At 37.5% G+C, this 72,089-nt stretch overlaps 3 protein-coding genes across 3 annotated transcripts; 2 read left to right on the top strand and 1 right to left on the bottom strand.

Moving 5' to 3' along the window:
- The first annotated feature begins 21,064 nt into the window (after positions 1-21,064).
- On the top strand, positions 21,065-22,138 carry LOC145130243 (uncharacterized). Its single transcript, XM_079065076.1, has 2 exons — positions 21,065-21,455; positions 21,597-22,138. The coding sequence occupies exons 1-2, from the start codon at positions 21,065-21,067 to the stop codon at positions 22,136-22,138; spliced, it is 933 nt and encodes a 310-aa protein (XP_078921202.1).
- A 41,653-nt stretch (positions 22,139-63,791) lies between these two features.
- Positions 63,792-64,907, top strand: LOC145128429 (small ribosomal subunit protein eS25). The gene is made up of 4 exons (XM_079063226.1): positions 63,792-63,898; positions 64,012-64,086; positions 64,358-64,492; positions 64,585-64,907. Exons 1-4 carry the CDS (start codon positions 63,896-63,898, stop codon positions 64,696-64,698), a joined length of 327 nt encoding a protein of 108 aa, XP_078919352.1. The 5' UTR covers positions 63,792-63,895; the 3' UTR covers positions 64,699-64,907.
- A 1,338-nt stretch (positions 64,908-66,245) lies between these two features.
- Positions 66,246-68,656, bottom strand: LOC145132405 (putative L-type lectin-domain containing receptor kinase S.7). Its single transcript, XM_079067177.1, has one exon. It carries the CDS (start codon positions 68,634-68,636, stop codon positions 66,369-66,371), a length of 2,268 nt encoding a protein of 755 aa, XP_078923303.1. The 5' UTR covers positions 68,637-68,656; the 3' UTR covers positions 66,246-66,368.
- Positions 68,657-72,089: the final 3,433 nt, after the last annotated feature.

Here is a 72,089-nt window from a genome sequence, read left to right as displayed (position 1 = left end):
TTACCTTGTGATGGCGTGTATGAAACTGTATCTGTTGTAGATAATCTAGGAAATAATGTATTGTGTATTAACTCTTCCACTAGCTTAGATAAAGCATCCTTATGGCATTGTCGTCTTGGACATGTAAGCAAGAAACGCATAGGCCAACTCCAAAAGGATGGAGTCTTGGAGTCATTTGACCTAAAGTCAGATGATAGTTGTGAATCTTGTTTTCTTGGTAAAATGACAAAGTCACCTTTTACTGGCACTTGTGCTAGGGGTGAAGGTTTGTTGGACCTCATACACACGGATGTGTGTGGATCCTTCAGAACCGCCACAAGAGATGCTAATCGGTTCTATGTGACTTTTACTGATGATTTTAGTAGATATGGATATGTCTACCTAATCAAGCATAAGTCAGAAACCTTTGAGAAATTCAAAGAGTTTAAGCAAGAAGTGGAGAATCAGTTGGGCAGGAACATTAAGATGCTTCGATCCGATCATGGTGGTGAGTATCTTAGTACTGAGTTCCTTGACCATCTTAAGGAATGTGGGATTGTCTCACAATTGACACCTCCTAGGACACCACAGTTGAATGGTGTAGCTGAGAGGCGCAATCGGACCTTGTTGGACATGGTTCGTTCCATGATGAGTCGAGCTTCGCTACCAATCTCATTTTGGGGGTAAGCCTTAGAGACTGCCGCCCATATCCTTAATCTAGTCCCTACAAAGAAGGTTGCCAAAACACCTCACGAGTTGTGGACTGGAAAAGTTCCCAATCTAGACCACATCAAGATTTGGGGTTGCGAGGCTTTCGTGAGACGCGAGACTCACGATAAGCTCGAACCCCGAAGCGAAAGGTGTATTTTCATCGGCTACCCACATAAATCATTTGGGTACATCTTCTACAGACCCAGTGATAATGTGGTCTTTGTAGCAAGAAGAGGATTCTTTCGAGAGAGAGAGAGAGAATTCATGAGCCAAGGAGATAGTGGGAGGAAAATTGACCTTGAGGAAATTCAAGAGTCAAGTGGTGAAGGAACCTCAAACCCTAGCCCTCAACCTGAGGAGGAAACTCCTGTTGAGCCGACTGAAGAATCTATACCTCTGAGGCGTTCCACCAGAGTTAGGAATGCACCTGAGCATTATTATGGTTTTCATATTACTGCAGAAGTTGAGACACTTATCAGTGATAACACACTGGTAAATCTGGATGAGCCTAACAGCTACACTGAAGCCATGACAGGCCCTGAGGCTGCTAAATGGAAAGAGGCTATGGATAGCGAGATACAGTCCATGTATGATAATCAAGTTTGGAACTTGGTTGACAATGTACCTGATCGTAAGATAGTTGGGTGCAAATGGATCTTCAAGAAGAAGACCGACATGGATGGTAATGTACACACTTATAAGGCACGACTGGTTGCAAAGGGTTATTCTCAAACTCCGGGAGTTGATTATGATGAGACCTTTTCACCAGTGGCCAAGATTAAGTCTATTAGGGTTCTGTTAGCCATTGCTGCATTTCATGATTATGAAATATGGCAAATGGATGTCAAAACCGCTTTCCTTAATGGAAAGTTGGCTGAAGATGTTTACATGGTTCAGCCAGAGGGTTTTGTCAGTACAGAGTACCCCAGTAGAGTGTGTAAGCTCGAGAAATCCATTTATGGATTAAAACAGGCACCTACCAGATGGAATCTTTGCTTTGATGAGAAAGTCAAAGAATTTGGCTTTTCAAGGAGTGAAGATGAATCTTGTGTCTATATCAAGGCTAGTGGGAGTATAGTCAGCTTTTTGGTACTGTATGTGGATGACATACTACTCATAGGAAATGACATCCCAACCCTGCAGGAAGTAAAGTCCTGGCTTGGGAAGTGTTTCGCTATGAAGGACCTTGGAGAAGCTGCCTATATCCTAGGGATAAGGATTTTGAGAAACAGGAGTAAAAGACTAATTGGACTTAGTCAAAGCACCTATGTGGACAAAGTGTTGAAAAGGTTCAACATGCATAACTCCAAGAAAGGAGAGTTACCCATCCAGAGTAACGCCAGATTGAGTAAGACACAAAGCCCTAGTACTGAGGTTGAGATAGCAGAAATGAGTCGAATACCTTATGCTTCAGCTGTAGGATCGATCATGTATGCTATGACGTGTACTCGACCTGATGTAGCCTTTGCTTTGAGCATGGTTAGCAGGTATCAGGGGAACCCTGGCAAGGCACACTGGACCGCGGTAAAGAATATCCTCAAGTACCTACGGAGGACTAAGGACTGGGTCCTTACCCTCGGTGGCAGTGAGGACTTGAGAGTTGTAGGGTACAGTGATGCTAGATTTCAGACTGACAGGGATAATTTCCGCTCTCAATCGGGCTGGGTCTTTACTCTAAACGGAGGGGCAATTACTTGGAAAAGTTCCAAGCAGGAGACAGTGGCTGATTCCACCTGTGAATCAGAGTATATAGCAGCAAGCGAGGCAGCAAAGGAGGCTATATGGCTAAAGAACTTCATCGGAGACCTTGGAGTTGTACCAGCTATAAAGGAGCCAATGGAGATTTTCTGTGACAGCAATAGTGCGGTTGCCTTAGCCAAGGAACCAAGAGATCATGGGAGATCCAGACATATTGACAGAAAATATCACTTCATCATACATCGAATAGAAGAAGGAATCCTCGTGGCAAAGAGGGTATCATCGGATGAGAACCCAGCAGATCCCCTCACGAAAGGACTGACTCGGGCTAAGCATCTTCAGCATGCTCGGAGCATAGGGCTGAAGGATGATATTAGTTTTAGTAGTTAGATAATCTTGAAATTTGTAAAATGTAATTGACATTTGATGATAAATAAAAGCTGTTATTTATGAGTAAAGTGTTGCTATCTCTTGTCAATCATTTACTATTATTTCTTTTTGCATGTTTTGACTTCCAGAATAATTATGTTATGGTTTATATCATATTATTCAAACTCTCCACAGTCGGTCATATGTTGGAAGTAGATATGAATCAAGACTGTCATGGGTTGGCTTGTAGAGGTCTAAGATGTTAGACAAAGCGGGGCTACAGCACTCATGAGTGCTCATAAGTTCTGAGTATTGGATTCAACCCACGCTCACTTGTATCACTTCATGGAATTTATCTCGAGTGATCGTGAGACGGTAATATCATATAAGTCTTCAAACCTAGAGATATGATTTGTTGCCTATGAGTTGGTTATGCATTGATTGCACGAAAACGCATTGGTAACTCGATGTTATAAACTGTGCTTTTGTGTGTAATTCAACAAGTAGTAGAGCAAACATATGAGTCGAAGTTTATCTGTTCCTTCTTGGATTAGAAGCGAAATCTGGACCCCTCGATGATTTTGTTTTGACCTATGTACCGGGCCCGGTCAGAACTAAATTGATGTGTTCAGTTAAGTTCTATGTCAAACAAATCGAAAATCGGGAAACAAATGCTGGACAATAAGCAAGACCTTGTTCCATGTATTTGTCCGGCTGATATCTAGAACAGAGGATTGTATGATCACTTATCTAAAATGGCGCTTCATAGTTCAACAGAGTTTAAAGAGCTACGATTGCTGATCGGTTCCTGAAGTCATACTTGCAACTATAGTTATTAGACTTATCCAAGTGGGAGACTGTTGGATATAGTGTCTAAGTCCATAACTATATTTGGTATGTACTTGACCCGACCCGACATGGTCCATTTGGGTTGCACTTCACCCGAACAATTTATGGATAATCTTTTGAGAATAATATAAGTTATGATTTATTAATATATTATAAGTTCTAATATATTAATATAAAATCATATTATTTAATTAGTATTGATCTATAATTAATCTAGGATTAATTTAGAGATCAAAAGTATGACTAATTAAATATGGGCTCTTGTATTTATATAGTGTGGGCTAATGCTTATTTGGAATGGGCTAGGCTTGCATGGAAAGTCCATGGATACTCCATGGAGCTTTAACCCATGGATCTCATGGAAATGAAAAGACATGGGTATTAGGGTTTACATGGATGTAACCGTAATCCACCACACTATATAAAGGAGGCTTTGGTTCTTGAAATCACACTAGTTGTGGTGAGTAAAGTAAGAGGGCCGATTTCAAAAAAGGTGATTACTATTCTCTCAAAATTCCAAGTTTGTGGTGATTTGTGATTTCCATTTGAGGCATCCACACTATTGGTGCTAGGCTCTAAAACTCCAAGCAATCAACTACAACTACAAGGTAAGTAATTCTACTAGCTTTATTTGATTCAAGTTCCCCATGCCATGCTAGATAGGATAAGAACCTTGGAAAAATAATTATTTGCATGTATCTTAGTCAAACATAGATCCAAGGTTTCCAGGGTTGCATGTACACCATAGGAGTGTTAGAATGCTCAAAACCCATCAGTGGTATCAGAGTCTGGTTTGTTTATTTGATACTTGATGCAAAAAAAAAAAAAAAAAAAAAAAACCTTGAAAATCGAAGTTTTGTTCAAAAGCTCGTATCAAAATTTCAAGTTTTGTATATGTTCTTACGATTCTTGAAATTTTTGATATGAACATTCATAAACATATGAGTTTAGAAGATCATAGAAATTATGTGCTAATAATTGATTAGATTAATTCTTGATCTTTATGTGTTTTAATGGAGTCCATAACTAGTTCTTAAGTTATGGATAACCAAAAGTCACATTTATAAATAACCATTAAATGAACACATAGGTTACAAAAAATGAAGAGTCTTCATTTTTAATAACCATTAACTCATAAGTTATGAGAAATGAAAAGTTTTGAAAGTTTACAAAACTTGCCCTCAAGTTTTGGAACATGTAAAGTCATATTAAAAACTTTAGTTCCAACCCCTAGAATTTTAAAAGTTAAAGTTCAACCCTTATACTTTATAATATTAAAAGTTAAAATTCAACCCTTATACTTCATAGTATCGATGGAGCGTGTGTGGTTAACCGGCACATCGATTGAGGGGTAATACATTAAGGGTACCAAGTAATACATTAAGGGTACCAAGTAACACGAAGCCCCCGACTTTAGATGGGATTCAGGGCCCTATCATAGCCATGAGGTGGCTATCTGACGTGGAGGGAAGTTTCTTCACATGCTCATGTCCTGCTGACCAGAAGGTCCGGTGTGCTCTGAACCTGCTAAGGTCTGGAGCAAAGGACTGGTGGAGATTAATGACGGGGTTATATTCTGATGAGCAGCGAGCGGCAGTTACTTGGGATCAGTTCACGGAGATGTTCCGTGCTCGCTATATTCCGTGGGTTGAGCGAGAGCGGCTGGCACATGAGTTTTTGGATTTGAGACAGGGTACAGAGTCGGTGACGGAATTCACAAGGATGTTTACTGAGAGGGCGATGTTCTTCCTGGAGTTTGCTTCAGAGCAAGCTCAGATGACACATTATCTGAGCATGCTCAAGATTGACATCAGACAGTTTGTTGCTACCCAGTGTTGTGATACATTACTGGAGTTACATGAGGCCGCTAGGAGGTGTGAGCTTGAGATTGAGCTGCAGTTGAGAGAGTAGAGGCAGGCCCCAGCGCAGTCATAGTTGGCGCTGAAGCGGTCCAAGACCGCTGATTCTAGGACTGGAGGTCAGCGCGGCCGCACTTGTGAAAAGTGCGGGAAGGTTCATTCCGAAGTTTGTCGATCAGGTAGTGGGTGCCGTAAATGTGGCAAGGAGGGGCACTTTACGAGGGATTGCCGCCAATTAGCCCCGGTATAGGATATGAGGATTTGCTACCACTACAATCAGGTTGGTGACGTGAAGACCAACTGTCCATTGCTCACTGCCAGGTCGGCGCAGGCTCCAGCGCCAGATATACTAAGGATTACTGACGGGATTCAGGGTAGAGTAGAGCCCCCGAGGGCATGGGGACGCGACTTCCAGCTCACAGTGGAGGAGGACAGGATGACACTAGATGTGGTTGTTGGTATGTTTCTATCCTTATTCTCATTTATTATATTTATTTTATGCTTATATGTTTGTACCTGTGTTAGGTACGTTCTTAGTGAACTCTCTGCCTGCTCTTGTATTGTTTGACTCTGGATCGAGTCGGTCATTTGTCTCTCGATCTTTTAGTAAGGAGTTCGATTTGCCCTTAGGAGAGCTAGAGTGTCCGTTGCGAGTCTCCATCGCCAACGAATATGGGATTTATGCTTCTTCAGTCTATCGGGGTTGTATTCTAGAGATCTTCGAGGTATCCTTCCCGATTGACTTGATTCCGATTCCCATGGGGGATGTTTGTGTGATCGTGGGTATGGACTGGATGAGTCGTTTCGGTGCCATGATCGACTACGAGGGTCAGCGTGTGGTAGTTCGAACCCCAAGTGGGGGAGAACTGGTTATCTACGGTGAGGTCAATAGGTTGGGTTCAGGATTTTGTTCAGCCGCCAGGGTTCGATAGAATATTCAGCACGGGTGTGTGGGTTATTTGGCATATTTGGTGGATATGCGGGTTAGGGATCAGGTCACGGTTTCAGAGGTTCCAGTCGTCAAAGAGTTTGTTGATGTGTTTCCGGAGGAATTACACGGAGTGCCTCCGGGGAGGCAGGTCGAGTTCAGGATCAACCTTGTGCCAGGTGCGGCCCCTATCGCTATGGTGTCGTACCGATTGGCACCACCTGAGATGCAGAAGCTGTCATGTCAGCTGCAGGAGCTGCTAGGCAAGCAGTTCATTCGTCTGAGCAGTTATCCGTAGGGAGCACCGATTCTCTTCGTCAAGAAGAAGGATGGTTCACACCATATGTGCATTGATTACTAGGAACTGAACAAGTTGACGGTGAAGAACCGTTATCCACTACCACGGATTGACGATCTCTTTGATTAGCTACAGAGAGCATCTTGGTTCTCCAAGATAGAATTGAGGTCCGAGTACCATCAGGTCAGGGTGCGGGAGGAGGACGTGGAGAAGACCGCGTTCCAGACTCATTATGGACATTACGAGTTCGTGGTGATGCCGTTTGGGCTCACCAATGCGCCGACGGTTTTTATGGACCTGATGAATCGGGTATGCAGACTGATACTCGATCGCTTGTTTATCGTGTTCATAGAAGATATCTTGGTGTATTCTAAGACCAGAGAGCAGCATGAGGAGCATCTCCACGAGCTTTTGGGAGTTCTGATACGAGAACGACTTGATGCCAAGTTCTCGAAGTGCGAGTTTTGGTTACGAGAGGTTCAGTTCCTTAGACATCTCGTTAACCAGGATGGGATTTTGGTCGATCCGACCAAGATTGAGGTGGTTATGCAGTGGGAGGTTCGGAAATCTCCCTCTGATATGAGGAGCTTCTTGGGATTCGCAGGTTACTACCGAAGATTCATACATAATTTCTCCAAGATTTAAGTACCCCTCACTCGCCTGACGACTGACGAGGAAGGGGTGGATTTCTGGTGGGGCCCTAAGCAGCAGATAACATTTGAGACCCTCAGACAGTGACTTTGCGATGCTCCAGTCTTGACTCTCCGAGAGGGAGTTGAGGATTTTGTAGTGTTATGTCATGCATCCATCACAGAACTGGGAGCGGTCCTCATGCAGAGAGGATGAGTGATAGCCTACGCGTCGCGGCAGTTGAAGTCGCATGAGACGAGATATCCCACGCACAATTTGGAGTTGGGAGCGGTGGTATTCGCTCTCAAGATTTGGAGACATTATCTCTACGAGGGCTGGTGTACCTTATACACGGACCACAAGAGTTTGAGACACATCATGGATCAGCCGAACCTGAACATGAGGAAGCACAGGTGGTTGGATGTAGTCAAGGATTATGACTGCGAGATCCTTTACCATCCGCGTAAATTGAACATTGTGGCGGACGCCCTGAGCCTCAAGTCGGTTGGATCTTCTATACCGGTGACAGTTGCGGAAGTGAATATTAGACGAGGATCTCCTGAAGAAGCTCAGTCAGATTCACAACATTTTCCACGTTTCACAGTTGCGGAAGTGCATATTAGACGAGGATGCAGTCGTGTCGTTGGATGATATTCAGGTGGACGAGCGCCTGAACTATGTCGAGAGGCCCATAGCTATATTAGAGAGAAAGGTAAAGGTCTTGAGGAACAAGGAAGTACCTTTGGTAAAGTTACAGCGGTAGCATCGGAGAGGATCCGAGTGGACTTGGGAGCCGGAGGCCGATATGCGGGAGCATTATCCAGAGTTGTTCACCGCATCATACTTCAAGGACGAATTCTAGTTCAATTGGGTGAGAATTGTAACATCCCGACTTCCAGGTATGAAATTTTAAGGATTTATGTTCATCACACAAGACCTACTCGACGAGTTGGAGGCCCCAACTCTTCATGTAGAAACTAATAAATTCGTGTGGTTTTGGAACCTACTCGACGAGTTGGAGGACCCCAATTCGACGAGTTGAGGCTGTGCATAACAACCCTAATTTTTAGGGTTTGCACCCTATTTAAAGGACCTTAAGTCCCCTCACCAGCCTCCCTTGTCACCTTATCGTCCAGAAAGAAACCCTAATCGTGCTAACCTTCCATTTTGAGAGTGTGTAAGGCTAAAGAGTGTGTGTTTGGTGCATTTCTTGAAGAAGCTTAAAGAGGTGACTGCATAACTGAAGGAAGGGGATGTAGATCCGGATTTTTCATTGTTGTAGCAGCCATCTTGAGGTATAAAGTTGTTATCTTGACCTCTATTTACTTAGATCTCCTCTTATGAAATAACATGGTCCTTTTTAGTACATCTTGGAGTCATTCTCGGATTTGTGCTTGTCTTGAGAACATGGTTCCAGATCTAGACTCCTTAGGCCCCCTTAGGCCTAAAGACTCAAGCTTTATCAAGCTTTGGCCATCCTCCATTCCCTAAACCTCTTATTAAGCCTAGTTTTAGTGTTTTAATCCCTTTGATGCCCTGCATGCACATAAAGTTAGCAACTTTACGTGGTATCTCAGTCCTAAGAGGCTAGATCTGTAGTTTGGGGCTTTGGATTCGACTTGAAAGGACTGAATATGAAAAGGCTGAAGGAACTCAACGAGTTGCTTAGCCAACTCGACGAGTTGGGTCGGGTTTTCCCGCTGTCTAGATTTTTAATAAACTCAGCGAGTTGATGAGATAACTCGACGAGTTAGTTAGGGTTTTTCCCGGTTTCCTGAGTTCTTAAGGAACTCGACGAGTTGCTAGCTGCACTCGACGAGTTAGGTTAACATGGACTATTGACCTTGACTGTTGAGTTTGACCATGGTTGACCAAGTTTAACTTTAAGGGTATTTTGGTAATTTGGGTCTTGATAGAATTGATCCTATGGTGGTTGTAGGTGTTTGAGTTTGGATCTGTGATTCGATAGCTTGATCTTTTCAGTTCAGTTCGACATTGTGATGTGAGTTCTTCTCACTATATTAACAGGGTCTAAGGCACCAAGGCCGGCCCTTTTTGGATTGTATCCTGGTTATAGGATGATGTTATGTTTAGTGATCTGTTAGATGTGTATCCTGGTTATAGGATGATGCTATGTTTAGTGATTTGTTAGATCAGTATCCTGGTTATAGGATGATGCTATGTTTAGTGATCTGTTAGATCGGTATCCTGGTATATAGGATGATGCTATGTTTAGTGATCTGTTAGATCTATATCATTATCTGTACATGCTAGCTAGCGTATGATATTATGTGTTATTTGTATGATTGGAGGTGGGTTGTGTTGGATTATGTGTCTAAGCCCATTGGTATGTACTTGACCGGATACAGCATGGTCCATTTGGGTTGTAACACTCTGGAACAATTTGATAGGATAGATATTTAAGAAAGAGGTTATTTGTGATATTTATAAGTATAATATATTAATTGAGAAATCATATTATTTAATTAGTATTGATCAAGAATTAATTTGGAATTAATTTAGTGATCAAAAGAGACTAATTAAATTAACGGGGACTGATTAAGTAAATCAGCGATACATATATATAGTTTGGGCTAATAATCCATATTGATTGGTAATGGACTATGTTCATGTAAGAATCAATGAAGAGTTAGTCCAAAGGGCTTATCATATGGATTATTGGACTAAGGCCCAAGGAAGTGGATTAGGGTTTAACCCTTGGAATTCTACACTATATACATGTAGTCCCTAAGCTAAAAATCGTTCACTATGTGACTAAGTGTTCTTAGAAGCCAAAAACGATTTTGTGTCTCCAAACCTCACTCTCAATTTCCTCCTTTTGTTCTTGGTTTGTTATAATACATTTGAGGCATCACACTTGAGGTGCTAGGCTCTTGAAAGACCAATTCCTACAAGTTACAATTAAGAGGTAATCTTCTAACTTACTTTTATGATTCATATGTCAAATTGTATGCTAGTTGTAGGTTTCAAGCTTTGGAAATTTTTGTTGCATGTATACCTAGAGAAAACTTAGATCCAAAGCTATTAGGGTTGTATGTGCACCATAGGAGTATTATAGTACTCAAAACCCAATAGTGGTATCAGAGCCATGGGTAGTTTTTTGTGGTATAACTAGAGAAAACTTGAATTTCTCCCTTGTAGATGTCTAGTTCAGACAACTATGGTCTTCCTGAATCTTTTGGAAAAAGCTTTCCTCATGAATATGATGTTCCCAGAAATCATACTTCACTTCCTCCACCTCCTCCAATAGTTCTCCCTAACCCACATGTTCGAAGACTTGAAAAGTTCAAGATCACTCAAGCCCTATTGGCAAGCAAATATGAAGATGGAAAGTCTGTATGTGCTCACGTCTTGGACATGAAGCTGCATATTAACAGACTGCGAATGTTAGGAGTCATTGTCTCGAGGAAGTTGGTTGTTGACTTGGTTCTTCAATCACTTCCTAAGTCATATAGCGACTTCATTAAAGATTACTATATGATGGACCGCGACATGTCCCTTATTGATCTTACCTGTTTGCTAATTGTTGCTGAATCAGAAATGATTTGGCGCACTGGTAATGCAAATTTGATTGGAAGATCTACTTCCCAAATTTCAATGGACATTGACAATGGAAACATTGGAAGTCCAGAAAATATTTCTCTTTCCAAAGGAAAGGAAAAGGCTAAGTCTGAGATTGTCCCGTGTGCCATTCCAAAAGAATATGTTTGCTTCTATTGCCAATAGAAGGGGCATTGGTTGCGAAGCTGCCGTATCTACCTAAAGGACCACAAGGTTGGTAAAGTCAAAATGTTTGACTCTGCTTTAGGTAAATCCATTATCTAACTCTATTAAGATCCTATTTGTAGATTCTTAATACATGATGCGACAAGATTGCATTTTGATGTGTTTGTAGGATCGAAGAAAAGAAAGGAAGCTTAAAGGAAAAGTAAGCAGAGTCTGATCACGAAGAGATGGATTTCGATCGCATGGTTCGATGATCAGATTTTTGTGCTGCTACTTAGGAGTTATTTAGTAGCATATTTTTCATATGTATTTGCATTGTAAGGACAAGCTTTCCGCAATTTTTATAAATAAAGAATAATTTTGTTTTTATCTTATTTTACATTTCCTTGCAATGACATTTGTGAAAATTAATGTTTGGATGTTTCTATTGTTAGCAATGTTGAAAATGGATTTGATTCTTTCGTTTGTGGTAGTGTCAAAATTTGCCAAATAAGGAAAGATTCTCATCACCCAAGTTTCAATTGGACAAAAACTTGGAATTATGCAACTTGTATTGTGTGATGAATGAGAACCTTCATCTTTGGGAAATTAGGACTAATTCCTTGTTCACATGTATATGTGAGTCAAGTGAAGGACTAGGGGATCGGGTACACTTGGTTGTGCGTTGGTCAGGTCCACCACAAAGAACGATAAGACTATTCGTCATGATTTACTAAAGTTAGTAAATATGGTTAGACTTACAAGATTAAGTATAATTCTGAATCATTGAAAAATTTTCAATGTATAGCAGAACGAATAAGAAGAATCAAATTAGGCAGAAAGATAAAAGTTTCTCAAATCTGGAAGGAAATGAGAGTACTTTAGTATCGTGTTTTATGATTATCATAATGATTATGAAACTATATCACAATTGATCCTCTAAGGACATCTTAGTGCATTTGTATGGCTAAGAAGAGGAGTCGTGAATTGTTGAAATGGTTAAATCAATTAAGGTGAGTCATACTTCGTTCCAAAATCGAGTCTTAGAGTTATTCTCCAAGATTGTGACTTGAGTGACATATCTTAAGTAAGTTATAACGCATTCAAATTGGTAGTTGTGATGTTTTGGATAAAACAAAGACCAACTAAGACCAATTGTGTGAAGTGTTTTTCTTGATAAGAACCGGCACTAACTCTTGAATATTTATTTGTCAAGTAATGTTTCTTGACAAAGAGAATCTTATATGTCAAGAGGTCAATGGTAGTCTTAAAGATCTTGAAAAGTTTCAAGAACTAATCAAGAATATACCTGTTATTAATCACTAGCACATGACTTAAGGTTTGAAACCTATCGTGTTGACATATTCTTGTTTCTGTGCCCATTCCAGTTAAGTTGACTACGCATGTGAGTTCTATGAGTTCTCAATTGTTTGCATAACAACCCGGAAGCAATGGTAGGCCCTTGTGCTGCCAGGTGGCAAGAAATTAAGATTGAACAAGTTCAGTCCATATGAGTTTGGATTTGTCACTAACCTTGTCTTGTGATTATGGTTATGACAAATTCACATGGATAGGAACACATACACCATCAATATAAGTGACGAAGGTCTCTCTCTGCTTCATGAAAATGACTGTGAGGAAACATTTTCACTAAGTAGATTTTAAGGAGATAGCATTTGTGATATTTGCATTCTCAAATTCGATCATGATTACGACATCCCTCTTCATAGTTCGAATTGTGAGAAATGGAAAAAGGTCTAAACATTTTAGACTTATTACTGTAAGTTCCAAAATTGTTTAGACACACATGTGAGCTATCTAAGGAAAAGTGTATGAGTTTGAGAAGCCTAGATAAAGTCTTATCGAAGCATCTTGTATCAGAAATCTGAACTTTGGTAAGAAAATCAACAAATATTGATTTCTAGAAGTCCAGCTTATTTCTGAATACATGTCAAAGCTAGTGGGAGCATAAGTGTTATGCTATTAAAGAAATAATTGTTATGCTAGTGGGAGCATAATCATTATGGTAAGTGTTGCAAGTTAGCAATGTTAATTATAGAAAACAAAAGTTTCAATTCGTAAAGTTGCAGTGTTTGAAAAGTTGTTGTGCTATAATTAAGGGAGAGGAACTCATACTTCATTTCAAATCTAAAAGCTTAGATTGTGAGATTTTAATCAAATTTAGTCAATGATATATATGAATGTTATCTTGGAATAGTTCAGCATAAGGAAATTCTATATATGGAAATATTATAGCAATAGAATGGTAAAGTATCATGTCTTTATGTAAGACATTATGAATCGTATCACATATGCTTCGGGTATAGGATCGATTGCATATGCTATAATATTTATGTGTTCTGAATTTTCCAAATGTCTAGGGCATTAAGAAGGAAAAATGACCAGAACCGGATATGACTAAAGTTGCTAAACAATTGCTAAGAACAATCAAAGGTTCTCCAAAGATTGGTTGCTTGTGGTCAATTGGAAGTATTGTAATGGATGGACCATATTGACATTATTATGAATAGACAAGATTCTATTAATAATGAGTTGTCATATGGAAAATATGGAAATGTTTCCATAATGAGAGTTGGATATTAAGAATCTATGTGTAGGTTGGAAACTTGTATGCAAAAAAGGATGTTCAAAGGAATGTACTTTGAATTTGAGACTTCGCTTCCATGGAATTGTTTTGTTGTCAATCTCCAGTGGAATACTTTATAATCTCATTGTCCAAGTCTTTGTGGCTTTGGTGCATTGACATTACAAAAGTATCATTCCATAAAGGTTAGAATCTAACACATTCTAGTAGTGGCAAGAATTTGGTATTCTTACACTTGTGATAAAGATTTGGAGTTGTCAAATGAGTTTCATTGAAGATGTATTCAATTGATCTGTTTCACAAAGAAAGGACCATAGATAAACATAGTGTGCATGCTTGGAGCATGGGATAACTAATGTTTTAATTCAAGTATTAAGTTGATTAATCGAAACATTATACAATGAATAATGTGTAATCAATATGGTGATTAAATAAAAGGTGTTTTATTTATATTCAAAAGTTTTGAGATCATACTGGATTCGATTGTTCTTGTGTTTCACTTTGCATGTTTTGACTTCCCGAATAACTAGATTATTCAAACTATCCACAGTCGATCATACTTTGGAAGTAGGTATTAAAGCGAGACTGTCATGAATGGGTCTGTAGATTGTCTAAAGGTGTTTATACATAGCACAAGTTTGTTGTAGTATTCATGAGTACTCCTGTAATAAGATTTGAGTATTGGACTAAACCCACGCTCATTTGAATCACTTCATGGATTTTATCACGAGTGATCATGAGACGATAATATCTTATATTCTTGAAACCGAGAGATATGAGTTGCAGTTTACAAGTCGGTTGCACATTGATGATATGTAAACGCACCAGTAACTCGGTGTTATAAAACATATCATTGTGTGTGGTTTGATGAGTAAATAGAGGAAGCACATGAGTCGAAGTTTATCCATTCCTTTTACCCAATGTGGGATAAAAGCGATATTTGTGGGCCCCTCGATGATTTAGTGATGACAACCCTAAGCGCTTGGCCAAGCATGGACTGATTTGATTTGTTCAATTAGTAGGTCGTCATAAATCGGAAATCGAGAAACAACACATGGAGAGAGAGAATGATTATAATCCATGTCTCATGTCCATACGATATCTATAATAGATGAATATATGATCCTTTATCTAATGGACACCTTACTAATAAGATCAGAGTTCGACAACGGTCTTTTTGAGAGCTACGATTGTTAATCAGATTTTGAAGTCGTACTTGCAGTTATAGTTATTAGACTTATCCAAGTGGGAGACTGTTGGATTATGTGTCTAAGCCCATAACTATAATTTGTATGTACTTGACCCGATACAGCATGGTCCATTTGGGTTGTAACACTCTGGAACAATTTGATAGGATGGATATTTAAGAAAGAGGTTATTTGTGATTTATTAATATATTATAAGTATAATATATTAATTGAGAAATCATATTATTTAATTAGTATTGATCAAGAATTAATTTGGAATTACTTTAGTGATCAAAAGAGACTAATTTAATTAACGGGGACTGATTAAGTAAATCAGTGATACATATATAGTTTGGGCTAATAATCCATATTGATTGGTAATGGACTAAGTTCATGTAAGAATCCATGAAGAGTTAGTCCAAATGGATTATCATATGGATTATTGGACCAAGGCCCAAGGAAGTGGATTAGGATTTAACCCTTGGAATTCTACACTATATACATGTAGTCCCTAAGCCAAAAATTGTGCACTACGTGACTAAGTGTTCTTAGAAGCCAAAAACGATTTTGTGTCTCCAAACCTCTCTCTCAAGTTCCTCCTTTTGTTCTTGGTTTGTTATAAGACATTTGAGGCATCACACTTGATGTGTTAGGCTCTTGAAAGACCAATTCCTACAAGCTACAATTAAGAGGTAATCTTCTAACATACTTTTATGATTCATATGTCAAATTGTATGCTAGTTGTAGGTTTCAAGCTTTGAAAATTTTTGTTGCATGTATAACTAGAGAAAATTTTTGTTGCATGCTAGTTGTAGACATTTGAGGCATCACACTCGATCCTGCTTTGTGCTCTAGGCCAACATACCCAGGGCGGCCCGGATAGACTGCAGACCCATTAGGGCGTACTAGTCAGGCCGAAGGCCCGGAGGACGGTCCAGACAGGATGAAGGCCCGATAGTGCGGACCAGACATGTTGAAGGTTCTGAGAGTGGGTCAGATAGACTGAAGGCCCGGTGAGGGCGGTCCATTCATACTGTAGACTCTGAGAGTGGGCCAGATAGACTGAAGGCCCGATGAGGGCGGTCCAGTCACACTGTAGACTCTATATGCATGTTGTTTGCTATGATATTGTTTTGATTGTATGGCGTTGGTATTTTGGGGGAACTCACTAAGCTTCGGGCTTACAGTTGTTGATTTTGTTTCAGGTACTTCAAATGATCGCGGGAAGGCGAAGGCTTGATCGTGCACCTCCTCACATTTTATGATTTTGATTTTTGGGATGCTCTGATATGAAACTATTTTGAAAACATTTTGTAATAAATAATGGTTTTTGAATGCCTGAAAAAGTTTAAATTTTCTTGAATTTTATGGATGTTACAACAATGAGTTTTAAAATGTTCCTTCCAGGCATCATAATTCAGTTGATTCATGTCCAAAAGAAGAGGGGCATACGATTTAGTATTAGTGATCCCATATATTTTAGAAGAACCAAAACCTTTTTCTTTATCTGAAGTGACCATGGTGTAAAGAGTTGGACAAGAACAGCAAGCATAGGGGGTTGAACGAGAAGAGGGATAAGGCGATGAAGAAATACGTGGTGGTAGGATCGGCTAGGGTTGAGAGTATGAGCCTGATACCATGTTAAAATTAGTATTTTCCCATAATGTGTGTATTGCCTTCTCATTGAAAATATATACTCAAAATACAAATGGGTTGAATACAAATACAATTAGGCTAGACACATAAATACAAACCAATACAAATATACGACTAACAATATCCTAAGCCTTATTTGGATCTAGTCTCCTCTCCTGACCTTCTTGGAAACACCTTCCATTGTTATTCTTAAAGAACAAGTGCCACAAATTTTTCATTACCATCTATCTCAATCCAATCACTCCTCGTTCTCAACAGTCTTAAATATCGAGACATCCTCAATTGTTGTTTTGGTAGAGAGCAAAACTTAAAGTATTCACAATGGTTAATCATCTATATAAATTATTATTTTTGTCGCATAAAAACTCCAGTAGCTTCACTAAAAAAGAAAAAAAAAGAAAAAACTATCTTTAAATATCATCTCCAATGCAAAAGCTTGTTTTTAACAAATACATATTCGTTCCCATTTATTTGAAATATTTTAGGGAAATAAACTTATTAAGGTAATTAACTTTTCGATTTGTTCACATCTGGGTAACTATCTTTTTTTTTCTACACATATAGGTAACGAACTTTTTGGAAGTGTTTACATATGACCATTATGGTCGGCCGTAACAGGTTACATCCGGTCATAACTGGTCATAATGGTCATATGTGAACAGTTTCAAAAAGTTTGTTACCTAGATGTGTAAAAAAAAGATAGTTACCCAGATGTGAACAAACCGAAAAGGTAAGAGTAAATTACACGAATGGTCCCTGTGGTTTGGGTAATTTGGGAGTTTGGTCCCTAACTTATTTTTTAACTTGGATAATCCCTACTGTTTATTTTTGTTGTGCGTTTGGTCCTTGTTTTACCTCAAAAGACTATTGTGCCCTTTTTAATTTATTTTCTTATTTATTATTTATTTTTTATATATTTAAAAAAAAATAATAGACCTCACATATTTGTATCTACTCACACTAAACCTGAAACCACATTTGAGAAATTTAAGTTGGGTCCCACCAGTCACCATCATATCTCTCATCCTTCTCAACTTCTATTTCCTTTCAATCTTTTGTAACATCGACGTCTTCACAATCCCTTCTTTTTTCGGTCCTTCAACTCTGACGAACCAACACCACAACCCACTGTCTCTTAATTGAATTTTCCACCACCACAACCCAATAGAAGAGTTGTGATGTTGGTTCGACAAAGTTGAAGGACCGAAAAAAAAGGGATGGTGAAGACGTCGATGTCACTACATATGGAAAGGAAATAGAAGTTGAGGAGGATGAGAGATGGGATGATGAATGGTATGACCCAACTTAAATTTCTCAAATGTGGTTTCAGGTTTAGGGTGAGGAGATACAGATATGTGGGGTCCATTAATTTTTTTAAATATATAAAAAATAAATACATAAATAAGAAAACTAATTAAAAAATAAATTAAAAAAGGGCACAATAGTCTTTTGAGGTAAGATATGGACAAAACGCATAACAAAAATAAACAGTAGGGATCATCCGAGTTAAAAAAAAGTTAGTGACCAAACACACACATTACCCAAACCACAGGGACCATTCGTGTAATTTACTCTTACCTTTTCGGTTTGTTCACATCTGGGTAACTATCTTTTTTTTGTACACATCTAGGTAACGAAATTGTTAGGTGCATTTTGTGCACCTTTTTGCACACCTTTTAGTCCCCTTTTATGCATCTATTTAGCATAGTTATTCTTCATTTTTATTGCATTTTATCATATTCATGTTAGTCTCTAGAACAACCTTATTTGCACGCTTTCATGTCTTTTTCAGGTAAACCGGAGGTTGGGACGCGCTTTGGGAGTTGCCGGGAAGCATTGGTGAAGATTTCGGGATGATCGGGCGAAGAACGAAAAAGTTGGAAAAATCAAGTTTGGATTCGGAGTCAGAGGAGTACACGGGCCGTGTTGGATTTACACTGCAAAATCAACACGGGCCGTGTTGACCAAAATGGGAGCTGTTGACCATGCTGAACATGGGTCGTGTCAGTTTAGTGCAAATCAACACGGGCCGTGTTGGCTGCTGAACACGGGCCGTGTCAGTTTAGCCAATTTTAACACGGGTCGTGTTCGACCCAAAAACTAACTTTTGGCAGTTTTTCCTATCTTTCATATTACGGGTTGAGGGTCATTTTGAGATAGACAGAACATATCAGAGCACATTTTGAGAGGGGATTTCGAAGGTTTTTGCAAGGATTTGATCATTTATCATTTGGAAACATTATTTCTCTTATTTGTAAGTTGTAATTGCACATTATTTCCATCTTTTATTCTTGTGATCTTGTTCTAGCCATGTGTGGCTAGAACCCTAGTTTCTCCAACTTCATGTCTTGACTTCTTAGTTGTGATTTCAATCATATGACATGATGTTTGCTTTTAATTTCTATCTAGTGAATTTGATTTTGATTTAATCGAATGTTTGATTCTAATTGTGATTCTTATTGGCCATTTGAATTAGGGTTAGGTCATTCAAGTTATCTCTTTTACAAAATCCGTAATTGTTTTGTGAAATTGAACAAGTAACAAGCACTAAACTGATTTCCATTGAATGAATTTAGTGTAAATCTTATTCACACACTCTTACGCTCCCGAGCTTGTGAGGAGTATTGGGTGTTGTTGGGAACATTCACATAAAGTTTAATGCAATCTTTCAATCTAATTCTTAGAGCGTGTTTAGATTAGGTTAGTAAGGTTAGGGTTAATCAAAGAGCTTGTTTTGGTTAATTAATGTGGTGAATGGGAAGTGTTAGAGCTTGTTAACACTTTCAAGTACCAACTTAGATAGAATTGAGCAAATATCATGTTATCTTGGAATCACATTGCTAAGTTGTCATGCATGAGGTTGGAGTCCTTACCATTTCTGAATTTAATTCACTCTTTTAGTTGATTACTGGTGTTTTTAATTGTTTGTTTTAATTATTTCATTCTAAACCCCCTCTTTACTGTTGGTGACCATAGTACCTTGCGCAAAGAGGTATAGACTAATTATCCCGTGTCTCTGTGGATCGACCCTGCTTGCCTTGTACTACCTTTTAGTGCAATATAGTAGTGTTATTTTGGAGTATATCGTACCCCTTTATTTGTTGGGTTTGACACCCCTAACAAATTGGCGTCGTTGCCGGGGACACGGTGTTACTAATTGTTTTATGCCAAGGTCTTTTCATACAGGTACACCATTGCCAATTGACTCGGAGATAGAGAAGACTGCAAAGAGGTTACGAAAGCAAGCCAAGCTTCGTAAGAGGCAACCGGGCTCCGAGACTTCTTCATCATCTAACCCTCCAGTAATCAACATTTGGGAGGACATACCCCTCTCAAGTGTGTCCGCATCCGACACAGAAAGTCTCTCACTCTCACCACAACCATCCTCACCCAAAAATACCACTCCACCATCTTCACCTACTTATAATATCCCAAACACTACACCCACAAAAACTTCAACCACTACTCACACCATGGGAGACAATCATGGAGGGAATCCACCTCCAAACCCACCACCCGAACAAACCCTTCGTCATTGGTTGAGACAAGAGATTACACAACAACCTCTTTGCATCACATATCCAGCTGCCACAAACTTGGAATTAAAATCTGGGCTTATCCACTTACTCCCTACTTTTAGAGGCTTGGAGAATGAAGATCCTCACAAGTTTCTCATAGAATTTCACGTTGTGTGTGTGGGCATGAAGCCACACAATGTCACGGAGGATCAAATCAAGCTTAGGGCATTCCCCTTCGCAGTGCAAGATGCAGCTAAAGACTGGCTCTATGACCTCCCACCGGGGAAGGTAACTACTTGGGTAGATCTTGCGAGGTTGTTTTCGGATAAATACTTTCCCGAGATGAAAGCTTCAGCCCTACGGAGAGAAATCATTGGAATTAAGCAATATAAGAGAGAAGCTTTCCACACATATTGGGAAAGATTCAAGAAACTTTGTGCCCGATGTCCAAAGCATGGAATCACCGAATACCAGCTCCTCCAATACTTCATTGAAGGCATGACTCCAATGGAAAGAAGACTTCTAAATGCCTCCATTGGCGGAATCTTTACCCGACAAGACTCCAACCGAAATCCACAACTTAATCAAGAACATGGCTGAAGATTCTAAACATTCAAGCCATGATGAAGAATGGTATACGGATGCACCCCGAGGTGTAAAGGAAGTGCAAACACCTCAAATTGAAGCTCAATTGTCCGAGCTTACAAAAGTTGTAATGATGCTAGCCAAAGACAAATGTGTGCAGCCCACACCCCGCCCGTGCGGTATTTGCACTCAAGTGGGGCATCCAACCGATATGTGCCCACAACTTCAAGACGAGGATTATGCGGAAGCAAATGCTTTAGGAGGATATTCCAGGTCAAACCAAAGGGGATATGAGCAGCCACGGGGTGATCAAAGATGGAACAACAATCAAGGTTGGGGAGGAAATCAACATGGAAGTTATCAACCAAGTCAACCACATCAATACCAACAAAGACCACCTTTTCCACCACAGAAATTTTAGCCAAGGCAGCCACAACAGCCTCCTCAACAAGCGCGTTCATCAAGTATGTCCTTAGAGGACATAGTGAAGAGTTTGGCAACTAGTACACAAGCTTTCCAACAAGAAACAAAAGCAAGCATAAAGAACTTAGAGCAACAAGTTTCACAGCTTGCTACTTCTGTAAGCAAACTAGAATCTCAAGGAAAGTTGCCCGCCCAAACTGAAACGAACCCAAGACATAACGTGTGTGCCATCACATTGAGAGACGGAAAGAGTTACAATGGTCCAAAAGTGTCGGTTGATCAAGAGGGAGAAGAAATAGTGGTCGAAGAGGCAACCAAACAAGAGAAGAATGAAGATAAAACAACCGAAAAGAAGCCCTTCGTCACTGAGTATAAAGCCACACCTGCTCCATTTCCTGAAAGATTAAAGAGAATGAAGAAAGAACGGGAGGAGAGTTAGATTATGCAAATGTTCAAAAAAGTTCAAATCAACATTCCACTTCTCGAGGCCATCAAGCAGGTACCTAGATATGCAAGGTTCCTTAAGGATCTTTGTGTATCTAAAAAGAAATTAAAAGGAAACCAAATTGTAACAGTTGGGGAGAATGTATCCGCGGTTTTGCAAAAGAGGATGCCCCCAAAGTGCAAGGATCCCGGTGTCTTTACCGTGCCATGCAAATTGGGGAATCTTTATGTACCTCGAGCCATGCTCGATCTAGGTGCATCCATAAATGTCGTACCATATTCTATTTTTAAATCGATTGGTGTAGGAACATTGACCAAAACCGGTGTGATCATCCAACTTGCCGACCGGTCTTTGGTACACCCAAAGGGTGTATTAGAGGACGTGTTAGTGGAAGTCGATGAATTTGTTTTCCCGGCTGATTTTTATGTCCTAGATATGGGAGATGATGACTCTCCAAGTTCAAGTTCCATACTTTTGGGTAAACCTTTTCTTAAAACTTCTAAAACAAAAATCGATGTCTACAACGGAACTTTAAGTATGGAATTTGATGGTGAAGTTATCAACTTCAATGTTCATGAAGGAGAAAAGGTTCCTTCCGATGTTCAATCTGTCAATCTTGTGAATTTGATCCAACCCTCAATTAAAAAGGGTTTAAACTTGTCTAACAATTAATTTCTAGAGTTAGTTTTGTCACGAAAACTAGACAGGGACAAAGCCAAAGAGCTTGCAAAGGAGTTCGATATGAATAATGAGGTGCTGGAGATTTTGGAGTTTATTTATGACACAAAGCATATGAGGATTGATGATATGAAACCCAAGCCACCCACTACCAAAGCCAAATTCCTTCCACCGGTGGAACAAGCACAATATTCGGGAGCAAAAACTCCACCGGACCCTTTAAAGATAATACATGCCGAGAAGGAGAGCACTCAACCGGTCATCAACTCAAATAAACTATCGAAGAAGGAAGAAAAGGATTTGATAACCTTGCTTAATAAATACCAAAGAAGGATCAAGTGGACAGTCTCCGATATTAAAGGTTTAAGCCCTTTTTATGACAACCGTCAATTTTTGGTCAAGTCAAAGTCAACCAAAGCCAACAAGTCAAACCGGTCAACTCATCTAACCCTTGTATATTAGGGTTTCCATTATGATTCTTATTGTACTACTCGCAATCTTAATACAAAGTATCACTTAGAGTTTTCACGTGTTCGGAAATTCTAAACCCTAATCAGGGTAAGTGATGAACCTTGCGTTACAAAGTCAAACACTTAAAAAGGTCGCAAACGAAGTCTCTCTCAACCTCTTTCACTCTATCTCTCCCAAATCTCTCTAAGTATGTGAAATCTCTCCCAAATCTCTCTCTGTATGAGAAATCTCTCCAAGTGTGTGAAATCTCTCCCAAATCTCTCTAAGTATGTGAAATCTCTCCCAAATCTCTCTCTGTATGAGAAATCTCTCCAAGTGTGTGAAATCTCTCCCAAATCTCTCCAAGTATGAGAAATCTCTCCAAGTGTGTGAAATCTCTCCCAAATCTCTCTCTGTATGAAAAATCTCTCCAAATGTGTGAAATCTCTCCCAAATCTCTCTCTGTATGAGAAATCTCTCCAAGTGTGTGAAATCTCTCCCAAATCTCTCTCTGTATGAGAAATCTCTCCAAGTGTGTAAATCTCTCCCAAATCTCTCTCAAAATCTCTCTCAACGTTTTATAATCACTCGGGGCATCCCGACCCTTAATTTAGTCGAAAACCGCTCGAAAACGGAAGTTTACGCGAAAAACAGCTTTAAGGAGCCGAACCCTCTTAAGGAACCGAAACCCCTAAGAAGCGAAACCCTAAGAAGCCTCCTGGACCGAACAACCTTAAGAACCGAACTAGGAGGACCGAACCGAAGCTGCTGATCCGATCTGCTGAACCGAACCCTCGCCTTCGGTCCCTTCTGGTGAGTTCGCCTGCGAGGCTCGGACCGAACCTCTTACTCTCGGTTCCAATGCACCAACCGAACCCTACCTTCGGTTCTAACCCTCTCAAGACCCAACCTTCGGCCAGACTTAGGAAATTAGGATTTTCTTCCTGGTTTTTGACCCAATCTTCGTTTTAAGCCCGTTTTTCGTGATTTTAACGCGGGATTTTCACCAAAACTCGAAATTTAATATAAGAGACCCTAAATATTCATTTTTAATCATATTTTTGAGGGAAATCCTTGTCCAAGAATAAAATCTATTAAGTTAGATTTTGGGGTAGAGTGTTGACTTTATCTAGAGTATGACACAAGCAACCTCCCCCATACCTTCAGAGTACAACCCTCAGTCACTATTCCCCCTACCTAGTCAACTATTTGTCCTTTGACACCCCTCCTCCAGCTGTAAAGGTTCACCAAAAGCTGAAAATCTCCTCTCTCCTCCCATTTCACTCACTTTTCACCAAAAAGCAAAACACATTCTCTCTCACTTCCTCTCACCAAGAATTCGAGATTCAAGGCTGATCTTGAGCTCTTCACACACCTTGGTAATTAAATCTCTTCCCACACTTGATTTCCTTACACTTCTTCACTCAAATCATGGGTTCCTTACACAAATATCGTCATATTTGTTGTTAGATCTTCGAATCATCAATCATCTTCTAAGTGTTCTTGAGTTGAACACTTCTTTTCTTCATCATCCATCTTCTGAAATCACTCAAGGTGAGTTCATACCCCAATCTTTTCACGTTTGTCTTAAGTTTTATTGGGGGGAATACAAGTTAAAACACCAAGAACACAACTAAACTCATCCAACAGCTTTCATCAGAAAAGTTTAACTCCATTCACGGACTGTTTTGGTCAACTTAAACATTTTAGTTTTCAAAACTGTATTAGATACAAATAGATCAGGTTTATACCTTTAAAATGACTACTTGCACATCTCCATAAGATTTTTCTACGATTTATGGTGATTGTTACAAAACTGCCTATCATTTCATAAACGAATTCGGACCAGTCTGTGAATATGAACATTTTAACACAAGTTACAGACTTCTAAAAATAATAATAAAAATTATGAATAAACTAGACACATTTTATGAACTCTCAAAATTTACGGATTCAGTTTTCGACTTCATATGATTTTACTATTATTTTTTTAAAACAATGTAGAAAGGTTAAAAACTAGTTAACAGGTTACAACTTTCATAACACTTTGTAGTATGTTGAGCAAGGTGTATAACCATATGTTCTAAATATTGAATGTATTCTCTTGTTAGTTTATCATCATAAACTGAAATTTAGTCATTCATGATAAGGATTCTTCATTCATTTCGAACACATATAATAAACTATAATAAGCATAGTTTATGGATTTTTACTACATGAGAAAGGTTTTACTCTCAAAACAAATGGGTTTTCATATACTACATAATAGTAATAGTTTATGGATTCATAGCACTAATGTATTTTCATAAAAGGGTTCTTTTACATTACAAACGTTTTGGATAAACTATAATAGGTATAGTTTATGTTTAATTTACATTTCAAACTCATTTACCAAGGGGTTTTCAGTTCAGTTCATGTAAATCTATTAATGAATAAATTTGCGAGACATTCGCTTCGTGTTACCTTCAAAGTAACAAAGTCAAAAGTCCTGTAAATTGTAACCAGAGTCTCTTGTAGGGAGAGTGTGATAGTTGTGTATAGATCTATATTGGGTCTGACAAACCCACACCTGAGCTGCATGCAACAGCTAGACCGGCAGGTCTGAGGTGACAAATGTCATTTAACTTGCGACGCCTAAAGAACGTCATATTACGAGGCCGACTGAGTCATAGCATAGTTATAATAACTCGCATGAGGTATTAACAAAACATAAGATTTACGGGTTTTACTTCTAAATTAAACGATTTTATGTCGATTTAAACTTGCATGAATTACTTTAAGTATGGAAAAATACTTGTACATTTCGGTCTTGACATTTAGGACTACATGACTTTTATAAAGAAAATATTGGATTTTCTGGAATCACACTCTATCGTTTTTACAAGGAAAACGGCTTTTTCCTCAAACAAAACTCTTATGAACTCACCAACTTAATTGTTGACACTTTTTCAAAACTACTTGTATTCTCAGGAAATCAGTGAAACAGGAAACTAACAACATTTTGAGGATGAGTCGTTAAATCGTCAAACAGTTCATTTTGTCATCATAATGTAATTGATTTTGAAACATGTAAACATATACTATGGTGTAACCTTTTTAATTATATTTATGATGGTTGTATTTACTTTGAGCACTATTATACTCGTTGTTGTGATACTATACATGAAGTCCTCCACCCCCGGACGTTTCCGCCATCCTTGGTTTGGGGGTGTGACACTTTTTGGTTTGTGCGAAAAAAGAAAGCCAAAGAAAGGGTGAAGGTTCCATTGAAGGAAGTGGCGAGAAGGTTGATGTGTTGGAAAGGCCCACATACTTAGAATGAAGCATATTCTGGGGCCAAGTCGAGCCAACGACTTAAAACAAGGGCGGCTAACCGGGACGCAACCCGGGGGTATTTTTGTCTTTTTCTTTAAAAACATTTCCGTTTCTTTGAAGTCTTTAGTTTTTAATGTTCCAAATGTGTTGCAACATGTTTTTATGCCTAGAAAATGACTCTCGGGCTCCAAAAATATTTCACGGATAGCTTGGGGAAGATGAAGAGGAGGTTCTCACCACAATTGCATAGGTTCCAAGAACGATTTGGTAAATTCTTTCCATATCTTTAATCGTTCATATTTTGCTTAAAAATCCTATTAGTGTGCATTTGTGACTATTTTGGACTCTTACCCGACCTGACTACCATCCCCCACCAACTTTCGGTGATTAGGTTGTTCCACCCTCTCCGAGCATCGGGGACGATGCTTATCTTTAAGCTTGGGGAGGGGTAGAGTTGTACAATAGGTTCATCCATGCATTTGAAAAAAAAACAAAAAAAAACTAAAACAAAAAAATATTTTCTTTTGCACCCTGCATTTTAAATATAAAACCCAAAAATAATTTTCCTCTTTGCTTTAGTTTCAAAGTTTTTTTTGCATCATATTAAAAAAAAAAGTCTTTATACGAGATGATGACACTCTTTACATACGATAGCTCCATGAAGTGGGAAAACGAGAAATCAAATGAAAAAATTATGAGGCGACCGGATAGTTATCGGAAGTGTAGAATCAGCTGTCATAACTAGGGGGCCCAAACACCGTAATTCGAGACCCCAACCTTAGATAAAAAAAAATGGAATACTGAAACGTTTTTGTGGGCGGTAATAACAGCTTTAGGATGATTTGCTTCTGAATGTTTAAAAAGAATCTTTATCGACAACTCTGGACCCACAGAACACGGACCTATTTGTTGACACGCGTTACCCTCGCGGTAACAAAGAGCTTAAGTATCAGATCCACACAGTCAAGAAAGAAGAAAGGGTACAACTGTCACATCCAGTACCCCAATCAGAATTTCAAGTGCCAAAACGAAGAAATTATTAGAAATTCAAAAGTTGATTGAAGAATTCAAAGCTCAAAATGAAGATACAAATCCAAGTTCAATCAAAATCAAAAGCCGCCTCAAAGTCAAATCTGGCGAATGAAAAAACTGTGTGATATGATACTTGTGGCTCTCGAAAAAGTGAAAGCATAGGAGCTGGGCCCCTTCGGGTGGGCTCACTGTTTCAGCGAAAGCTGATTCGCCGTGACGGGTTCTTAAGGATGCGTCGATTCTGATTCTTGGCCATCTAGTCTTAAGGACATGAAATCCCGAACCGTGTTATTTTCGCCCATAAAGCTAATTAAGGTATAAAGTTTAAATAAAACTATGGTTGGATTATTGGGTTACACTGTTTCGTGGTCTTCCTCACTTTGGGAGTCTGTGATATATGGAAGGTAGCAGGATGGTCGCCTAGGTATTAATGATTGGAGCCCCATTGATGTAAAGTTTGATCATATTTATATATATTTATAAAAAATAAATAAATTACTTGTCTTCTTAATTTTTTTTCTTTGGTTCATTTTGTTTCTTAAGTATCTTTTGTACATATGTTTCTTTTTCATAGTTTTCATTGCATGCATTCATTCTTAGCTTTTAGGATCTTCCTGTCCCCGTTTGTTCTATATTTCATTTTCCATCTAGAAATCGTCCTGTTTGTCCGGTTCTTATTCTTTCTTGAGGAATAAAGGTCTAAGCTTGGGGAGATTTGTTAGGTGCATTTTGTGCACCTTTTTGCACACCTTTTAGTCCCCTTTTATGCATCTATTTAGCATAGTTATTCTTCATTTTTATTGCATTTCATCATATTCATGTTAGTCTCTAGAACAACCTTATTTGCACACTTTCATGTCTTTTTCAGGTAAACCGGAGGTTGGGACGCGCTTTGGGAGTTGCCGGGAAGCATTGGTGAAGATTTCGGGATGATCGGGCGAAGAACGAAAAAGTTGGAAAAATCAAGTTTGGATTCGGAGTCAGAGGGGTACACGGGCCGTGTTGACCAAAATGGGAGCTGTTGACCATGCTGAACACGGGTCGTGTCAGTTTAGTGCAAATCAACACAGGCCGTGTTGGCTGCTAAACACGAGTCGTGTCAGTTTAGCCTATTTTAACACGGGCCGTGTTCGACCCAAAAACCAACTTTTGGCAGTTTTTCCTATCTTTCATATTACGGGTTGAGGGTCATTTTGAGATAGACAGAACATATCAGAGCACATTTTGAGAGGGGATTTCGAAGGTTTTTGCAAGGATTTGATCATTTATCATTTGGAAACATTATTTCTCTTATTTGTAAGTTGTAATTGCACATTATTTCCATCTTTTATTCTTGTGATCTTGTTCTAGCCATGTGTGGCTAGAACCCTAGTTTCTCCAACTTCATGTCTTGACTTCTTAGTTGTGATTTCAATCATATGACATGATGTTTGCTTTTAATTTCTATCTAGTGAATTTGATTTTGATTTAATCGAATGTTTGATTCTAATTGTGATTCTTATTGGCCATTTGAATTAGGGTTAGGTCATTCAAGTTATCTCTTTTACAAAATCCGTAATTGTTTTGTGAAATTGAACAAGTAACAAGCACTAAACTGATTTCCATTGAATGAATTTAGTGTAAATCTTATTCACACACTCTTACGCTCCCGAGCTTGTGAGGAGTATTGGGTGTTGTTGGGAACATTCACATAAAGTTTAATGCAATCTTTCAATCTAATTCTAAGAGCGTGTTTAGATTAGGTTAGTAAGTTTAGGGTTAATCAAAGAGCTTGTTTTGGTTAATTAATGTGGTGAATGGGAAGTGTTAGAGCTTGTTAACACTTTCAAGTACCAACTTAGATAGAATTGAGCAAATATCATGTTATCTTGGAATCACATTGCTAAGTTGTCATGCATGAGGTTGGAGTCCTTACCATTTCTGAATTTAATTCACTCTTTTAGTTGATTACTGGTGTTTTTAATTGTTTGTTTTAATTATTTCATTCTAAACCCCCTCTTTACTGTTGGTGACCATAGTACCTTGCGCAAAGAGGTATAGACTAATTATCCCGTGTCTCTGTGGATCGACCCTGCTTGCCTTGTACTACCTTTTAGTGCAATATAGTAGTGCTATTTTGGAGTATATCGTACCCCTTTATTTGTTGGGTTTGACACCCCTAACATAAATTTTTGGAAGTGTTCACATATGACCATTATGATCGGATGTAACCTGCTACAGCCGTTCATAATGGCCATATGTGAACACTTCCAAAAAGTTCGTTACCTAGATTTATAGAAAAAAAAAGATTGTTATCCAGATGTGAACAAACCTAAAAGTTAATTACCTTAATAAGTCTATTTCCCTTTATAGGACTTCTGCCTAGTTTATTTGCCAAACACGTATGATATTTTTTATTGATCAAGTAAGTAATTATAATAAATAGAAAATGAATGAAATATACTTTTAGTTTTGTTTTTTTATGTTTAACAAAATAGTTTAATTAGTCAAATAACAAAATTTTAAAATTTACATGACGATTAAGAGGGTTACTTAGAATAATATTGAGATAATGGGTAACATGTCATTATCGTCATTATCATCATTCTCATCATTTCATTATCATACATACTTATAAAGCTAACATTTTCCCTTGAATCTCATGCATTTGAAACCCCCATAAAAATTTGCCAACACCTCATGCATTTGAAACCCCCACACCCTTTCACCTTCAAAGTAATTAATCACACATAATCTCATTCCAAGAAAATCACACACTCTATAAGTTTAACACCTCATGCATTTGAAACCCCCACACCCTTTCACCTTCATTATATATGTAGTTATATTAGTACATTTTTCTTACAAAAAGTCGTCATTTGGTTGAAGATATTATGATTCAAAAGTTTTCATATAGTTGAAGCATTCACGATCCAAATATGATGATTTGAAGAAATGAGTTATGTCGCATCGATGGTAATTGTAATATGATTTTTTCTTTCAACCAACACAAATGAAGCTTTTCTATTCTTTCTTTATATTCAATTTCTCATTTGATCTTTATATGTGATTTGTATGTATTACTCAATCTTGAATATGACTCTCCAAACATCAATGTTTTGCTTGGAATATCTTTCTCATTCTTCTTTATCAAGAAAAACATTTTGATTGTAGGTTAGTGAAGAATTGTAATCAAGTTTTTATGGTTGAATGGTGTTAAATAAAGAAAGAAGATTCAGAAAACGTATATAGTTTTTTTTTAGCAAAGTAGACGAATGTTAGTTTTTTCTTTTGATTTAAACGTATATTTATGTAACATTTTTATTTATATATTCAACCACCAATGTTCTTATTTATTTGATTGTAGTTTTTCTATTTTGATTATGTTTATTTTATATTATTTTTTTTGTTGGGTTATCCTACACAACATATTTACAAGACAATATTTAAAAGATAGCATAACTTTTAACATTTGGTATGTAATTATGATGACTTATCATGATATGTTCTTCACATGAAAGTAATTTATCCATATTACTACGACAAGAATTACATATGACATTTACGAAAATATATATTATATGTGATTTGTTTAACATATATATACACCTATGTATGTTATAAATTTATAATTAAATATCTTTATGTTTAATAATTGAATGGATTAAAATGATGCATCAAAACCAATTATTTAGACAAATATAATAATAATAATAATAATAATAATAATAATAAATACACATTTCCAAGTACCGTATTCATTTGAAACTCACACTACAACTCAAGAGTTTTCTAATTTATGTATATTTATTAGTTACAACTCAAGAGTTTTTAACTTATGATTATTAATTAGTAATCACTAATAACTTTTTATTTTCTTTTCTTTTATAAGGTTGTAAAATTTTGCTCATTCAAAACATTAATGCATTTGAAGAGATTTGTGATTTAAATATGAAAAGTTAATATAAATGTTATAATAAATGTTTTAGTGTTTTTATGTTATTAAAAGTTGTAGTGTTTATTTTTCATATTTTTTATTATTCGTTGTATATATATATATATATATATATATATATATATATATATATATATATATATTAATACAGATGTTATAATAGATGTTGTTGTATTTTTATGTTACTAAAAGTTGTAGTTCATATTTTTGTTCGTACATTTTGTTACCTGTTATATGTAGATTATCATACGTTTGATATATAATTTACACAATTTTAAACGGTTTATAAAATTATCAAATAATTTTATATGTCACAATGACTTAAAAATTGTAAGGTCCTAAAACGGATCTTTACCAATGATCAAGTAATCAATCAAGAGCAATCAGAATAAGAGTAGAAGAAGAAGATCAATCAAGCTTGCACACGTTTATTGCAGTAAAACGTCTGGTACAACTCGATACAGTGGACCGTGAACTCTGTGGCATCAACAACTTGACAATGACCTACAACTCCTCTATTTATACTAGACTTGGACCGCAAATAGGGTTTATGGCCGTAAACAGGCTTACGGCCGTAAACTCACCATCTGGTCGTAAACTCACTGACAACCCACAAAATGCACTAAAGACTCAAAATAAACTATTACAATGAAAGCCTAGACCAAACCATTTACTGGACCCTTCAATCTCCTCATTGGTTTGGTGCTAGCTTGGACTTAGTCTTTATCAACCACCAGCACGTCTGATTTTCCCATAGCTCCATTCCACATTTCCTTTCGGATAATCTCAGCAACCATAGCAGTGTACTCCTTAGCAGCGGACTCGAATAAGTCTTCAGCGACCTTGATCTGATGATGAGAAAGCTGATGTATATCCCATTTTCTGAACTGTAGCAGATCCCTCTTGTCATATAGGCGAATACATCCATGCTCAAGCTTGATGACAGCGGAAGCCGTGGATTCATCGAGCACCCAGTATTGCATGGACTTTAGAGATCCATCTGGATGGTTATGAAGGATAGGAATTTGCTTCACTTGAGCAGTAGCGGGCCACATCACAGACCGAAGAGGCTGATTGGTTTTGGGATCAATGACATTTGGGTATATCTTGATAATAGACTCTGCAGTCTTCATTGAGGGAAAGCCCTTTGCCACTTGATCGTCCAAAAATAACTTGAAATGAGTCGCCTTGGGTTCATTGGAAGGATTTGCAAAAGGAGCCTTAGATAACTCTGTAAGGTCAATCCTGGTCTAAGAGTGGAAGTCATGAGCATCTTTGTACAGTTCAATATTGCCACTCTTTCTTCTCACGATCCACATATTTAGAGTGTCGTGGAATCCCCATGAGATGATCCCTGACCTATCACCATATACGTCCCTGAAGCGATTCTCTCCAAGATCCGTAAAGGTGATGTTTGGTTGATCCCCGGGAGCATTCTGATCCGAGCTCCTTTTGAACAAAAACTGACCCTTCTCAGTAAACTTGGCCAGTTTAGCACGTTTTAACGCCACGACATTCGGAGCATGTGCTGGTTCTTTGTCAAAACGATCGAAAACAGTGGTTGTTCTTGTAGGTGGTGGAGCTATGGGAGCATCTTGATTGGGAAGATAGATCTTTGGCTCATCGACAGATGACTTGAATTTGTCGCCAAATTCTTCTTCCAGCTTCTTCTTCAGGTCATAGTAGCTGGCGGTCAACAAACCGAAATGCGTCTGAAGATCAGTGATCTGCTTCGTCTTCAGAGCTTTGTCTTCAAGAAGATCAGTAACTTGAATGTTTAGCTTGGCATTTTCAGACTGAAGGTCTGTAACCCTGATATCAAGCTCTATATTCTTCTGATTCAGTACACTGATCTCCTTCTGAAGTCCAAGGATAGTAGGATTCTCTTCTCCAGAGCTGTCATCCCCAATAGATATTCCTTTACCACGTGAGGGAGGCGTTGTGAATTGTTCCTCAGCCAAGTGCATGGCTAGCCTCACAGAAGCAGCATCATGATCTGGCATGGAAGGAGAGAAACCTGTGGGGAGAAAAGAATCACCAGCTTCATAAAAGGTACTAGGACCTTCACTGAGAGGTTCTGATGAGACGATAGCAGGAGTGGTTGTTGGTGGAATTGAAAAGCCTTGAAGTGGGCCAGGAATAAGAATTCCCTGTCTTGGGTCAAGTCTTCTTCTTTTTATGGGAGGTTGAGAGGTTTGTGTTGTTGTGTGATCACTTTCAAGTGGCTCTGATGTAGGTGAAACAACATCAAGGGGAGGAATCCCTGACACTGTCACCATAGGAATTGTTGTTTCCGCCACTTGATTGGTAGAAGGAGGCGTGGTTTCAAGAACGTCTTCAGTCTCCCTAATCTCCGTTGCTGGATGAGCAACTTCATTGATATTGTCAAATAGCGTGTTGAGGTTTTCACCGGTCATGAAGTCTTCATTACTACCAAAATTTAAAGGAATTTCATCCTTATCGAACCCAGTAAGATCGAGGTCTTCATACAAATCAGTTTCAGTTGCACTTTTTGACGACCCCTCATTATAATCGCTTTGGACCTGAACAGATGTCAGATCATGTTCCTCAGCTACTTGTGCATTAGGAGCTGGAGTATTTTCTTCTTCATCATGATCCGACACTGTGATGACATCTTCAGAAATAACCCTCTCTGAAGAAGTAGGCTCAGAGGATGCTTTATCGGACGTTCCATGAGACTCGGATGACTCATTCAGCTCAGCAAATCTTCCGAACTTCACAAGGGGATGCAATCCTTGGAAAACAACTTTGCCCTTTCGATTCTGCTTGATAAGCCCAACAGTGTGGGGATCTAACGACTTCATATCTAGAGTTTCTCCCTCTTTGACCATCTCCGGAAATTGAGTGTCAATGAACAACTGGATGAACCTAGGATACATCAAGAAAGAATCTCTGGTATCCCGGTTTATAGCATTGATGTTTACTATGAACTCATCCAATATGAACTTTGAGAAGTTGAAGTTGATTCCTGCAGCTAGTGAAACAATTGCCCCTGTGTTCCTCAGCGAGATCTCATCAGCACCTGACCTTCTGCCCGAGATACAGCTCACAAATACATGAGCCAAGAATCTCTAGTAGGGTGGCAGAAGCTTTTTCACAGTGGGAGGATAGATGCCTTCGTACCCCATCTTCTTGAGAATCTTTTGCACATCTTCAATCCCGATCTCAGTAGGAAAATCAGGTTGATCATCAATCAGCAATGTTTCTCTGATGAACTGCTCAGTGATCATAATCTTGCATCCTTTCACAACAGCTTCAATAGTAACTGCTCCATTGTTGTCTCTTGTCATCTTAGCAGTCTGCCAGAACTCCCTGATAATTCTCTGATAGACGACTGGGTTCATAGTAATGGCAGAGGCTAGGCAGCATTCTCTCAGCCTGTGGATCATCGACCTGAAATCTCCATGAGCAGCAGGAGGATCAGCCAGTACAATAGCCAAGTTATGCATGTCAACAAACTTCAAACTTGCCATTGATCTGCACTAAAACAGGCCAAGTAAGAAAACAAAAATATTTGAGCAGTTAAAGCTTTAAGTTTTTTTAATTAATCAATTTCATTTTGGCCTTAAAAAAATATTTTGACTAAAATTTGGAGTTTACGGTCAAACATGGTCAAAATAGGGTTTACGGTCCAATTTGGGTTTACGGTAAAAAATGGTCAAATAGGGTTTACGGTCCAGATTGGGTTTACAGCCGTAAACCCATGGCAGTAAGCTCCTGGCCGTAAACAGAGTTTACGGCCGTATGCTCCTGAGCCGTAAGCTTCAACCGTAAATGCCGACGAACAGTAAAACTTCGATTAAACCCCCAAAATCAGTCGAATCGATGAACAAACTACATTCCCACGGTCGGTTTTAGCATACCTTTCATGTGGACTAAACGATTTCGCAAAAACACACAAATTTTTTTTCGAGATGAGAGAGAGTGGAGAGAGTTTATGGCCGGAAGGATGAAAATGAGGTGGGAAGGGTTTCCAGCTGTAAACTCCACCTTTTATACCCTTTTCGAAATTTACCTGTCTCCCACACAGTATAAGGCACAGTCCAAATCGCAACTAATTTTCAAAAATAAAACCTTTTGAGGATAAAATTAAAAATAAAATAAAATAAACTAAAAAATAAAAAATAAAAATAAGATAATTTCTAAAATTTAAGAATTTTAAAAAAATTTAAATTTTGACAATTATAAAAATAAAAATAAAAATACAATAAAAATAAAAATAAAAATTGAGATAAAATAGATGCAAACTAAAATTTATCTCAAAAATCATTGAATATAAATTTGTGACACTAGGATCAAAGTTGTTAGACAGCCTTAATCCACTTGTCGGTACCTTTTATCTTCACGTCTTTGTCTGGTCGATCGCCAGTATTGTGATCCACTTAAACACGAAAAATTGTGACAGAATTAGGACATACTATAAGTGACAAGACAAAGTGATCCTAAGTTCCTAGATAATATTCCTTAAGGACCATTCAGTTGACGACGACCAGGGATATTGTTGTCCACCTAAATTGAGCAGCGAGATCTACAGACAATCTGTAAGTGTTCAATTTTAATTGTACTAGAACATGTTTCCTGCTTCCTGATATGCTCCAGTAATCAAGGACTTCCAGAATACTCCTTACATCGGGTGAGCAGACAATCATTAAGAGAGAAGATAGATTTAGATTGCATATGTTATACACCCAGGTCGGATCTCTTCCAATCACGCAGAGGGTGAAACATATGACTAACTGAAGTTTTAGAGGGATTGAGAATAAGAATGATGCATATACTGTGTACCAGGTCGGATTGTAAGTCACGCAAAGGAGACAGTATATGGCTAACAGATAGAAAGAATTGCATAGATAGAAGATGCAGAGAAATAGAGTTGCATATGTTACAGTCCAGGTCGGATCTCTCGATCACGCAGAGGAAGCAACATATGACTAACAGACAGATAGAGAGAAAACAATTTTCTACAGACCTAATTTATCGGAATTCACCAGTCACCCCATCAATACCGAAATTAAGGACAGAATCCGCACATCGAGGAAAAGTTAATCCACATTTCCAGATACGAGTTCTTTTAATGTGACCAATAGATTCCCATATATATCTCCCTGCTCAACCTATCCAAGCGTCGTATTGTCAGGCTAAACGGATTTAACTAGGTCAAGATTTGTCAAGTCTATGAATTCCTTAAGTTCAACTCTGCCTAGTCAAGTCCATTTAGAATCTTTCGTGCCTACCAGCGCATCGAACACAGAGCATAGACAATTTAATTTTGGTACGTTACGCATACTGAGATTGCCTGTTATCACTTGATAATATCACTTCCCTTCACAACACCTATAAGCAAAAACTGTTAGCAACATAATTTTTTAATTTTTTTTTTTTGAATTTTTTAATGTTTTTGGATTTTTGAATGTTTTCTGAAAAAAAATAAAACAGAAATAAAATATTTTTGGATTTTTTAATTTTTCGATTTTTGTTTGGTTTTTGTTTATTTCTCCCCCTAAATTTGTGCATGGGTGAGAATGAAATCACTAAAATGCGCAAATTTAAACTAATCTAACTTATAACAAAAAATTTAATCCTCAAAACGAATCATTTTCAAAAATCCCACAAGCACATCGAATCGAGCTTTGTTAAAAGGCTTGGTGAACAGGTCCGCTACATTCTTAGCAGATGGAACCTGTTCTAGCCGGATGAGCGAGTGCTCATAACAGTCTCTGATAAAATGAATTTTGATATCAATGTGCTTGGTTTTGGAATGTTGGACAGGATTTTTAGTAATTTGAATCGCGACCTCATTATCACAGTAAATGGGGGTTTCTAGATAATTCAAACCGTAATCCAACAGCTGATGTTGGATCCAGATAACTTGAGAGCAACAAGCAGATGCAGCAACGTATTCTGCTTCTGTTGTTGAGGTTGAGACGGTATGTTGTTTCTTGCACTGCCACGACACCAGCCTATCTCCAAGGAATTGGCACCCTCCTGATGTAGATTTCCTGTCAAGCTCACAGCCTCCATAATTACTGTCAGCAAAAGCATATAAATCAAATTCGGAATTTTTCAGATACCAGAGACCCAATTTTGGGCTGCCTTTGATATACCGAAAAATCCTTTTGACAACAATAAGATGTGAAAGTTTAGGATTAGCCTGATAACGTGCGCATTGACAAATTGCAAACATGATGTCTGGACGGCTTGCAGTAAGATACATCAACGATCCGATCATCGATCTATAGTGTGTCTGATCTTCGGATTCGCCATCAATATCTGGATTTAGCAGGGGTCTTTCGGCCATTGGTGTCGATGCAGGTTTAGCGTCTTGAAACCCGAACTTCTCAAGAATATCCTCCACATACTTAGCTTGATGGAGCAGGATTCCGGTTGAATTTTGTTTGACCTGAAGCCCCAGAAACATGGTCATTTCTCCCAATCAACTCATCTCAAACCTCTTTTTCATCACGCCTTCAAACTCTTTGCATAGCTGTGGACTGGTAGACCCGAAGATAATGTCGTCAACGTAGATCTGGACTAGAATCTGATCATTACCAACATGCTTGATGAATAAAGTTTGATCGATAGTGCCACGAGAGTATCCATGCTCGAGCAAGTGCTTTGTGAGAGTCGCATACCACGCTCGAGGAGCTTGATGTAACCCATACAATGCCTTGTCCAACTTGTAGACATGATTAGGAAGCTTTGAGTTAACGAACCCAGGGGCTGATCAACGTAGATTTCTTCCTTCACCTTGCCATACAAGAAGGTTGTCTTGACATCCATTTGGTAAACCGTGAATTTCATGTAGGAAGCATATGCAAGGAAGATACGAATAGCCTCCAAGCGAGCCACGGGAGCATAAACCTCAGTATAATCAAGACCCTCGACTTGTCGAAACCCGCGAACCACCAATCTTGCTTTATTGCGCACTATAACACCAGAATCATCCTGCTTGTTTCGATAAACGCAGCGTATGTCAAGAGACCTTTTGCCCTTTGGTAACTCAACCAATTTCCAAACCCCGAGCTTTTCAAATTAATTTAGCTCTTCATGCATAACATCTACCCAGCTGGGCTCATTCAAAGATATTTCAACATTATTGGGCTCTATTTGAGAGATAAAGCAAGAATAGAGACATGTATTGACATCTCCACTCTGACTTCTGGTTTTAACTCCATCGCCCAGCTGACCAATGATGTTTTCGATCGGATGATCGCGTAGAATTCTAGAAGGTATGTCTTGGCTGATATCATTGAGTGAAACAGGAAGAGTGTGAATGTTGAAACCTCCATCATTTTCTGATTGATCTGCATTAGATGAATCTGCTACAAACTCATTAGCAATTTCTTCAGGAAAGAGTAGTTCCATAAAAGTTGGAGTGACAGCGGAAGCATCTCTAGACATAAACTCTCTTTCAACTGGGGTAAGAGGTGTAGCATCAGCATCAGGAGTAGCATTTCGAACTGGAGACTCTGGACTGCCAAGTCGAACAGGTGACTCCCGCTCAGTTGGAGCAGATGACTCCCCCTCAACCGTTGGAGGTCTATAAACAACTTCTTCGTCTTCGTCTTCAGAAACAATCTTCGAACCAGAAGAGGATCCATTTGAACCATCTGAAGACACATGTAATGATTTGAAAAGCGATGTGTAATCAAATAACCAGTCAGGACCCACTCAAGCGTCCGTTTCATTCTCCTCCAACCAGCGCACGTCATAGGATTCGACAATCTGCTTCGTCTTCTTGTTGTAAACCCTATACGCGGTGCGCGCAACATACCCTACGAAATAACAATCATCGGCTTTGGCATTGAACTTTGGGTTGGATTCCAAGTGAAGAAGGGTGCAAGGGTAGCCAAATACACGGAAATGACTGACTGAAGGCTTGTGACCATAGAGAATCTCGTACGGTGTCTTCATCTGAGCTTTGTTGATTAGAACACGATTCTGCACGTAGCAAGCAGTGTTAATCGCCTCGGCCCAAAAGAAAACAGGTAACTTGGAATCACACAGCATCGTCCTTGCAGCGTCTTTTAAAGTTTTATTTCTCCTTTCAGCAACACCATTTTGTTGAGGCGTGTGAGCAGAGCTGTATTGACGCACGATTCCCTTTTCTGCGCAAAAATGATCAAGAACAGTATTCTTGAATTCAGTTCCATTATCAGTACGAAGCGCCTTCACCTGGTTGTTGGTTTGGTTCTCAATCATCACAATGAACTTCTTTATCAGATCAGCAACCCCAGCTTTGTTGGATAAGAAGAAGACCCACGTAAAACGAGAGAAATCATCGATCACAACTAGACAGTACGAACTTTTGTTGATGCTCAGGACGTTGACCGGACCAAATAAGTCCATATGCAATAATTGGAGCACCTGACTGATTGAGTTAAACTGTTTTGGAAGGTGTGGTTTTCTATGATGTTTACCCTGGGCGCACGACACACACTTCTCAAAAGTGATAAAGTCTCAGACAGGTAAGCCTCGGACCATCTCATTCTTTGCAAGACGATTTAGGTTTTTAGCGTTAGCATGGCCGAGTCGTCGGTGCCACAGCATTGCATTTTGTTCTGAGACCTTCGAAAAGAGGCAAGTGACTTGTCCATGAATGTTGCTATTCATATCGATAATGTAAGCATTCCCATCCCGCTTAGATTTGACAAGAATCCACTCTTCCGGGATGACAATGCCTCGCTTGAGAATCATGCACTCTTTGTCGGTAAAGTGGGTAGAATAGCCTTTGTCACAAATTTGGGAAACACTCAACAAGCTGTGCTTTAACTCAGGAGCAAAGTTGACATTCTCGAAACTTAGCACTCCATTTGTGACGGTTCCTCTCTGAGTGATCTTGCCACCTTCTTCGCCCGCAAAGGAAACATATCCCCCATTAAAAGATTGAATGTCGCTCAATTGGGAGATGTCTCATGTCATATGCCGGGAACAGCCGTTGTCGGCGTACCAAGGACGGACGACATTCCTCCGCAACTGTCCCTGCAAAATGAGCGGGATCATTTAGATTTGGGAACCCAGGTCATCACTGTCCTGGGTTGCTTTTTCACTTTGTTTGATTTATCTTTTAAAGTTTTCAATTTTGAATCCTCATTTCTAATCATTTTAGAGGATGGTGATGATTGATTGGAAATTGATTTGGGCATCCAATGATATTCAGGTTTTATAACAGTCTCAGGTGGTTTTGAAATATGTTTCTTATTAGTTTGCACTGAGCCTCCAGATGTTCTACCAGAAGTGGTTGAAGATCTAGAACTGCGCTTTGACGAAATCGATCTTGGCGGAGCCTTGTTCGGTTTTGGCAAACTATTTGGAGCTTTGTTATGAAAAACCTTTTTATTCTTTTGAAAAACAACCCTTTTTCTGCTTCGATCATCCTTCCAATCATCATTCCGAGAGCGAGTTCTTGAGGACTTTCTAATTAAAGACCTTCCTCTAGATTCGTTCTCTCCTTTTGGCGACATATAGTTCACAAACATTCTATTTTGACAATTCCTAGATATATGTCCACCGATACCACAATTAAAACAAATATGGTTATTATTACTGGAACTAGTACTACATTTCTCAGATATATTTTCTTTGCTGACACCCTTACTCTTCTCACAAGAACATGTATGAGTAACAGGTTGTGAAATAAGTGAGGGTGCATCAGATGGTGTGACTTGTGGAATTGGTGTGTTTTCATCAGAAGCACAAACATCAGGATTATCAAACAATTCATCAAACATTTCAAAGAAATTAAATTCAATAGGAGCAGATGTGGAAACATCACAAAAAACATTGTCATTTTGAACATCAGAAGCAAAAGATTTTTCATTTGAAATAAAAACATCAGAAATAGATTCTCCAACTTCTTGCTTTGCCTGATCTGCAGGGGAAGTAGAAACATTAGTACTTTCAACATTAATAAATCCTCCTGAAACAAAACCAGATGGCTTGCCATAAACCATGAATGGTTCGTTGGCAATCTCATCTTTAGACAAGGGTTGATACTGATATGTGTGATTATAAGGAGGAGGTACACTATCGTATCCTAAACCCTTCTGCTGGTTTCGTTTGAACTGCATGCAATGATCAATCATGTTGGCAACTACCTCGCTTGATCCATCAAATTTTCTAAAATCAAATATTGCAGTATCAAATTGTCTCTTTAATGTATCAAGCTCAATAGTTAACTCATCATTCAGTCTTTTGATATAATCATAATTTTCACATTTTTCACTGTATTCTTGCTGAATTCTCTTATAGTCCTTTATTTTTGTTTCTAACTGGGCCTTTAAGGGTTTTTGTCCTTTTCTAAGTTGATAGCCCTCATATCTAAGATGCTATACTTCTCTACGTAATAATGTTATTTCGTCATGAAGAATTTTAACATAATCATTACATGCCTGAGAACAAGTAGGTAAACCTACCTCGCGTTTCTTGGGCTCGGAAGTAGAAGATACCATCAACGCAAACTGCAGCTCCATCATCTCAGCTTCAGGATCAGTTGCATCATTCTTCAGGCGAGCATCATCATTGATTTGGGCTAGGTGAGCATTTTCAGGTTTTGAAATATTTAGGGCCTGAATCTGGTCCTCCCAGTCAAATGACTGAGCAACCATAGCAGTCTCACTACTAGCCACAGCACCTCTACGATTGTTTCCTACTGCAACCATCGTTCTGTCATTGTTTAAAATTCGATCCGACTTTGGGCATTCACGAGCAAAATGACCTGGCTCGTGGCAGTTGAAACATTGCAGCTTTCCCTTATTGAACCCAACCTTCTTATCAGCATTCATCCCCCAGTTATTTTTCCCTGTCTTCTTGGCAAACTGCTTCGCCCTAAACACAGCCATAGCAATTTGCCATGTGATATCCATCTCTTCCACATCTTCTGGATGAATCTGATCCAGATCTACAAATGACAACTGAGGTGGAAGCTCTCCAGCTACGAAGGCATTATAGCAGTTAACAAGTCCTGTAGCGAGAGCAAGATTTTCATCACTTTCCTTTGTGTTTGAGGAAGAGGCTACAACTGGCACATTTGGGGAGGAAACAGCTTGTGGTGAGACGAATGGCTGGCTTTGAGGGTGAGGCATGGATGACGCATCAGTGAAGGTTTGAATTTGAGGTTGTTGAACAACAAATCCTTGACTTGGAGAAGATATGATTGATGAAAGAGCATTGTTAGAGGAAATCCCAAGATTAGCAGTCGAACACGAATTCACATGGTTAATCTCTCGCTGCTTATCATCAATATCACAAGCTTTGATGATCGCCATTGTTTCAGCAAGAGTAAGGCGATTCAGATCCTTGGTCTTCTTAATCACAGCAACATTCATGTCCCATGACTTTGGGAGAGCATTCAGTAGCTTCTTGTTTATCTCGGACTTGGTCAAGAAGATCCCATGTATGTTCATGTCAGTAGTGAGAGTTGTGAATCGCTGCAGCTGTGCCTCCAGGGTTTCTCTGGGAATGTAGTTGAACATGTTGAATTTCTGTCGCAACATATCATGGCGGCTTTCCTTCATGTCTTTATTTCCTTCATACACTTCAATCGGGGCTTCCCACAAATCCTTAGCTGAAGTATACTCTCTGAAACCTTGAGTTATATCAGGAGATAAAGCCATTGTCAGAGTGGCCAAAGCCCTTTCTTGTTCTTCAACTTTCTCAAATTCATCGTCTGTGTAGTTTTCAACAGCTTTGTCAATCACTTGTCCTACAACTGTCATAGTAATTCTGACAGGACCTTTGATGATGCTTCTCCACACTTTGAAATCTTTCATTTTAATGTACTTTTCAATCTGGTATTTCCATTCAGGAAAACCATCTGCAGACATCAGTCTTGGAATACGTGTGGTTGTACCCATGACAGTATCCAGTTCATGAAAATGGGTTTGACTTTGAGAATCCATCAGAAATTAAAGCAAAATAATATCAGAAATGAGTTTACGGTTGATGTGATTACGGTTGTAAACTGAGTTTACGGTTGATATGTTTACGGCCGTATGATTACGGTTAGGGTGTTTACGGTCTAAGTGTTTACGGTTATTGAAACTTAGTTTACGGTTATTGAAGATGCCTTGTTTACGGTCCAAGAACACAGTTTACGGTTGATGAATGTTCTTGAGTTTATGGCCGTAAACTGGGTTTACGGTCGGCAGTAAACTCCCAAAAGTTCTTCGAAAACGCGATTTTGGATTAGATTCAATCCCTTTAACAACGAAAACACCAAAACCAATCTCGAAGAGTGAAGAGTATACGTTCAAACTACTAAAAACTCGATTGAGTGAAGCTTTGACACCGGTTTTGCTCTGATACCAATTGTAAGGTCCTAAAACGGATCTTTACCAATGATCAAGCAATCAAACAATCAAGAGCAATCAGAATAAGAGTAGAAGAAGAAGATCAATCAAGCTTGCACACGTTTATTGCAGTAAAACGTCTGGTACAACTCGATACAGTGGACCGTGAACTCTGTGGCATCAACAACTTGACAATGACCTACAACTCCTCTATTTATACTAGACTTGGACCGCAAACAGGGTTTACGGCCGTAAACAGGCTTACGGTCGTAAACTCACCATCTGGCCGTAAACTCACTAACAACCCACTAAATGCACTAAAGACTCAAAATAAACAATTACAATGAAAGCCTAGACCAAACCATTTACTGGACCCTTCAAAAATTAAAACTATAATCATTATATCATATCATATCATACTATATTATAAAGGAAACATTTTTTCTTTCACCGCATTCATTTGAAACTCCCAACTTTTCATATTTCCATACAATATACTTAATTTATTAACTTAAATATGCTTTTAGTTGTAAACATTATCATAAATGGAAGAATTTGTGACTTATCAATATGATATACTTAATTTGTTAACTTCAATATATAGTTAAATAAATAACCTACATTAATATATCAAATAAGCTTAAAATTTAGTGTAAAATTTAAAACCTAAAGTAAAATATCAAATAATGTTTAAAAAAAATTCAATATATAATTTTTAACATAGTTAAAAGGAAAACATTAATTATAATAATAATAAAAGAACCTAAATTGATGAATCGAATTAACTAAAAGGTGTTTGAACACTATATTCTAACAATATATTTTTAACCTGCGTCGCGCAACGCGCGAGAATTCGTCTAGTCATACATACTTATAAAGCTAGCATTTTTCCTTAAACCTCATGCATTTGAAACCCCCATAAAAATTTGCAAACACCTCATGCATTTGAAACCTCCTATTTTAATGAATATCACTCAAAAGTCTCTTAATAATGATTAACAATTCAAAGGTTTTATAACTTATATAATATATTTAATAAACAATTAATGGATACTCTACTATAAAATGGTCAATCTTTTTGAGTAGACACACAAATACAAATCACATACAAAATTCACAAAGAAAACAAGTTTAAAGTTTTTTGTGTTGGTTTGAGGGTTTTGAACAATTTTTCGAGTCATGTTATTATGTTGAAGTTTTTAATTTGTAAGTTTGTTATATACTAATTCTTTTTTGTATTTTCTTGATTTAAGTATTCTTTTAAGAATATCATTGAATGTTGTGGTTGAAATTTTAATGTAAATTAGATTAGATTCATGTTATCGATCATATGTTATGGAAGGTGGTGTATATAATATTTAATTAACTATTGTATACATGTTTGTATGTTCATGTTGCTTCAAAACAATAATTAATTAAAAATCATGGATATGTCATATTATCCATATTATCCATGTAAGCCTTTTTTAAAATGCAAATTGTCAATCTTATCACTTTATATTTTAGTATATGTTTAACATTTTAATTATAATAATAAGTGCTTTTTAAAAGTTTCTTTCACTTATTAATAATAACAAGTGGTTTTAAAATTAATAAGCAACAATTATAAATAATAAAATCAAATTACATTGATATGTCATATTATCCATGCAAGTCTCTTTTGAAATTCAAATTGTCTATCTTATCACTTTATTATTTAGTGTATGTTTCACATTTTAATAATAATATTAAGTGTTTCTTAAAAGTCCTCTTTAACATATTATTAATAATAAGTGACTTAAAATTAATGAATAACAATTTTAAATGATAATAACATCAAATTATAAATTACATTTAACTATAAATAAATTGTATTTTAAATGAACATCATTATTGAAATTAGAAAATGATCGCATAAGTAAAAATATAATCAATCAATAATAATAATTGTTAAAAATAATACTAAATAGATAATTATATTTAATTTTATTAATGAGGAATGTGGGTTGATGTCAATGGATATTATTGTTCAAAATAATTGAGATTATATATATATATATATATATATATATATATATATATATATATTAGTGTAAAAATATTATCTCAAAGTTAATGTCAATAACATAATCATTTTAAACATATATTTTTCAATATTTTAACAATATATTTTTAATCTTCGCTGCGCAACGCGCGTGAATTCATCTAGTATACTTATAAAGGAAGCATTTTTCCTTTCATCATATTCATTTGAAACTCTCATTCATTTTTCCTTTCACCACATTCATTTGAAACTCCCATGACTTTTCAATTTCTTTCTAATAATGATTATAAGTTAGTTAATAAGGTTAATTAAATATCAAACCTAAAGTGTAATCATATATAAACTAAATTTCAATATTAAAATAATATATTTTCTTCTACTTATAAAGTTATAAAAATATTATTTTAATATTGAAATTTAGTTTATTTATGATTACACTTTAGGATTGATACTTATTTAACCTTATTAGCCAATTTATAATCATTATTAGAAAGACACTAAAATTTATTACTTTTAAATATTTACAAAATATTATTTTGGTTGTTGAAGTTGACCTACAATTTATATTTAAGTTGATCCTGCAAGGTTATATTTAAATTAACAATTTAAGTATTTTATACAAAATTTTCAAAAGTTGTAGCTTAATGATAATGACTTACATACAACAACATATTAGACCTAATAAATTAAGTATAATATGTTAAAATTTAAAAACATAACTTTATAAGTAGAAGAAAATATATTATTTTAATATTGAAATTTAGTTTATATATGATTACACTTTAGGTTTGATATTTATTTAACCTTGTTAACCAACTTATAATCATTATTAGAAAGAAATTAAAAAGTCATGGGAGTTTCAAATGAATGTGGTGAAAGGAAAAATGAATGGGAGTTTCAAATGAATATGATGAAAGGAAAAATGCTTATTTTATAAGTATATAATGAAATGATAATGATAATGATAATGATAATGAAATGATGTTTTTAACTTTTAACATATTATACTTAATTTATTAGGTCTACTATGTTGTTGTATGTAAACCATTATCATTACGCTACAACTTTTGAAAAATTTGTATAAAATACTTAAATTGTTAATTTAAATATAACTTTACATGATCAACTTAAATATAAATTTTAGTTCAACTTCAACAACCCAAAGAATATTTTGTAAATAGTTAAAAGTGATAAATTGTAGTGTCTTTCTAATAATGATTATAAATTGGTTAATAAGGTTAAATAAGTATCAATACTAAAGTGTAATCATAAATAAACTAAATTTCAATATTAAAATAATATTTTTACTTTTACTTATAAAGTGTCACACCCCCAAACCAAGGATGGCGGAAACGTCTGGGGGTGGAGGGCTTCATGTATAGTATCATAACAACAATTGCAATAGTGATCAAAGTAAACACAACCAACATACATATAATTGAAAAGGTTACACCATAGTAAGTTTACATGTTTCCAAATCAATTACATTATGTTGACAAAAATGAAATGTTTGACGACTTAACGTCCCATCCTCAAAAGCGATTGCTTACCTGTTTATTTATTCCCTGAGAATACAAGTAGTTTGAAAGAGTGTCAACAATCAAGTTGGTGAGTTCATAAGCTTTTGAATGTAGTGATGAAAACCTTTTCCTTTGTAAATGTAATGTTTGTTCCAGAAAAATCCAATATTTTCCTTAGAGTGTGAATTGCAGCCTTAAATCCAAAGACCAAAATGTACAAGTAATTTCCATACTTATAGTAAAACAATGCAAGTTTAAATTGACATAAACTCGTTTGATTTAATGAAACTCTCGTAATTCCTATGAGTTGTTAATACTTTATGTGAGTTATTATAACCATACTATGACCTAGATGGCCTGAAACGACGTTCTTCAGGGGTCGGAACTGTTATGACATTTGTCACTCGTAGACCTCGAGGTCCTACTGTAGCTAACAGCAAGGTGTGGGGTGTCAATCCCAATATAGATCTATACACAACTATCACGCTCTCCCTCAAAGAGACTCTGGTTACAATACAGGACTTATGGTGCATTACTTGAAAAGTAACATGAAGCGAATGTCTCACAATTTAGTCATTAACGGATTTACGTGTGGTGAATGAAAACCCTTTTTGTGTAAATGAAGCCTCTAGTAATTGAACTTGTTGTGTAGTGCATCATAAACTATACCTATTATAGTTTATCAAATGATAGTAGTAGTGGTGAACATAAACTATACTTACAATAGTTTATCAAAATGTTTGAATGTAATGGATATAAACTTTATTTATTTTAAATAAATTACCATATTTGTGGAGGTAAAAATCCATTTGTTTTCTGTTGTATGTCTATCTACCAAGACAAAATGACATATAATATAACACATATATGCACATAATGATACACACCTTGCTCAACAAGTTACAAGGCGTAAGTGAAATAGATAACATTTTTCTAGTGTCAACATTTCTATTCCTGTTCTTAGAAGATTTATAGAAAAATCATCAAAAGTCCAAATCAGAATCTGTAAATTATGAGAGTTTGGAAAATGTGTCTAGGTTGTTCATAAATTTTATTATGATTTTTAGTGGCTTCTCACTTGTGTGAAAAAGTCCATATTCCCAGACTGGTCTGGATTTGTTCTTGAAATGATAGGCAGTTTTGTAAAAATCACCATAAATTGTAGAAAAATTGTATGGTGATGTGCAAGTAGTCATTTTAAAGGTATGAACCTGAACTATTTTCACCTAATACAGTTTTGAAAACTAAAATGCTTAAGTTGACCAAAACAGTCCGTGAATGGAGTTAAACTTTTCTGATGAAAGCTGTTGGGTGAGTTTAGTTGTGTTCTTGGTGTTCTAACTTGTATTCCCCCCTTAAAACTTAATAAAAACATGACAAGATAGGGGTATGAACTCACCTTGAGTTATTTCAGAGGATGGATGATGAAGAAAGGAGGTGTTCAACTCAAGAACACTTAGAAGGTGCTTGAAGGTTCGAAGATCTAACACACATATGATGATGTTTGTGTAAGATATCCATGATTTAAGTAGAAAGAAGGAGAAATAATCATGTGAGGAGTGGTATTACTTACTAGGAGTAGATTAAGAGCTTGTGATCAGCCTTGGACTTTTCGAGATTAGAGAGAGATAGTGAGGGAGAATGAGTTTTTGCTTTTTGGTGAAGTGTGAGTGAAATGGGAGGAGAGATGAGGGTCTTACTATCCTTGTGTCAAGGCACTTGACTGAAAAGAGTGGGAAAAAGGACAATGAAATGACCTGGTTTGGTTGAATAGTAACTGAGGATGGTCTTGGAGTGGGTATGGGAGGTGACCTGTGTCCTTGCCCAAAGGATAAGTCAACACTCCACTCCATATCTTACCCACTATATTTTTAGTCTTAGATATTGATTACCCTCAAAATGTGATTAGATTATGAAAATATGGGGTCTTATATGTCAAAATATAAGTTTTGGTGAAAATCCCGCGTTAAAATCACGAAAAACGGGCTCAAAACGCTAAAAATATTGAAAACCGAGTAAAAGTTGTAAATATCCGAAGTTCAGGGTCGGAGGTTCGGTCCTAGCCATTAGAACCGAAAGTAGATGGGAACCGAGAGTAGGGTTCGGTCTTGAGCAGTTTCGCATCTTGGAACCGAAAGTAGCATTCTCGGACCAAAGGTGTATTCTCGGACCAAAGGTGGCACTCTCGGACCGAAGGTGGCACTCTCGGTCTCTTAGTAGGTTCGGTTCAGGAAGGTGGTTTCGGTCCTCAAGAGGTTTCGGTTCCTTAAGGGAGGTTCGGTTCCTAAGAAGGTTCGGCTCCTTAAGAGAGGTTCGGTTCCTAAGAAGGTTCGGCTCCTTAAGAGGGGTTCGGTTCCTAAGAAGGTTCGGCCCCTTAAGAGGGTTCGGCTCCTTAAGGCTGTTTTTCGCGTAAACTTCCGTTTTCGAGCGGTTTTTGACTAACTTAAGGGTCGGGATGCCCCGAGTGATTATAAGAAGTTGAGAGAGATTTTGAGAGAGATTTGGGAGAGATTTGACATACTTGGAGAGATTTGGCATACTTAGAGAGATTTGGGAGAGATTTCACATACTTGGAGAGATTTGGGAGAGATAGAGTGAAAGAGATTGGGAGAGACTTCTTTTGTGACCTTTTTGAGTGTTTGGCTTTGTAACGCCAGGTCCGTAAACCCCGTTAAGCCATGTTTAAGAGTCTTACACACCCCGAAGGGTATGTAATAGTGTTTTATCGCTTTGCTACATCACTTACCCCGATTAGGGCTCAAGAACCCTACACATACGAACTTTCCAAGTGATGACTTCTTATTAAAATAGCGAGTTGTACAATAATTACATAACGTAAACCCTAGTATACAAGAGTTAGTAGAGTTGACCGGTTTGACTTGTTGACTTTATTTGACTTTGACTTGACCAGAATTTGACGGTTGTCATATCATCCCCCCATTAGAAGAAATTTCGTCCCGAAATTTAGCTTTTTGACTGGGACTTCAAGAATTTGGGAAGAGATGTGGATACTTTTGTTTCATCTGATCCTCGCGTTCCCAGGTAAATTCGGGTCCTCGTTTAGCGTTCCAGCGGACCTTCACAATGGGAATACGACTTTGCTTTGTTCTTTTGATCTCTCAATCCATGATTTCTACCGGTTCTTCCACGAAGTGGAGACTCTCGTTGATTTCAATTTCGTCGAGTGGTATCACGAGGGTCTCGTCGGATAGACATTTGTTTAAGTTCGATACGTGGAAGGTAGGATGTACGTTATTAAGTTCCTGTGGTAGGCGAAGCTTGTAAGCTACTGGGCCAATCCTAGCGTGGATCTCGAATGGTCCGATGTATCTAGGGTTCAGCTTTCCTCGTTTGTCGAAACGTATTAAACCTTTCCAGGGTGAGACCTTTAAGGGTTTTCGTCTGTTATCTGCGTAACTTTTGTTGGATTAATGTCTAAGTCCATAACTATAATTGGTAAGACTTGACCCGACCCGACATGGTCCATTTGGGTTGCATGGCATCATGCATTTGGATAGACTATAATGAGAGAAATAACACTTAAGGTTGGTTAATATATTATAAGTTCTAATATATTAATAAGGTTATTTAATTAGTATTGATCAAGAATTAATTTGGAATTAATTAAGTGATCAAAAGGAGACTAATTAAATATATGGGTTGATTGTGTAAATCATTCATTCTTATATATGTGGGCTTGTGATCCAAGATTCCTTATGTTGGACTAAGTCCATGGGGTGACCCATGGATACTCCACGGAGGTTAAAATCCATGGAGCATAAGGAATGGGTAAAGTTATGAGTTACATGGTGTAACCCTAATAGCCACCATATAAAAGAATCCCATGGCTCAAGAAATTGTGCACTAATGTGTGAGTGTGAGGGCTAGACGATTTCAAGGAGTGTTCAAGTTTCTCTCAAGTTATTCCAAGTGTATTTGGTGTTGTGTGAACCATTTGAGGTGTCACACTTGGGGCACTAGGCACTCAAGCTTCATGAAGACATTCTACATCAAAGAGGTATGTATTCTATCTTGTTATATTTATTATTTTGTATGCTAGATTAGGATAATACCTTGGATGTTCATAATTGTATGTATAATAGAGAAAACATAGATCCAAGGTATTTAGGGTTGCATGTACACTTAGGAGTGTTAGAATGCTCATAACCCAACAGTGGTATCAGAGCCTAGGCTTGTTTTCTTGTTATACTTGCAAAAGTAGCTGAAAAATCGAGTTGGATGCATATATTCGATTGTTTTGGTTGGAATTGGACTAGGAACATTACCCTAAGATGTTTTTGGACTTATAAACTTGTTTTTGATGTGGTAATGTTCATGCTAATCCAATTTCTAAGATAATTGTCATAATTTCAAGATTTGTATTAGTTTGTATGTTCATGCTAATTTCTTGAAGATTGATGATTTGAATTATCTTGTTCTTATGAGGTTCTTAGATTAATAGAAAAGTTATGTGAAATAGTTGTTTTCAATCCATTTTAATCTAAGAGTTGATTCCAAAGTGTGTTTTTGTAACTTGTCCTCAAGTTATATGAAAAGTCACATTTAAGAATCATAAAACTCATAAAAGTTGGCAAAGGTTACAAAATGAAGAGTCTAGTTCTAATTAAATGGTTTTATGACTCCATAACTTGTCCTCAAGTTATGGAGGTTCAAGAGTCTCTTCATTAAATTAAAAAAAAAGTGTAACCTTAATTAGTTCCATAAGTTACAATAAAAAAAAGTTATTTTTTTTATTAATTAGTTTAAAGTCTTCCATAACTTGTCCTCAAGTTATGGAACTTGAAGAGTTTTTTTTTAATTTTTTTTTTAATTAAAACTACTTTAAACTCATAAGTTATGGAATTAATTAGTTTTGAATAGTTTCAAAACTTGCCCTCAAGTTTTGGAATTTGAAAAGTTTTCACTTATGAATACTTTAATTCCAAGTTAGCCCTTAGAATTTTAAAAGTTAAAATTCAACCCTTATACTTTATAATATTATAAGTTAATAATATTTATATATATGTATAAGAGTAAAGTCAGTCTTACCGTTAGTAGGTCTCATTCACGAAGCCGGTCTATAAGGGGGGTATAAGGTTGCTGCCTATAAAATGGCAGTTTAATGGGTGTCCACTCTCACCCACCGCTTCCTTGACTGGTGGAGGGTCGTTAGCCGAACGGGTAGGACAAGGACTATAATTCTCCTTTCATTAAAAGTATTAATGATAAATACTAAGTAACTAAACTCTTATTAATACCCAATCTTAGTTACTTAGGAAAATGTGAATTTGGTGCTAACCCATGAAATTACACTTTGCACTTTGCTTAAGTCGTTAGTGGAGCGTGTGTGGTTAACCGGCACACTAACCTGGACTTAACAAGGTAGGCAAAGGGTAACTTAATATTTATCATAGTATCGGTGGAGCGTGTGTGGTTAACCGGCACACTGATTAAGGGGTAAATATTAAGGGTACCAAGTATATTTGCATGGTTATTCACACCTTGTTTTGTGATCCTCGGCATCCCAGTCACAAAACCTGAAGGGCACACTCGAGATTGAAACATGCCTTTGAACAGTTCAATGAATCTCAAAGATCTAGGACTTTCAAATCCAATTAAAACCTAATAAATTATTTCGTTTTTCATGGTGGAAATTGGTGAATCGTCATTCACCTACCTTCAAATATTTTATAGCTTGGATTACGGCATCCCTCTTCTAAGTTATAAAATAGTTTGTTGGGTCCTAGCCTTAATATTTCATATTGGGTGTCATATTAAGGACTTTAAATCAACTATCTTGAATATCTCCCAAAAAGATGTCTGGTCTAGACATTTATGATCTTCCCAAATCTCTTGAAACAAGCTTTCCTAAATGAAGATGATGTCCCATGGATATCATACTTCTTTCACCTCCTCCAATTATTCTCCCTAACCCACAAGTTCCTAAAAAGTTTAAGGTCACTCAAGCCCTATTGGCAAGGCAAGGTCTAGGTGTGATCACATCTTGGAGATGTAGTCACATATTGACAAGCCGGGAGAGTTGGATGTCAAAGTCTTGAGAAAGTTGGTGGCTCAACTACTTTCTAAGTCACATAGTGAGTTCTTTTGGGAATCCTATGAAACAGACTAAGACAAGACCCTTAATGATCTTATCTATTTGCTAAGATCAACTTCCTAAAATGCTATGGACATTGACAATGATGACATTGGATATCCAGTAAAGCTCTCTCTTCCCAATGGAAAGGGATCGGCCATAGTCAACTCGGTTGACCCAATGGTAAAGAGAGAGGCGAAGTCTGAGATAGTCCCATTATCAAGGGTCCATAGGTAACTATTGCCAAAGGAAGGGGCATTGGTTACGAAGCTGCCAAATTTACCTAAGGATGTTAAAGTCAATAAGTTTGGCTCTACTTCAGGTAAAGTCCATTGTCTAACTCTATTAAGTACATGCTGATTCTGATCGCCAAGATGGATTTCAATCGCATGGTTCAGTGATCAGAATTTTGGGCTATTACTTAAGAGTTATGATATTTATATTGCTTAGGAATAGATAACAACAAGGTTTTCATATGGATTGTAAGGATAAGTTTTTCCGCAAAGTTTTAAAATAAAAGAAAAAAGTTTTGATTTTATTTATCCTTACAATGGCATTTGTGAAAAAGTTGTTGCTTATAAGATTCCATTGATAGCAATATTGGAAAAATGGATTTGATTCTTTCGGTTGTGGTAGTGTCTAATATTACCAAATAAGGAAAGATTCTCATCACCCAAGGTTCAATTGGACCGAAACTTGGAATCATGCAAGTTGTATAGTATGATGAACTAGAACTTTCAGCTTGGAAAATTAAGACTAATTCCTTATGTGAATAAGGAAAGGACTAAGGGATCGAGTACACATTCTTGTGCACTGGTCAAGTCCACCACAAAAGATCAAGAAGACTATTCGTCATGATTTACTTAAGTTCAGTAAATATGGTTATACTTATAAGTTTAAGTATAAGTCTGTAGCATTGGAGAAGTTTCAATGTGAGACAGAACGAATAAGAAGAATCAAAGTATGGCAGAAAGATAAAAGTTTCTCAAATCTGAAAAGATGGGAGAGTACTTTACTATCATGTTTATGATCATCTTAATGATTAAGATACCATATCATAATTGGTCCTCTAAAGTCATCTTAGTGCATTCTTATGACTAAGAAGAGGAGTCATGAATTGTTGAAATGGTTAAATCAAAAAGATGAGTCATACTTCGTTCCAAAACAATTCTTAGAGTCATACTCCAAGATTGTAACTTGAGTGACATATCTTAAAGAGGGTTTGTTAACACTAGTCAAATGTAAGAGTAAAAGGCTATCTACTCTTGTACATTTGAAATTGGTAAGTTGTGATGTTTTGGATAAAACAGAGACCAACTTAGGCCAATTGTGTAAAGTGTTAGTCTTGATAAAGAATCCGCACTATCTCTTGAATATTCGACAAGGGAGTCTTATATGTCAAGAGGACAGTGGGAGTCTTAAAGCTCTTGAAAGTTTCAAGACTTAATCAAGAATAAAACCTAAAGTCCTTCACTAGCACACGACTTGAGGTTTATAACCTATCGTGTTGAAATTTTTGTGCCTATTCAAGTTGGCTTTGCATAGGAGTTCTGAGAGTTCTCAATTGGTTGCACAACTACTTGGAAGCAATGGCAGGCACCTGAGCTGCCAAATGGCAAGAATTTAAGATTGCACAAGTTTAATCAATATGAGTTTGGATTTGTCACTAACCTTGTCTTGTGATTATGGTTTTGACAAATTCACATGGATAAGAACACATACACTATTAAATCTAAGTGTCATAAGGTTTCTCTCCGATTCATGAAAATGATGGTGAGGAAACACTTTCACTAAGTAGATTTTAGCTGGATAGCAATTGTGATATTTGCATTCTCAAAGTCGTTAGTGGAGCGTGTGTGGTTTACCGGCACACTAACATGGACTTGTGAGAAGTGGCAAAGGTCTAAACAATTAAGACTATGATTACGGCATCCCTTTTCATAGTTCTAAAATTGTTTAGACACACATGTGAGCTATCTAAGAGAGGTGTATGATTTTGATAAAGTTTTATCAAAACAATCTAGTATCAGAAATCTGAACTTTGGTAAGAAAGTCAGCTGATTTCTGAGTACATGTCAAAGCTAGTGGGAGCATAAGTGTTATGCTAATAATCATCATGTTAGTGGGAGCATGATAATTATGACAAAGGTTGCAAGTTAGCAATGTTAATTATAGAAAACAAAAATTTCAATTCGTGAGGTTGTAGGGGTTGAAAAAGTTGTTTTGCTATAATTAAGGGAGAGGAAATTATACTTCATTTCAATTCTAAAAGCTTAGATTGAGATTTTAATCGTATTTAATCAAGGATATATATATATATGAATTTCATGTTGAAATGGCTCAACATAAGGAAATTCTATATATGGGTCCATTATTTGCGTTCTAAAATTCGATTATGATTACGGCATCCCTTTTCATAATCTGAATTTTGAGAACTTGGCAAATTGAAATGGAAATATTATAGCAAAAGACTGGTTTAGTCTTTATGTGAGACATCATGAATCGTGTCCCATATGCTTCGGATATAGGATCGATTACATGTGCTATATTCATCCTTTCTAAAATTTTCCAAATGCCTGGGGCATTATGAAGGGAAAAGGTCTAGAATTGGATATGACTAAAATGATTAAGCAATTGTCGAGGACAATCTAAGGTTTACCAAAGATTGGTTGCTCAAGGACAGTTGGAAGTATAATGTTAATTCTGGAAGGACCATATTGACATAATCTGTAAGGAGGCAACTCTTGTTCTGAAGTGATAGTCAAAATGGAATATGGAAATGTTTCAAAGTTAGAAATTATTCAATCTGTGTAAGATTAGGAAACTTAATGAAAGAAGGATGTTTCCAAGGAGCTGATCTCCTTTGGAATGCTCTGTAATGATTGTTGTCAAGTCTTTCTGACTTTGTGCATAATCGTTAAGAGGATCAATGCATATAAGTTTAGAATCTAACAGATTTCAGTAAATGGCATGAATTTGGAATTCTTGCATTTGCAGTAAGGATTTGGGACTGTGAAAAGAGGATCATTGGAGTGATGTTCAATTGATCTATTTTACAAAGTAAAGATCATAGACAAACATAGTATGCATACTTGGTGTATGGCATGACTAGTGTTTAGAAAACATAGTGTACATGCTTGGAGCATGGGACAACTATTGTTTTAAATTCAAGTATAAAGTTGATAAAACCGAAACAATAAATAATGAGTAATCAGTATGGTGATAAATAAAAGTGTTTATTTATATTCATAGGGTTTGATACCATATTTGATTTATTTATTCCTGTGTTTCACTTTGCATGTTTTGACTTCCAGAATAACTAAGTCGCTCTTCCTGAATGATTAAGTTATTCAAACCATCCACAGTCGGTCATATGTTGGAAGTAGATATGAATCAAGACTGTCATGGGGTGGTTTGTAGAGGTCCAAGTTGGTGGACAAAGTGGTGCTACAACACTCATGAGTGCTCATAAGTTCTGAGTATTGGATTCAACCCGTGCTCATTTGAATCACTTCATGGATTTTATCACAAGTGATCATGAGACGGTAATATCTTATATTCTTCAAACCTAGAGATATGAGTTGTTACTATGAGTTGGTTATACATTGATTGCACGAAAACACATTGGTAACTCGATGTTATAAAACGTGCCTTTGTGTATGATTCAACAAGTAGTAGAACAAGCCATATGAGTCGAAGTTTATCCATTCCTTTTACCTTCGGGATAAAAGCGATATCTGTGGGCCCCTCGATGATTTAAAGATGATACATGTGAGTGCTTGGCCAAGCCAGGACTGATTTGATTTGTTCAATCAGTCAGTCATCATGAATTGGAAATCGGGAAACAACAAATGGACAGAGAGAATGATTGATAATCCATGTCTCAGTCCATATGATATCTAGCATGGAGGAATATATGATCCCTTATCTAATGGACAAGTCATTGACAAAGGTCAGAGTTCATCGACAAGGTCAGAGTTCGACAGAAGCTTTTGAGAGCTACGATTGCTGATCGGTTCTTGAATTCATACGCAATAATAGTTTTAGACTTATTCAAGTGGGAGACTGTTGGATTAATGTCTAAGTCCATAACTATAATTGGTAAGACTTGACCCAACTCGGCATGGTCCATTTGGGTTGCATGGCATCATGCATTTGGATAGACTATAATGAGAGAAATAACACTTAAGGTTGGTTAATATATTATAAGTTCTAATATATTAATAAGGTTATTTAATTAGTATTGATCAAGAATTAATTTGGAATTAATTAAGTGATCAAAAGGAGACTAATTAAATATATGGGTTGATTGTGTAAATCATTCATTCTTATATATGTGGGCTTGTGATCCAAGATTCCTTATGTTGGACTAAGTCCATGGGGTGACCCATGGCATTGCCCCTCAGTTCTTACCAACCCCCGGTGTGTAATCGACATGTTGTTAGCTTCAACTCGTTCGAATAAGAATCTGCAATTACCTCTGCTGTAAATTTATTATTCATTCAGGGCGCTCGGCCGGTGCTCCTTTCTCAAACCAGAACAACTCTGAACGTTAGGGAAGAGAAGGGAGGATCACCTGAGCGAACTGACCGAAGGGACTTTACTTATCCGAACCGAACGATAGCGGCTTAAAGCTAAGAGCAGCGTCGCTGCTTGATCGGCCCAACAGCCCACTTGAGCAATTTTCCATTCTCCCATTGATTCCTATGAAGATAGGAAACTTGTATTTCTCATTCACAAATTCATCTTTTGATACTCCATGGAGGTTAAAATCCATGGAGCATAAGGAATGGGTAAAGTTATGAGTTACATGGTGTAACCCTAATAGCCACCATATAAAAGAATCCCATGGCTCAAGAAATCGTGCACTAATGTGTGAGTGTGAGGGCTAGACGATTTCAAGGAGTGTTCAAGTTTCTCTCAAGTTATTCCAAGTGTATTTGGTGTTGTGTGAACCATTTGAGGTGTCACACTTGGGGCACTAGGCACTCAAGCTTCATGAAGACATTCTACATCAAAGAGGTATGTATTCTATCTTATTATATTTATTATTTTGTATGCTAGATTAGGATAATACCTTGGATGTTCATAATTGTATGTATAATAGAGAAAACATAGATCCAAGGTATTTAGGGTTGCATGTACACTTAGGAGTGTTAGAATGCTCATAACCCAACAACTTTTATGTCTGTCTCTGGAAGCTTTTAATCTTTCTCGGATTTGAACAATCTTCTCTGTAGTTTCTCTTATTATCTTCGGGCCAGTGAGGGTGCTATTAGGGACTTGTCCCTTAGCTAGTTGCGTGTCACCCACTTCAGCCCAGCACAGAGGTGACCTGTACTTGCGGCCATAGAGGGCTTCAAATGGTGCAACCTTGATGCTAGTGTGATAACTGTTATTGTACGAGAATTCGACAAGTGGTAAATGGGTATCCCAAGCTTTACCAAAGTCTATCACACACGCCCTAAGCATGTCTTCTAGCGTCTGAATGGTTCTCTCACTTTGCCCGTCGGTTTGTGGGTGATAGGCTGTACTCAGGTCCAACCTAGTTCCCACGGACTTCTGAAGTGATTGCCAGAATCACGAGGTAAATCGACTATCCCTGTCTGAGATAATGGATTTTGGCACGCCATGCAGTCGTACAATCTCTTTGATGTACGTCCTAGTCAGTTTCTCCATCTTGTCGGTTTCTTTTATCGGCAGGAAGTGCGCTGATTTGGTCAATCTGTCTACGATTACCCATACGGTATCAAGCTCGCCCGTGGTCTTAGGTAGCTTGGTTATGAAGTCCATGGTTATCCGTTCCCACTTCCACTCAGGTATATCAGGCCGTTGTAGTAGTCCTGAGGGTTTCTGATATTCTACCTTGACCTTGGCGCAAGTCAAACACTTGCCTACATAGGTAGCAATTTCGGCTTTCATGTTTGGCCACCAGTACAACTTCTTGAGATCCAGATACATCTTATCTGAACCTGGGTGGATGGAGTATCGAGTCTTGTGTGCTTCGTTCATGATGACGTCTCGGAACCCACCGAACTTCGGTGTCCAGATTCGGTTCATGAGGTAACGTACTCCGTCATCTTTGACTTCCAGGTTTTTATCCATTCCTCTTAATGCCTCGCCCGTCACATTTTCCGGTTTCAAGGCCTCCAGCTGAGCCTCTTTGATTTGTGTGGACAGGTGTGAATGGATTATCATCGTTAATGACTTTACTCGGCGCCCAGAGTATTCCTTTCGACTCAAGGCATCTGCTACTACGTTTGCCTTACCTGGGTGATAACGAATCTCACACTCGTAATCGTTCAGTAGTTCTACCCATCGTCTTTGCCTCATGTTGAGCTCCTTTTGGTTAAGAATGTGTTGAAGGCTCTTGTGATCGGTAAAGACATTATACTTTGTTCCGTAAAGGTAGTGCCTCCAGATCTTTAGGGCGAACACTACTGCTCCCAATTCGAGGTCATGCGTGGCGTAGTTATCCTCGTGCGTTTTCAATTGCCTTGATGCGTAGGCAATGACCTTTCCTCGCTGCATTAATACACACCCAAGCCCCTGATTTGATGCGTCGCAGTAGACTACAAAGTCTTCGGTTCCTTCTGGCAAAGACAGGATCGGTGCGCTGCACAGGGCTTGTTTTAACGTTTGGAAGGCAGCTTCTTGTTTATCTTCCCATTTAAACATCACACCTTTTTGAGTCAAGGTGGTGAGCGGTTTAGCGATCTTGGAGAAGTTTTGGATGAATCTTCGGTAGTATCCATCAAGGCCTAAGAATTGTCGGATTTCCGTCGGTGTTGTAGGTGCTGACCAGTTCTCGATTGCCTTGATTTTGGAGGGGTCCACATGTATCCCTCTTTCACTGACCACATGACCAAGGAAATCCACTTCTCGGATCCAAAATTCGCACTTAGAGAATTTAGCATAAAGCTTCTCAGCTCTCAACGTCTCTAACACTTGTCGCAGGTGTTGGCGGTGCTCTTCCTCGCTTTGTGAGTAGACCAAAATGTCGTCGATGAATACGATCACAAACTTGTCTAAGTAGGGTCGACACACTTGATTCATCAGGTCCATGAATACCGCAGGTGCGTTTGTTAACCCGAAGGGCATCACTACAAACTCGTAGTGCCCATAGCGAGTTCTGAAGGCTGTCTTGGGGATATCTTCTTCTTGAACTCGTAGTTGATGGTAACCCGACCTCAGGTCGATTTTTGAAAAGTAGCTTGCTCCTTGAAGTTGGTCGAAGAGGTCGTCGATTCGGGGTAGAGGGTATCGGTTTTTGATGGTAAGTTTGTTTAACTCGCGGTAGTCGATGTACATGCGAAAAGATCTGTCCTTCTTCTTCACAAACAGGACTGGTGCTCCCTAAGGTGAAAAGCTCGGCCTGATAAACCCTTTGCTTAACAGTTCGTTCAGTTGACTGGATAATTCTTGCATTTCTGCCGGCGCTAGGCGGTATGGAGCTCTGGCTACTGGGGTAGCTCCTGGGACCAAATCGATTCGGAATTCGACTTGTCGTGCAAGTGGTACACCTGGGAGGTCTTCTGGGAATAAGTCGGGAAAATTACACACCTCCGGAATGTCTTTGATGTCCTTCGCTTCTTGTTTCTTATCTACCACGTGGGCTAAGAAGGCGCGGTATTCCTTTCGGAGATACTTTTGAGCCTTGACGCAAGAGATGATTTGCCAGTTTGCACTGGGTTTATCATCGTAGATGAGAATGGTTTCGCCACTTGGCAGATTGAGGCGAACGACCCTTTCGTAACATAGAATGTCGGCACGATGAGAACTTAACCAATCCATACCGATGATTATGTCGAAACTTTTTATTGTTAGCGGCATTAGGTCGATTTTAAATGAATGATTGTCTAGAGTGAGGGTACACCCTGAGTATATATCGCTAGTGCGCTCTGCCTTTCCGTTTGCCATTTCTACGACGTATGTGTCTTTTATTAATTGGGGATCCTGTCTAAGTAATTGTTTGAATTGATGGCTCACAAAACTCCTCTCCGCTCCACTATCGAAGAGTATGTATGCATATGAGTTATTGAGAAGAAACGTACCAGTAACCACTGTGGGGTCCTTGATTGCTTCTCCATGTCCTATAGCCAGGACTCTCCCCACGCCACCAGCATTAGGGGTTCGTGCCTTTGGGCAGTTTCTTTTGAAGTGCCCTGTCTCCCCACAGCCGTAACAGGCTTGACTTGCCCCCGTATTGGCGACTTGAGTGATTGGTTGAGCTGGCGCCCTACAGAAGCGAGCGGTATGCCCCTTCTTGTTGCAATTGTTGCAGTACATTTCCTGACAAGCACCGGTGTGGTGGAAATTATACTTATTGCACTTAGGAAGGTTTCCAGCATATTGCCTATGTGGTGCTGGAGTGGCAGGAGCAGTGGCAGCACGGACAGCAACTGTCTGTTGCTTTTTGGCGGAGTTTGGTACCGACTGCTTCTTTTTGTTGTTCCAGAATTTTCTTTTATTGCCCCTCCCCTTAGCTTGATCATGGGTGGTAGTAACAGTATCGTGGTTGGCCCTATGGTCGACAAGTTGTTGTGCCAATTCCTTGGCACTGTCAAAAGTAGTGGGTTTCGAGGCCAACACACTATCTTGAATCTGGGATGATAGCCCCCAGAGGTATCGTTCCACCTTCTTCTCTTCTGGAGTGACCATTGCTGGGCAGAGGAGTGCGAGGTCATTGAATCGGGTAGTATAAGTTTCAAGGTCTGTGCCCGACATCTTGAGGTTCCAGAGTTCTTCTTCAAGTTTTTGCACTTCGCCCCTCGGGCAATATTCCTTTAGCATCAAAGCTTTCAAGTCCTCTCTGACTGAAGGTGGCACTCTCGGACCGAAGGTGGCACTCTCGGTCTCTTAGTAGGTTCGGTTCAGGAAGGTGGTTTCGGTCCTCAAGAGGTTTCGGTTCCTTAAGGGAGGTTCGGTTCCTAAGAAGGTTCGGCTCCTTAAGAGAGGTTCGGTTCCTAAGAAGGTTCGGCTCCTTAAGAGGGGTTCGGTTCCTAAAAAGGTTCGATCCCTTAAGAGGGTTCGACTCCTTAAGGCTGTTTTTCGCGTAAACTTCCGTTTTCGAGCGGTTTTTGACTAACTTAAGGGTCGGGATGCCCCGAGTGATTATAAGAAGTTGAGAGAGATTTGGGAGAGATTTGACATACTTGGAGAGATTTGACATACTTGGAGAGATTTGGCATACTTAGAGAGATTTGGGAGAGATTTGACATACTTGGAGAGATTTGGGAGAGATAGAGTGAAAGAGATTGGGAGAGACTTCTTTTGTGACCTTTTTGAGTGTTTGGCTTTGCAACGCCAGGTCCGTAAACCCTGTTAAGCCATGTTTAAGAGTCTTACACACCCCCGAAGGGTATGTAATAGTGTTTTATCGCTTTGCTACATCACTTACCCCGATTAGGGCTCAAGAATCCTACACATACGAACTTTCCAAGTGATGACTTCTTATTAAAATAGCGAGTTGTACAATAATTACATAACGTAAACCCTAGTATACAAGCGTTAGTAGAGTTGACCGGTTTGACTTGTTGACTTTATTTGACTTTGACTTGACCAAAATTTGACGGTTGTCACATAAAGTTATGTATTTAACTTTTAACATATTATACTTAATTGATTAGATTTAATATATTGTTGTATGTAAACCATTCTCAGTTTAAAACTACATCTTTTAAACAGTTTGGACAAAATACTTAAATTGTTAATTTAAATATAACATTACAGGGTAAACTTCAATATAAATTTCAGTTCCACTTAAAAAACCCAAAAAATATTTTATGAATAGTTAAAAGTGATAAATTGGAGTGTTAAATGCAAAAACTAAATTGTAATATCAATTTAACTAAAATATTTCCTAAAGATATTTTTATAATCGTTAAAAGTTTTCAAATAAGTAGTTTTTTTTTTAAACATAAGAAGAAAAGTTTACATAAACGTAGCGGGTAAACGAGCAACAAGCTGTGTCGCAACCCCTTTTTGGAACAAGTAGCTTAAAATAACTTTTACAATAACAATAGTTAAAAATAACTCTATATAAATAATTATATTGTTACCTTTAAAATAAAAAAAAATTGTTTGATGTTTTCAATAATTACAATGATAGAAATTAAAACGTTAAGCACATAAATTTTAAAAAATTAATTAACAATAACAACAACTATAAATAACATTAAACCATATATTATATTTAATTTTAATCATGAGTAACCCACGGGTGCAAGTTAATCAAAAGATTGAGATTATGTAGTTTTAATAGATATATATATTATCATATAATTCAAAATAATCAATTTATTATATCAACTTAGTATACAAATTATTAACAACATTATTGTTATATTTAAAAAAACATATGTTTGTAAAAATTTCAGCTATATAGATGCTTCTGCGCAACGCACATACATTCGCCTAGTACAATATATTTTAAGAGACCGAGGAAAATAAGTCATTAAATTGGACGATTTACGTTGAACTATTTGATTTAAATATTTGGATATTTGGATTTTGTTATTGATTTTTAGTAAAATCGAATTATAAATTAATCCATTAAGATTAAGTATAAATTTAATTTGGATCTAATTAATGATTTAAAAATCATTATCAAATTGGATTTAATTAATACCAAATTTTAATTTTTAAGAAAAAGTTCGTATTTGTTATTACCAAGGTTCTAAAAAGCTCGTCATGGCTCCAAGGCTTGTATGTGCCGCCACGCTTTACCAAAACGCCGTCATGACTCATATATGTGTATAAAAATGAATAATAGTAGAAAATATATATAAAAATATGAATTATATACAAAATTGCCGACTTAAGTCACGCCTTACAAACGACGTGGCTCGTCAAGCCTCGAAAAAGCTTGAGGCTTGACATTGCCGTCAAGTCACGCCTTACGTTATTTAGAACTTGGTTATTACCAATATCTACTCATCTATTCTTCCTTAAAACCCGACCCGTTTTAAACTTCAAAACCCTTGGTCAAATATAAAGGCACAAGGTCGCACAGTATGTTCATCCCCTGCACTTCCAAACCCTAGCCGAACCAAAGGTCATCTGAAAACTTCATGGTAAGATAACACAATCATCAAATCCACAACTCCATTAACGATTCCCGTTTTAAACTTATTGCTATCTGTAAATTTTATTATTTAAAAAAGTTTACATCTCTTTGCTTTTTTAGGCGCCAAAGAAGGAGAAAGCACCCCCACCGTCATCCAAACCCGCCAAGTCCGGCGGTGGAAAGCAGAAGAAGAAGGTCAATATTTGATTATCCACATTTGATGTGTTCTGATTTTGTTGCATACGATCGGTTAGCCTGATTGCGCATTTGCTTAATTATTTGTGTTTTTAATCTTTTCCGTTTCTGCTATAAGGATTTTGATATACAAATCGAAGACATTTATTTCACATTGTGTAGTATAGGGTTTGTGATATGTTACTAAGTAGTCAACTGCAAATTCTGTAATCAATTTACATTTTCTCCTTTTTGATCTTAACATTGTTTATGAATTGAATTGGGTTTACAGAAGTGGAGCAAGGGAAAGCAAAAGGAAAAGGTGAACAACATGGTTCTATTTGACAAGGCGACATATGACAAGCTTCTTTCTGAAGCTCCAAAGTTCAAGCTCATCACTCCTTCAATCTTGTCAGACAGATTAAGGGTACCTCTAAATTATATTATATACTTCAAAAAAAGAGTATTCTCTAATCATTCATTGAATCATTTGTGGGTTTTCACTTGAATTTGTTATAGATTAATGGGTCATTAGCAAGGAAGGCAATCAAGGATTTGATGGCAAGAGGAGCTATTCGGATGGTATCTGCTCATGCTAGCCAACAAATTTATACCAGGGCTACCAATACTTGATTTTTGCAAGCTATTCATGTTTTGTTGTCTTTCTGTTTATTAGTATTTTGTTTTCCAGAATTAAGAGCTTAATACTTTACCCTTTGTATTACTTTTCAGAATTAAGAGCTTAATACCCAAACATGTCTTTGGTTGGGATTAGTGGTAGGATTTGGTTGTCAATCATTAAACATGAATTGTTTGCTGATTTGCAACACATGTTTTTTCAACATCTGAATCCTTATTCATCCCTTCTTTGATTTGGTTCTCATTTACACCATGTGCTTCAGTTATTTTAAGAGGGAAAGGGAACGAAAGAAAGAAAGTTGTGTTCTTAGATTTTTAATGAAGGAAAAGGAAGTTATCAAATAAGAATCATTTACAATACATACTTTTCCAACATCTAAATCCTTATTCATCTCTTCTTTGATTTGGTTTTCATTTGCACCATGTTCTCTAAGTTTTTTTAAAGAGGGGAAGGAAAAGAAATGAAGAAAATTGTGTTTTTTGTTTTTTAATGAAGGAAAGGAAAATTGTGTTCTTGGGTTTTATATTTAAGGCGGGAAGGAAAGGATTGAAATGATAAACTTTTTTTCTCTTAAAATCTATACTCCTAATTGTGAGATGATTGGGATAAGAACTCTTTTCCTTCCCCTTCTTTTACCTTTTCTTTCCCTCGATTTTAAACTTAGGAACACGGTGCTAATATGTTGTTTAGTATTTTATAGTTTTTTAGAATTTTATTTTGTGATTAAATTTTAAGTAGTTTTGAAGAGGAGATGAAAAGATAAGGGTATAGACGTATAGTTTAAATTTATATCGACAAAAACGACTAAAACATTTAGCTATATATTGTTAGGGTTAGAAAATGGTTAAAAATATCCATTTTTTTATAATTTCTTTTATGGAAAATAACCAATAGTAAAAAAAAACATGACATTGTGTTTATGTGTCATGTTTGTGCTACATAAAAATTTGTAATGTTGTGTCAGATAACACATCACGATTTCCTAATTGCAAAATGCGTTTTTTACCATAAACGTTGTTTTTATGTGTTATATTCGCATTGCGAAATGAGCCTTTTAAAACGAATTTTATAGTGGTTACAGCACTTCATGATATTATTCAAGAATGAAATCTAAAATTCTAAATAACAATTTTGTTATTACACTGATTGGAAAATGCGGCAAGAGAGAAAATTAATCTTCATTGCTAGTATACATACCATCATCCGCAATACAAGACACGAAGATTACTAGTACATGTAATGTGGAACTTGGTTAAGAGAAGTGCAAATTCAAGATCAATAAAGTAAAGAAGATACTATAACATGATTTAATAAAATGAAACACAAAATCGGAACACATATCATTGCATTTTTCATAATCATTACTATTTACTACTATTAATTTTATATAATTATATTAACTTATGTAAGATTCAATGAAAAATATTTGAAAAAAAAAAGAATTTTTAAAGTTCAATTATCATTGAACTCGACATCTACTGAATATGTATGCATTTTGCATCTCACCGTATTTATGTTTAATCCATCAAAAGTCTAACAATACACTCGATCTCATTTGACTATTCATTAAACAATGCATTTGAAATGCTCAAATGTGTCATATATCTGTTAAAATCAATAGAAACACATCATAAGGGTTTGTAAAATAAAGGTTTAAACATAGTTACTTGAAAGAAGCACACATGTAAGAATTAGTACAAAGTCCAGTTGTACTCGTATAAGGAAACAAAGCCATGGGTCGATTGGGTGGCAACTTAGGAACCTCTGTCTCAAAACAAACATACTCCACCACCTCCGCCATGCTCGGCCGCCCCCTACTCTCCTTCAACGTGCACAACAACCCGATATCCACAACCCGAATTGCCTGATCCATGTTCAACACCGAACTCATCTTTACATCCACCACTTTTTCCTTCTCATTCATCTCATGCATGGTCCAAGCCCATTCCAACAGGTCCAAGTCTAATCTGTCATATTTAGATTCAGACTGTAACATGTCAGACTCAGATATATACCTCTTCCTACCGGCCACAACCTCCAACATAAACACCCCAAATGCAAAGACATCTGTCGGCAAACTCACCGTCTCCTCGAACCGACTAGATTCTGTACCCGACATCACGAACCCGAAATCGCCAAGCAAGGCTCGAAAACTTACATCGATAAACACACTATTTGTATTAACATTCTTGTGAGCTAGTTTTTGTGAATGGAGGTAGCTCAATGCTTGTGCCACGTCACGCACCACCTTGAGTCGCCGGCTCCATGGCAAGATACCGATTCCATAAAGCCAATCATCGAAGGTCCCATTTTGCACACAGTCATACACCACCATGGTCTCTTGGTGGTCAAAGCACCACCCTCTAATTGCCACTAGATTAGGGTGACGTAACTTGCTCATTGCCTTTATCTCTTTACCCACGCGCCGCCGGTTAATCCCATGAGACTTAAAATACTCCACTGAAAACCGCTTCACTGCCACGTGGCACCCATTCAATAAAGTACCCCTATATGTATCACTTCTTTCATCACTCGCCACCTTGTGTAACTCGTCGAAACACCGAGTCGCCGATGAAACCTCCGCAATAGTAAACCGCCGTGGTTTGTTCGGTGGGCGAGGGCGTTCTTTCACCGCCGGCAGCATGGCCAACTCCCCGCTCTTCCGCTTCCGGTTGTAGTACAAACTCACCAAAGCTACAACTACAAGGAAAACCACTGTCATGAAAATAAAGAAACCGCTGAGATTGTTTCTCCCACCGCCGTTACCATTGTCGACTGTGATTTTGCTTTCGCAGGTTTCCGGTGAGGGTACGCGAAGAGAAGCTTGACTACTTGAGGTAAAATTCCATGACAAGACGTTATGAATTTGAGTAAAGTTTCCTGTAGAAGCCGAGAATCCAACGAACATGTACTCTTTCAAGAAATCTGATATATCAAGTCGGCCGGAAAACACAGGTTTTGAAGGATATTCAAAGCTATCGGAACCTAACCGGATGTCCAAGAAACGGTTTTGGCCATGGTAATAAACCCAAGCTCTGTGTATTTCACCATCCTTCAAGTTAATACCAAACTCCGATACATTAATGGTGATTGTCGAAACAATGGAACCCAAATTGATTCCCAGATGGTTGTCGTTAGGGTCATCGAATTGCACGTTTTCTATGGTGTCAAATTCGATCCCAACAGCTTTATATTGTTCATCACAAGCATCATTTAGCATGCCTAGCCATGGCCCAGGTCGTCCCACCGTGAACTCATCAGGTGTTATCATGAATGTAAAACCGCTTCCACCGTCACCACCGCCACTACTACCGCCATCTCCGCCACCAGAAGATAAGTTTGTTGGTATAGTTTCGATCTGAAACGAGAAAGTTGTTTGGAAGGAAGCTGGGGTTCGCGTTATGGGATCGAAAACACGAACAGGATAAGCATAAACAGCACGACCAACCAAGTGCTTCAGATCATCGACGCCGTCTTTCTGGGTGGTGTCCGGTATCTGAATCCGACCGTTTTTGTCCACGACGGAGCTCCCCAGCAGCATGAGATCATGAACTGTTCTTGGGGAATTGAAATCAGGGAAAAAGAAGTGTTTTGTAACATTGATTACAACTCCATCTTTGGTATTAATCTTCTGATGATCAGTTGATTCAACATAGACGAATAAGAAGAAGATGAATGCTATCAGATTCATAATGGTTGGAAGAAAGAAAGAGACGGTAGAAGCCATTGGAGAAGAAGGAAGGTTTGCTTTGGTTTGGATGATGTGATGGAACTTGTAACTAATATTTAAGTGAGTGTTTGTAAATGATAGAGATGTCCATTGTGATGAGGTTGTGGTGGTGGGTACATCGATGGAGGAGGATGTGGTTATTTTCGCTTGAGGTGATAAATAAGACAAAAAGATCGATCCAGTATTTTCCCTTTTCTCCATAAACACGACAATTATTTGTGGACCACGTTTTAAATTAATATTCTATTCGATATGTTTTCTAGAGGGTTAAAAAGGTGCAGCAAAAAATACAGTTCAAAAGAAAACAGGTCGCATGAGTTAGGTACACATTAGAATCAGGCCAGTAGGCTTTTCCGGCCCGATCTGGACCAAGTTGGGCTTAGTTGTTGAACTGCGCTGGGCTTTAACCCATTTTCCCAGGCTTTATTGGATGGGCTGGGCAGCTTTTGTTGTTTTGTGTGTGTTTTGATGTTATCTCTTGGAAATTGTTACAATTTCTTTGAAACTTTCGAAGCAGTTGTTGGAAATTGTTAAGGGGAATTTTGGGAAGTTTGCAATTTCCAATGGTGATATTAAGTAGGTGGATTGTGAATTTGTGATGTATTTTTTTCATCCTTCATCCTACAATTATCTCTAAATTTTTTACTACGTATTTGCAGTCGTTTGTTTAGTATTTTCGTTAAAATCCTTCATATTGTCATTTTATAAAATGGTCATCGAAGGTTCATCAAGCTATGCTCAAACAAGTAACAAGATTCTTAAAAAAGACAACCAGACATATGATATTTAACAAAATTTTGATTACGTTCAAAAAGATGATGGCAAATTTGATACATAAAAATTACTTAATTTCCCTAAGTTTATTCAAACTAAACATGTTACAAAACAAATTTGATAGTTTTCTTGTGTCATTTTACACTCAAATTAGGTCGCGAAGTTACATAAAAATCTCCACATAAAAGAAAATAACAATTAGAAACTAATTTGTGATAGATTGTGTTAAGCACCTCATCGCAAAACAAGATAGTCCAACAAAATGCATAGAACAGAACATAGTAAGGCAGGATAGTATGATAGATCAAGTGTATCAAAATAGAATGAAAAAACCATTTTACTTGCATTATTCTATTTGTATTTAATTGACCAACGATTTATTATTATTATTATTATTATTATTATATCATTGACTATGTGGATATAATTGGTGATGTGAAGTCTACATAGGTTGGGAACGAGTTATCGCTGTAAAAATATAGTTAATGATATAATAAAACAAAACAAAAAATTGTTATTCAATTGGATACATTACATTTAGTAATTTAAAGATCAAATAAAAATGTTATTTGGTGCTATTTTATAACGTTTTTCCTTGACATTAAATTTTAGTAGTTTGAAGTTCATTTTTATTATTCTTGACTCTTGACTAAAATGTCTAGGACTGGCCTTGGTTCTACAAAGTCTAATACACATATATTACGAGAGGCTGACGAGAAAGTCCATGTAATATTTAAAATTGTTCAACGGAATTCAATACATGCATACGTAATATCGATTAATATATAACACCCACATTTAAACCGCGGTCGAAATTGTCATATACGTGAACTTGACCATTTTGCCTTTGAAACTTCCAAGATCAACCCCTACCATCAATCATACATAAATAATCTGTTGCCCATATCATATACTCACCATACCCTCATCCACCCCTCACACACACAAAGAAAGTAAACTCAATGAATCCACAACCCCAAATTCAGAAGTCGATAACTACCTCTTCTATGGATGCACAAGATCACAATCAAGATCTTCATCTTGATCTTGATAATGGCAACAATCTTGATTTTGATCTTGATGATGAGCACAACAATAACACCAACAATCTTGATCATGATCTTCATAATGGCAACAATCTTGATCTTGATCTTGATGATGAACACAACATTAACACCGACAATCTTGATCATGACACAGATGGTGATGATCTTGATGCAGATGACAATGACATGAACGGAGAAAACATGTTGAGTTATGAACAGAACCCTCTTTATTGTACGGATAACAACCCACCGGAGTCGTTTTCAATCTGCCAGGCGAAAGTGGCAGACTGGCTGGAGCACCACACATTCATCGAGCGCAAGGCGTCTGTGAAGTTCGCCGTCGTCACGAAAAACCAAGATTCAACTCAAACCCGGTCGACTCACCGATCAATGACGACTTTAAACCAACGACCAAAGCTTTCCATAATTGGGTTCAGAAAAAAGCAGATCCATCAAACCGATGGGAAGTCCAAACATAACGATAAGCCGGAAAACATCCGTTTGTTCAGGAACCGGTCTGAACCGGGAAGGGACTACTGTCTACTGATAACTGAACCGGTTTCTCCTAAGGTTTCGTGTGTGGGTCGGGTCGGGTCAGTGAGGGTTCGAGGAAGGAAGGCTGGGGTTTGGAGGAGTGTCAAAGCTGCTTTCTCGAATCTTGTTCAGACGAACAGAGTGATGAAGATTGTTGCTTGATACCGGTTCAAACCGCCGGAGTTTGTTGCTTGCCGGCCGAAGTTCAGGCGATTGGTTGCCGGTGACATGTCACCGAATGGTGGGATACGATTAATCATACGATAATATTTTGTTTTTTTCTTCTTTTTTTCTTTGTCATTTTTTGTCGTTTGGTTTATAGGTCAATTTACGTGTAATTATAGTGTCCTACTTGTGGTCTAGCTCGTAGTCCATGGCCTATATTCACACCGAAAGATACTCTGGTTTTGGACATTTTGTAACAATTATATATACATAAATAATTCATTATAACACCATGGTCTTGTTTGCCGACGGCCTATAAATGACAAGATAAGGGAAGATAGGTATGAATTGATGATAAATTTTATTAATTTATTCGTGTTGTGTATAATAGTTGTCCCTATTTTTCTTATGTTTTGAATTTAGCGATTGTTTTAGAGTTGATTACTAAAATGAACTAATGACTATAATGGGAGTGGGCTATATTATATACACAAAAGAACATTTTAATTTTTTTTTACTAAAAAATAATCACGAATCCTAGGAAATTAACAATATCACCTTTTCAACATTTAAGACCGCTAAGTTCATGTGTGTGCATGTCGTTTTATACTAGGGATGTCTCAACTATGCACCGGTCACATAGTTTTCTTAGGTGATGGGGATCTTCATAAAAACATTTAACATGCAAGATAAAAGAAAGATTTTTTTATGCAAAAAAGTAACAATGTTGACAACATTATGCAAAAAAAAAAAATGAATATTTTATTACAAACATACCATATATACAATTCACATCAATTTCCTGGACACTCCCTCAAAGATTCCATTTATCTAATACCATTGTGGTACTCTAATACTGCTAATGAAGGGATATGTTCGATTAGGGCGCAGGGCCGGTCCAAACGTATATGGGGCCCGAGGCGAAAAGAAAAACAGGGTCCCTTAAAAACAAATATCATAAAAATTCAAAAAAAAATATCATTTATTCTTCACTATAAACGCTATAAACGCGTACAATTAGCAATTACAAGCAAGCCAAATTGTTTATCTTTTGAGCTAGTTTAAGTTTGAACCAGCTTTAAGCCCTAAAAATCATTTATATATTAATTTTTTTTATATATATACACAACATAAC

The sequence above is a fragment of the Lactuca virosa genome, chromosome 8 (genome assembly GCF_052849685.1).
Source record: "Lactuca virosa cultivar CGN04683 chromosome 8, Lactuca_virosa_CGN04683_v6, whole genome shotgun sequence".
NCBI classification, from domain to species: Eukaryota; Viridiplantae; Streptophyta; class Magnoliopsida; order Asterales; family Asteraceae; genus Lactuca; species Lactuca virosa.
This window is presented reverse-complemented; position numbering and strand designations above follow the sequence as displayed.

Bases quoted from the DNA above. Each gene is read 5' to 3' on its own strand.
- LOC145130243 (XM_079065076.1), top strand. From the start codon at position 21,065: ATGTCCTTAGAGGACATAGTGAAGAGTTTGGCAACTAGTACACAAGCT. The intron at 21,456-21,596 runs GTTAGATTATGC...AAATTGTAACAG, and splicing joins GAAGAAAGAACGGGAGGAGA to TTGGGGAGAATGTATCCGCG.
- LOC145128429 (XM_079063226.1), top strand. The intron at 64,087-64,357 runs GTCAATATTTGA...TTGGGTTTACAG, and splicing joins GTGGAAAGCAGAAGAAGAAG to AAGTGGAGCAAGGGAAAGCA. The intron at 64,493-64,584 runs GTACCTCTAAAT...AATTTGTTATAG, and splicing joins TCTTGTCAGACAGATTAAGG to ATTAATGGGTCATTAGCAAG.
- LOC145132405 (XM_079067177.1), bottom strand. From the start codon at position 68,636: ATGGAGAAAAGGGAAAATACTGGATCGATCTTTTTGTCTTATTTATCA.